The 71,699-nt window shown below is 43.0% G+C and overlaps 2 protein-coding genes across 9 annotated transcripts; both read left to right on the top strand.

The window, feature by feature from the left end:
- Positions 1-5,397: 5,397 nt before the first annotated feature.
- Positions 5,398-14,627, top strand: pank2 (pantothenate kinase 2). Of its 2 annotated transcripts, none has more exons than XM_015969385.3 (7): positions 5,398-5,751; positions 7,735-8,087; positions 8,209-8,462; positions 10,510-10,653; positions 11,014-11,137; positions 13,829-13,954; positions 14,046-14,627. In XM_015969385.3, exons 1-7 carry the CDS (start codon positions 5,538-5,540, stop codon positions 14,094-14,096), a joined length of 1,266 nt encoding a protein of 421 aa, XP_015824871.3. In that variant the 5' UTR covers positions 5,398-5,537; the 3' UTR covers positions 14,097-14,627. The 2 variants fall into 2 exon arrangements, with proteins under 2 accessions (XP_015824871.3, XP_015824870.3); XM_015969384.3 differs by having other exon boundaries at positions 10,510-10,686.
- A 3,836-nt stretch (positions 14,628-18,463) lies between these two features.
- loxl3b (lysyl oxidase-like 3b) lies at positions 18,464-63,552 on the top strand. Of its 7 annotated transcripts, none has more exons than XR_008563481.2 (17): positions 18,464-18,673; positions 20,593-20,931; positions 22,020-22,183; positions 23,585-23,802; positions 24,752-24,802; positions 28,666-28,710; positions 28,917-29,124; positions 29,229-29,409; positions 37,473-37,627; positions 40,585-40,740; positions 40,962-41,121; positions 41,246-41,489; positions 43,384-43,499; positions 43,655-43,791; positions 44,757-44,868; positions 62,663-62,792; positions 62,917-63,552. XR_008563481.2 is itself a non-coding variant. In XM_054741852.2 (16 exons), the coding sequence occupies exons 1-16, from the start codon at positions 18,610-18,612 to the stop codon at positions 62,734-62,736; spliced, it is 2,439 nt and encodes an 812-aa protein (XP_054597827.2). In that variant the 5' UTR covers positions 18,464-18,609; the 3' UTR covers positions 62,737-62,951. The 7 variants fall into 7 exon arrangements, 1 of the variants encoding a protein (XP_054597827.2); XR_008563480.2 differs by lacking the exon at positions 40,585-40,740 and adding an exon at positions 39,690-39,860; XR_011517242.1 differs by lacking the exons at positions 24,752-24,802; positions 40,585-40,740 and adding an exon at positions 39,690-39,860.
- Positions 63,553-71,699: the final 8,147 nt, after the last annotated feature.

The raw sequence follows: 71,699 nt of genomic DNA, 5'->3' as shown, positions 1-71,699 counted from the left end.
TATATGAACAACACAGATGCAGGTAAATGTGATTTCTCATGACTTGTAAAACCCTGGTTATGTTTTTTCTGCACCTTTTCTTTCTTCAGCTATGCACTTCAGTGTTGTGATAAATAAACTTAGTAATCACCATGGATGTTCATGTAGTTAATTTTATTTCAGGTTGGGGAAACGGACCATAGGACAAGTGTAGCAGACTAGTATTGGTCTTGGTACTTAGGGTGTGATGTGTATGAAACTATTTACTGTTACCTGCGCTCAAAAGGAGTCATGGGATAAATCCAAAATCTGGACCGCCCTAAGATTCAGTGTAAATGTTTATTTTCATTTGAAGCTGCCATAGGTTTATACACCTACTTAGTTGCAATGAATAAAATCCGTAATTGTAAGCATAATTTTTATGAGCTGGTCTTTGCTGTTCACTGGAAGATAAATCAAACCATTTCTGACCAGAGTGAACTAATCATATGCATCTGTACATAAATCACCCTATACTCAGGATGTATCACCACCACCACTTCTTAGCTTTCTGAATTACTACAGTTAAAAAAACTCTGAATTTGGCATTTTTTCTCCTTAATCTTAAACCTGTCTTGGAAATGTAATCACTTTTAGAATAAAGTTAAAATTCTGGGGTTCGGGAGAGGAGGGTCAATCGGACAGACGAAGCTTGGATTCAGGAGGAGCAGTTTGGTTTCATCCTGGCTATGGAATGCTGGACCAGCTCTGCACCCTGAAGTCTAATTTATACATGGGACAGAGATGTTAAAACCACACGTTCCAGAGGGCATTAGGAGAGGTGGTGCTGTTAAAAGACCAGCAGCTCCTTTTGTCACAAATCAGAGCTGTACATATCAGATCCGCTCTTGCGCTTCTCAAAAATCAAATTCAAGCACTTTCAAGGTGAGTTTTCAAGATTTTCCAGCATCTATGAATGATGATCATGTTAACTGGGCAAATAGTCCTCGTAAATTTTATTGTGTTGCAACCAATTCTAGTTGAAGTTTCAAGCAGTTATTCAAATTTCAATTGAAGTGGGGCAAGTTTTGAACTTTGGCCTTCCATACTTCCTGCAGAATTTGACATCTCACCGGTGTGAGTTTTAAGGTGGCGATCCATGTCTTTTTGTCCATATTATGTCTTGAAGGTACCTGCAGGTGAGGAGGAGCAGACTGGATCTGATGAAGTAAAGCAGTCAAGAGAAACCGACCTGAAAAACAACAGGAGTGTCCTTCAGAAGTCACAGTTGGGTTTAACTTTTTACAATGTGTTCTCTGAGACTTGGTCAAAGTGTTCTTCACATTTCTCATTTGTGGGAAGTCCGTGCGGAGCTGGCTGGGACAAATCCCTTTTGATCAGAGAAGCCAGGTCCACCGGAGAAACGAGACCCAGATCGTTTCCTCCAGTGTGGACAACCAGAACGTCAGGGGGACCGTGTGTGGAAGAATAAAAGCTGGGTAGGACGCCCCCCCCAGCGCATGCCTCCTTTGCCAAACCACTGGACAGTGGCTTTGAGACTAAAGTTTGCCCCAAACTGCTTCTGAGCCGCCTCTTCACCCCGTCTGATGTAACTGGAACCAATTATCCAGATTACTGGGGTGGGAGGCTGCTCAGCTTTGGTGGTAGGTGTAGTTTTGGGGGGTCTGGAGACATGTGTGGGTGCTGAATCCGTCTCTTTGCGACGACCTTTGAGTCTAATCATAGTGGGACGTTTCTGCTGAGGGGTGTCCTCAGACAGAGCTGGGGAAATCAGCATTTTCATGACCTCCGTCACTCAAATGCTTTCTTTTCCCCAGCAACTGAATGCGAGGAGCATCCTTGAGCTGGAGAGAAGATGGCTGCCTTATCTCAGCTAAGGAAATTCCTCTGTAACGCGCCAGCATTTTATATCTTGTGTCTTCACGATTAGCCCACAGCCTGGGTAGGCCTATCAGGATCTGCTCTGGAGTGGTTTTCCTCTTATCTCTCTGAGCGCTCCTTTTCTGTGGCCGTCTCCAAGTTTAGGTCCTCCACCACCTCTCTTACCCATGGTGTCCCACAAGGTTCTGTGCTGGGGCCTCTGCTCTTCCTCCTCTAACTGCTTCCTCTTCAGCACATCCTGAGCTCCTTCAAAGGAATCTCCTATCATCTTTATGCAGATGACATCCAACTGTACATCTCCTTTAAGCCCCATGAGATGTCTAAGCTGCAGCTGTTACACACCTGCTTAGACTCTATCAAAACCTGGATGGCTGGGAGCTTTCTTCAGCTGAATGAAGATAAGACTGAGATCCTCATCTGTGCCCCAGACAAGGTGGTTCCCAAAGTCAGAGACTCTTGGTCAGCTTGCTTCTCACACCAAACCTTCTGTCAGGAATCTTGGCATGACCTTTGACCCACCTCTCACCCTGGATTCTCATGTCAGTTCTCTTGTTCGCTCTTCCTTCTTCCATCTCAGGAACGTTGCTAAGCTGAGTCCCATTCTGTCCCGTTCTGAACTTGAGACAGTTATCTACACCTTCATCTCCTCATGCTTAGACTACTCTAACTCTCTTTTCACGTGTCTGAGCAGAACCTCCCTGAACCGTCTACAGGTGGTTCAGAATACCTTTGCTCGGCTTCTGACCAAGTCCTCCAAACACACCCACATCACCCCGCTTCTCCTCCAGCTTCACTGGCTGCCAGTCAACTTCAGGGTTCATTTCAAGATCCTGGTTCTGGTCTATAGGGCCTTACATGGACAAGCACCATCTTACATTGGTGATCTTCTTAGTCCCTACACCCCCAGCAGGTCCCTGAGGTCCAGTGATCAAAGCCTACTGGTTGTGCAGCACACCAGGCTAAAGACCAAAGGTGACAGATCATTTGCTGCTGTGGCCCCCAGACTCTGGAACTCTCTCCCCCTGAGCCTGAGATCAGTGGACTCAGTGGTCTCCTTTAAAAAGCAGCTGAAGACTCACTTGTTCAAGCTGGCTTTTGTATGACCTTCTTCACCACTCTCTATTTATTCTCCTCTCCCCACCTATTCAACCTTCCTCAGGATCCACTGATTTCCCTCTTTCCTATTCACTCTCTCTCTCTTTCTTAACATTTTTAATCACAATTGTCTATTTTTGCTCATTTAAAATATATTTTAAACATTTTCTAAATGCTTTTTTATATTTTTACATTTTTTGTTTTTGTGAAGCGCCTCTTGATTTTTATCTTGAGAGGTGCCATAGAAAAGATATTTTCTTCTTCTTCACAGAACGGAGTTTTTTGTGGAGATAGATGTTAAACCTCTGCTGGTGTCCACAGACACTGCTGTCTTGAAAAAGACACTTTTTGTTTCCTCTCTGGACTCAATCTGATGAGAAGACTTGTCAGATTTCAATGCAGACACACTTTGTTCACGTGTTTCTGCAAAGCTAGTTCCTCTGAAGCTAGCCAGGCGCTCATACCTGAGTTGTTTGTAAAACAGCTGTCGCTCAGAGGACCTTTGTTCTGACGGGAAAGCTGGATGGCTTTTTGAGAAGACAAAGAGAACTTTGTACTCCATGATTCCTGAGCAGTGAATAAATATTAAGATAGTTATTCACCAAATGCACCAGATTTCTCCAAAGAGAGCTGCGAACGGATGCTGTTTACACCACACAAAACCAACCAGTTTTCTGCGAGCAACTATCTGTCCAACCCAACCACCTTCCTCAAAGCAAGTCTGATATTGAAGATCCTGTCTAGATTCCACCAACTGATGATGGCAGTGTGAGGTTTCTCCCAGACCTGTCCGGTCCAGTTTGCTGCAGCGGGTTCTAATGAAATACTAAAGACCAGATATATCGGTCCTACCTGAGTTCAGTGAAGCAAATAAAATAAATAAAATACATTAACTTACTTTGTGCATATGCAGCAACGAAACAGTAGAGGGTGAACCCTACTTAAGACCCAGCAGAGCGCATCTTCTAAACTAGCACCCTCTCAGCACCCGTCCCTCACTCTACTGCACACTCCTTGTTCGCTTCCCCCTGTGATCGATTATGCTGCCTCACTGCCACCTAGGACTGCCTGAAGTGTTTGTTGTTAGCCTCAAGGGCAACCTGCTGGCTTGATTATTACCTGTAAGACGCTTTGGACAAAAGCGTCTGCTCAATATATAAACACAAACATACTTACGTAAGTGGCATGCAACAGGTCATCATGGCAACAGGGGGCTTTGAACAGGAGCTCAATCAGGATCTCTGGAGTGACCAAAGTTGATCAGATGAACTTTGACCCAGAAACAGATAATTGTAGATAATATTAATAATGATACATCAAACTTATATAGTGCCTGTTAGGACACTAAAAGACACGTTCATGCACTCTCGCATTCACACACTGCAAGTGATGGTAAGCTACTACGTAGCCACAGTCACTCTGGGGAGGTCTGACAGAGGCGAGGCTGCCATTTGGCGCCGTCGGCCCCTCTGACCACCACCAACACAGGCAAGTTGGGTGAAGTGCCTTGCCCGGGGACACAACAGCAGAATACCCCTGGCAGGAGCTGGAGTCGAACACGTGATCATGACGCAGCCCGCTCTGCCTCCTGAGCTACTGCTGCCCCAAGATGCAACACTCATGTAAGATTTCCAGACCAAGTATTTTTGTCAAGGCAGATAGTGATAAAAACAACCAGTTTCAAGTAAGGACAATTTACAGAGACTTTGAGGTGAACGAACGAGAATGCCTGTGTTTATGCTGGAGTGGTTGTGCTGGTGTGAATAAGCCATGAAAGTGACTGACGTGCTGCTCCATTTTCTGTGGCAGCTTCTTAACTGCCTGATTGCAGCTGTGAAGCTCTGGATTTTCCTTATGCTGACTTTCCAAAGTGACAAGTTGATTATTGCTGTGTTTGAAGAAGATTTTTGGAGAATATTCCACACACTTTAAATCCACACACTAACTGTTTATGTCATGGCATTTTCAATAAGATGACAGAGAAAAGGCACGTGAAGGAGCTGATTAAATAAATAATTTCACCTGTGCTACCATGTTAGTATGCATTTAAATTTGCATTGTATATTTTAAAAATGTGTAAATTAGATTTTCATTACCAGGGATGCTGCCAAGGATGTGGGTCCCCATGAATAAGTATTTTTTATTTAAATGAATTTTCAAGTTGAAATAAAAATGGACCCCTGTCAGTCATGGACCCTTATAATAACTTAATCCCCCCCAGCTTCCCTGTAACCTACCTAAAGCTAATTTTTCTCAATCATAATGAAATATAACTGTGGCCGAGATGTTATGCATGCTTTCGTGCGTTTTTTTTGTAAACTAATGTCTTAAATTTGACTTTATGAAAAGTGGCATCACCTAATTTTGTAAACTCGTTTTCTGATTGGATAAGGTTCCCTTCAATCCCGTCCAAACCCCGCCCACTTCATCTTGACGGCTACCATCGCGGAGCTCAGCCATTTAAAACAGTCTATTTAGCCAGCTAATTACGCCTGCTAACATTTGGTTTGTATTTCCTTCAAAGGGTTAGATGTTTAGCGATTTATTTAAAACGTGCACCATATATGTAGTGAACTAGTTCAATGGCGTTTAACGGCCACCAGCACGATAATGAGATTGTGGACGAAGATGAAACGCCTTCGAAGCTGCCGCGGTGCAACAAGGAGATGCACGGTCACCTCAGAAACGACCCCCAAAACGAGGCAGCCGCGCCCGCAGGACCTTCTACATCCGACCGCTGGGCGTCCAACGCGACACCGAGGCATCGGAAAGACTCGGTTAAAAAGACCAGGCCGCGTAAGTGTTGACAGCGTGGGCTTCGTCTTAACAAGGGAAGGGGTCTTGATTATGAAAATTTAAAGGCGTTTCCTAAAAACAGTCGGAGCTGGAACTAATAACAGCCGGTGAGAAATCCTACACTTTATTATTACCTGCTGTGTAAAGCATAATGCGTGCGGGTTTGATCATAAACGCACAATCAGCGGGTCTTTTGGATGCGTTATTTTATAGATGATGGCTGTAAACAGAATCTATTTAGCAACAAGATGGCGTTCGCGGTACACACTGTACTGCTGCTGGGAATGAAGCTGCTATTGTTAGCACATCCACCCAGGTGGCTCCATCGTTACTAATCTATTACACTGATATGAATTAGATCATTAAAACCCGGAGGGTTGTAATTTAGCAGCGGATAAGGCAGAAGTCCAAAGCTAATGCGCAAAATTTAAATGTATTTTTTTAGGAAATAATTAAAAATATATAAAAACTGCGTGTGACAGAATCAGTAGCAGTAGACCCATCAGTAGTTAAAAACTAAGGATGTGTAGCAGAGGTGGTTCAAAATGGTAGAATATGCATCATTTACATGTTAGGTGTCCAGTCAGTTCAGCCTTCATCTGCTACAGAGCTGGGCTGAGAGGGATGGAGAACATTACCAATGATTTTCATTCTATCTAGGATTGATACGCTACCCACAATGCATCTTCCATGGTACCTATCTGAGGAAAAAGCTAAACACTGGTTATTAAGAGGAATATTTGATAAATCGCCCATTAATTAATATCTATGGTTGTATATTATTGTTTTGACAGTGGTTTATAATATTTTTATGTAAAAAAAAAAGACCTAAACTTACTTCTGGTAAACAGAGTTAGAGATCTAACCTTTTAACATTCAAACACTAAAGTAGTTGTGTCACATTGGTAGGACCCAAAATGCAGAACCCAAGATGACACAAGGCAGGAGGTGAAATAAGAAAATATCCTTTATTTGGATAAGCCGAGATCAAGCAAAAATAAATCCAAAGGCAGGGAGCCAGTAGTCCTAAAATATTCAATTACTGAGCTAGAGACGAAACACTAAGACTAGAAAAGACTGAGATTCAAAGCTAGAGACTAGAGAAGACTTGACAGAAATACCACTATGGACCGACACCAAACTAGAGACAAGACAGGGCTTAAATACACAGGGAGAACAATTAAGGAAACAGGAGGCAGGTGTGTGGAGCGAGGGCTGGAGGGAAGGCAGGTGACACAAATGATCTAAACGGGGGAAACAGAACCAATGGAGGGCAGAAAAACTTAAACCTAAAACTAAACCTAAGACTGAGGGAAGGACTCACAAAAACACATACACATACTGACACACACAAACTCATACACACATACAATGAACTGGGGAATGGACACACACACACACACACACACACACACACACACACACACACACACACACACACACTGAGCAGGGGATGGCACACACACAGAGCTGGGGACAAAGAGGCTGGAGCTACAGAACGTGAAGGAAGACCTGGAGGGCTGGGGATGAATGAATGACACAGGACTTGGGAGGAATAGACTTTAAAGCGCTACAAACATAAGACACATAATTGAGACGCAGACAAAGGACACATGAGGGCGCTATGAGACACAGAAGGGACTCGAGAGAGGATGGAGAAACATCAGGAGACACATGCAGGAAGGGGCAGACACAGACCATGACAAGTTGTTTAACCAATAAGGAAGATGAAGGCAATACAATGCAGATTTTCTTCCTGATTGTTTCCAAGTGTCGGCTGTATGACTAGTTATGTAGTTTGTTTACATTGCTGTGGTTCACATCTGTTCAGTGTGACTGGTGTGTTGGCATCTCCATCAACATGGCATCAAAGTACTAATGGTTATGCAGCACCTCTGCACAAAGCATTTGGATGTGTGCGTTGATCTAATGATGAATGATGTTCCTGAAAGGCTCTTGCATGAATGGTTTCCCATATTGCAGCATTTCCGTGGTTTGGGATGGACATCGGAGGCACCCTGGTGAAGCTTGTTTACTTTGAGCCCAAAGACATCACAGCTGAGGAGGAGCAGGAAGAGGTGGAGAACCTGAAAAGCATCCGGCGCTATCTAACCTCCAACATAGCCTATGGTACAACTGGCATCAGGGATGTACACCTGGAGCTGCAGGACCTGACGTTGTGTGGCAGGAAGGGCAACCTACACTTTATTCGCTTCCCCACGCACGACCTCCCGGTATTCCTACAAATGGGTCGCAACAAGCATTTCTCCAGCCTCCACACCACCCTCTGTGCCACAGGAGGGGGCGCTTACAAGTTTGAAAATGACTTCCGTACGGTGGGTTTGGCCCCCAGCACCTTCTTTCTGCAGTTTCCTCCTGTGTTTTATTAATTTCTCCCCATTGAACAGTCCTGACAATGTCCCTGATGTCTTTTTTTTTAATATATATATATTAAAGATGGCGGACCTGCAGCTCCACAAACTGGATGAGCTGGACTGTTTGGTCCGGGGGGTGCTGTACATTGACTCAGTGATGTCCAGTGGACCTTCTGAGTGCTACTACTTTGAAAACCCCACCGATCCAGACCACTGTGTTCAGAAACCCTATCTGCTAGAGAACCCATATCCTCTGCTGCTGGTGAATATTGGCTCTGGGGTCAGCATCCTGGCCGTCTACTCGGAGAATAACTATAAACGAGTCACTGGGACCAGGTAATGACACAATAACCATATAAATATAAATTCACTTTAGAAAACCATAATTTCTATTAGACGCTGCTGTGATTGGGTGGTTTCTCCACATTTTACTCTATCGAGCACTGTCAGTTAGCAAAGATTCTAACAGCTTAACCTACATTAGCCCAATGCGGACAGTTTGATTGACATTAAATGGTACATGGCGTCCTTTCTCTACATCATTGATTATGTGTCAAATCCTAGAAAGTCGTCTGTCATGAAACCTGAGACTGCAGCACAGTTTTAAAGCTGAAATGGCAAATTTGGAAAGCTAATTAGCTTCAAACATTTTTTTCATGCCACTTAACCAGTGTTGGGCATCTTACATTGAAAAAGCAATTAGTTATAGTTACAAATTACTTTTTCCTAAAAGTAATTAAGTGAGTAACTCAGTTACTTCATTGTAAAAGTAATTAGTTACCTAGCAAAGTAACTAACTTTTACGTTCTATAATACAGTTACGTTCTATAATACAGGCCGATCGATATGGTGTTTTTAAGGCAGATACAGATAAAAAAAAAATTTGTTGCTGATGGCCGACATCTAAAGCCAATTATTAAGGCTGATAATATATATATATATATATATAATATGATTTAGCAGCACATTGATTGTGGAAGACAACTCTCTTAAAGACAAATCTCTTAACATTTATTGAACTTCAAATATAAAACAAACTCAAAACATTAAAAAGAAAACGGTGTGTTGGGGTCCTTCGGGTAATTTCTTCAGTCTAGTAGTGACGGTAGTTGGCCACACACGTGCCTATTTATTATTTTGTTATTGGCTCTTAAAAATATTTTCAGCCAATATAGAAAAAATTGAATATATCAGCCCAATATATCGGCTGGCCGATATATCTATAATATCTATAATGTCAAAGATTTTATTTACCAGAATGACTCTTAATGTCTAGAATGAATATTTGAGATATCTGGAATGTTCATTCGGTAAGAATTTTCTTATGGATATCTGGAATGTTGAAGCCCCAGCGTGTAATATTTTTACCGGTTTCCTACCAAATTCTGTGTATTCAGTGCACAAACTTGCCCTTTTTCATTAATATTTCTCACCAACATCAATTGTAAATACTCTTCTTAGCTTGAAGTTTTACATTTCTAAATACATAAACTGTGGTCGACGCTCCGTGGTCATCCACCATCTTGAAATGAGATGTGAGTTTTGAGAGTTGTGATTTGAAACTTGCACATTGATTGTTTTGTGCAAGTTACAAAATGAAAGTTTCGTGTTACAAAACAAGAATTACAAGTTACAAAATGAAAGTTACAAAATATGTTACAGGTTACAAAGCTTGGTACAAGTTGCATGTAATATTGTCCTAATCCTTGTGCCATAAACCAGAACCACAAGAAGATGTGTGCTAACGCAGTCACAGACAGGAGGCGAGCTGGTGCTAGCATCACCATCACCTAGCTCCTACATGGAAATACATTAGCTAGATGACCAATATAACTAGTAATAATGTGAATAAAAGTTGTTTTCAACTAAACAGCAGAAGAAACTTTAGTGTCCTGGACATGATCAGTGAGTCAAACAAGAAGTTAGATGGTTCAAAACTATTCTTACGTTTATACATAAACAAAGTTGGACATGTTTCACCTTTATTTTTTATAAGGAAGTAGTTTATTTACTCACATGAGACATTAATGTGAAGTACTTTACAGAACATTGGGATATTTTAGATAAGATGGTTTACAGACATATGTTTAACAATCATCTTGAGTTTTCTGTTGGGCTGAAAACTGAATTTGCTGTTGATGTTTCACTAACCCACCGTATAACAAGGACGTTTCAGATGAGGTAAAGTATAAAAATCAGAAAACACAGAAATCAGAAAGATAAAGATGAAATTTGTAAGAGACTTAAAGAGAGGCCCTGGAGGTTTGGCGGTTAGAAAACAAAGAAATAAATTGGAGCAGATTGAATTAAAACAGACACTCTGTAGTAATTCAATTATTTTAAATGTGTGTGTGTGTGTGTGTGTGTGTGTGTGTGTTGCCAGCCTTGGTGGTGGGACCTTCCTCGGCCTGTGTTGCCTGCTGACTGGTTGCTCTACTTTCGAGGAAGCTCTAGAAATGGCTTCTGAAGGGGAGAGCACCCGTGTGGACAAGCTGGTTCGGGACATCTATGGAGGAGACTATGAGAGGTTTGGGCTGCCGGGCTGGGCTGTGGCCTCAAGGTGCGGTTTACAGCTGCTTCTGTTGTTCTTACTGTTGGTTCGAAGCCTTTTTAAAAGGTGGATTCCAACATTAACAGATCTTCAGTGAAGCAGAGCAAATTCAGTTTCCCTAACTCCTCACTGTGGTGTGGTTATCATTTCATTTACTTGAACACAAAGTTTAACATTAATACGAACCAACATATGAATAGATGATTCATAAATGGCCACACCAGTTTGTCTATTTTCCTTAAACCAGTTTTGGTCTTTGAACGTTGGCTACGCAGTCACTTCTACACCTCAGGACTATGCTACCTCCATTATGAATCTTGTTTGATTCTTTTTTAGTTTTGGCAACATGATGTCCAAAGAAAAAAGAGAGTCGGTGTCCAAAGAAGACCTTGCAAGGGCAACCCTGGTCACCATCACCAATAACATCGGCTCCATCACCAGAATGTGTGCTCTCAATGAGGTAAACCATGAAGGGGGCTTGGTTTGTGAGGAGGGAAGACAGGGCAGAAAAAAAAATGAACAAAGCTGTGTTCATTTTGACATTTTCACTTGGTTTTAGTCTTTTGCCTAAAATTCTTTTTCATTTTAGTCACAATTAGTTGTCCAATTTGTTTTAATTGTAGTCTTATTTTAGTCGACTAAATAGAAATTGATAACACAGTAAGTTTAAACTTATGTAAAGGTAATCTCAACTACACCTACTTGAAACCGTAAAAAAATAGGAAAGTGCACATTTCACACTTTGGATCAATAAAATTCTATATTTATTATTGTTTTAATACAAATGAATGAAAAACCAAAATACGCACTTGACAGATTGATTTGATTGTGTCTCTTAAAATAATAAACAAATCTGTATAATGTGCTGTAATATTTGTAAATATGACATGAAAGGACATCATATCATCAAAACATTTAAAGGTGTTACTTTAATAATACGAGGAGGTAAACTAAAGGTAAGAATTGTTTTCTGGTGTATTTCTTAAATAAATATAAGTTTTCCTGCATTATTTTACCAAGGTGGGCTGCCTGAACGTTTTTCTCACAAAAACATCACTAGAACACTGAAAGCTGATATTATTATGGCCATAGCGGCACTGTTGCTAGTTTATAAAAACATTACGGTAAATGCTGTTATCTGTGGAGCAGAAAGTATGCAACCTCGGTGGATGGTCCTTCAGTTAATTCCATCAGGAGAATACAATGCTGATTGTAGTTTTCTGGTGCTGTAGTTTCTGGAAATGCTCTGAGTCCTGTGCCTGCTGATGACATCATCATACATGGGGCAGCAGTAGCTCAGGTGGTAGAGCGGGTTGCCTCATGATCGGAGGGTCATGGGTTCGATTCCAGCTCCCGCCAGGGGTGTCCTGCTGTTGTGTCCTTGGGCAAGACACTTCACCCAACTTGCCTGTGTTAGTGGTGGTCAGAGGGGCCGATGGCGCCAAATGGCAGCCTCGCCTCTGTCAGACCTCCCCAGGGCGGCTGTGGCTACAAGTAGCTTACCATCACTAGCAGTGTGTGAATGTGAGAGTGTGTGAAAGCGTCTTTGGGTGTCTAGAAAAGCGCTATGTAAGTTCAATGCATTATTATACTACAGCAATACTGCTCAGCCATCATTTATCGCATCTCTTTTTCAATTCTGTTCTCTCACATAAGAGTTTAGCAGTTATGTTATTAAATTTGTGTTTCTTACGGCCTAAATGTTTTTGAATGTGGTAACGCAACTTGTCTCATACAGCCAGCCAGTCATCTATTGTGATGTCATCAATAGGAGCAGGACCCCGACCCAGCCAGAAGGAGGTGCTTCTCAATGTCAAGGCGCCTGGCCTCGCAAGGCGAAATCTTGCAAGGCTAGGCACCTTGCTTACGAGGACACTGTCCTTCCTTGATCATAGAAAACAGTTAAATGTAACAGACTTGCATCACATGACCGCGGCGGTCACATGACACGTGAGATAACGTTATATTTTATAAGTATTAGTTTCAATATAAATGTATAATGAGCCCTTTACTTTTTGAATTGTGTTTATATTTGTTAAAACTAAATATGTAAGCGAACTACCACCTGCTAGCCACCGAAGCTGCAACTACTAAGCAACTAACCAACCATATTTGCCCCCGAAGTAGCTGCTGGCTTCTGATCCACCATCCTTTTGAAAATACTGAGATGTATTCTGGGAAATTTTTGACCAAGGCTAGGCTACAAGACACCTCCCATGTACCCTTGCTCAGCTAGCTAAACAGCTAACAAACGGAGAACACACGCCTCGGTAGAACATGAACATTGGAACACGCCTTGGCGGTTCCTGATGACATATCTCCTAGGAAACCGGGGCGGGACCAAGACATCAAGGCGAGGTTGCTTGGCGTTGAGAGACACCCATAGTGTCCCCCAAAGATGCTATGCCCATGTCCTATGTCCTTCAGATTAGATTTTTAAGGTTATATGTTACAAAAACGTCAAATGTTTTTCAACAACTGGATGCCATTTTATTCATTTTAAACAATGTTTCGATGGGTATTTCCAGAGATGAGCGGTAAAAACTATACATTGTCTCTCTAATACTTTTCCTCCCAATAGTATACATTTTCTCCTTTTAGATATAAAATGTTTCAACAATTACCGGCAGCTTGTTCAAACAGCGGCCGGCTCTGCACTGATTGGTTCTCTTCCTGTCTAGTCCCGCCTGTCCCATTTGCTGATTGGTCATTTTGTCAGTTCCTCCCATCTTTCCCATTTTCTGATTTCATTACTGTCAATTTTTGTTTTTGTCTTTCATTGAAAATCTTGCTCAATACTCGTCATAATTTTGTTTAAAGAGAAGGTTCTCTTTTCAGTGTAGTTGTCATCTGCAATAAAATCTTTTGTCACAAAAAACCCAAAAATATTTCATCATGGATATTAACACTGGAACAGATTCAAAAGTAATCTGAGACTTTCCACAGAGCGGCTGTCAGCTGATTCCTGTTTGCCTTCAGCCTCTTTACGGTGCTGCCTTGTTGCATCTTGATCAAGCAGCATTGTACAGGGCTATGAAGGCGTAGAGGAGGTGGTCCACACATCTGCCCAGGCTAAATCAAGTCTTGTTTAATCCACCTGTGATGTTACTGCCTACTAATATTTCTTTGTGTCTGTTTGTTTTCCACTCAGAACATTGAGCGAGTGGTGTTTGTTGGGAACTTCCTGAGAGTGAACACCCTTTCTATGAAGTTGTTGGCGTATGCCATGGACTACTGGTCTAAAGGCCAGCTCAAAGCTCTCTTCCTCCGCCACGAGGCAGGTCACACAGAGCAGCCCGCCACTAATGCAGGTTCTTGTTGATTGGTGGTGATTTCTAACTTGACCTTTATGCCCTGGCTGTTTTTAGGGGTACTTTGGTGCTGTTGGAGCCCTGCTGGAGCTTCTGCATCCGTCCTAATCAGTCTTCGAACAGAATAAACAACTCTTATTTGAGGCAACAGCCGTGAGCACTTTAGACTGTTGGAAGGTTTTCTCTAGTGGCCTGCTCCCCCAGCCACCTAACAGTTACCGGTAATGGGCAGGTTGTGGTTAGCCTGTTTTAAAGTCTTCAGAAGTCTACCTGGATTGAAAGTTTTTTTTCAGTGTTGGATACAGCTAATTGTGACATCGTTGAGATTTAGTATGAAACATCAGGTGTTACACAAAGTATTTTGTGAATTACATTCATCAGACAGTCGTGATCTGAATCCTTACACCTTTTTGGGGTTTGGACCAAAAATGCTTCTGAAGAACTCTGATTTTGTCCTACAGAGGAACACAGACAACACTTGGTGTTTCACAACTTCAAGACTTTATGAAAGTAATTTAAACACTTGGTTAATCACAGGAACTAGTCTTAATATCTAAATTATGGTCCTTTTACTGCAAACTGTGTGACAGTTTAAGCTCTTTGTAGTTCAGATAAAAATAAATGTGAAATGGTTAAAGATCCATTTTTTCTTATTATTTTCAGGAATATTTTTGTACTTTTTTTGTTCTAGTAGAGCTTTTATCCAGACTTGACTCTGAAAAGGGTCAAATACTGTTTCCTCTTCATCCTCTGACTGATTTAATGTGGGTTGTTACTAAATTGTTAGCAGTGATGATATTCAAACACCAGAACTGAAAATTAGACGGAGGCTGAAACAACACCAAATCACAAAATCTACAGTTTTTAGTTTCCTTTCTGAAGGCTGATGCGGTCAAAATGCTTTTAAGGATACTATTGCTTGTAAAATAATCATCCACCTCCTGCACCAGAGCATTTGCACAATCCTCTATACTACTGAAGTGCCTTCAGGCCAGTGCACGCATGTCAGGAGATGCTTGAGCAGATGATTAAAATGATAAACTTCTGTTTAATCACACTCTAGACAGACTTATTTTCTTTTCATTTTTTATGAAATGCTGAGCCTTGTTGCTTCCTTCCAGTGGAGGAGTCAAACCTTTCACTTCTGTCTGTTTAAATTCAGTGTGTACACCAGTATCGAAGGCCTGAGCCAGTGATCAGTCCATTAGGGACCAAAATCAACCAGAAACTGGTTTCATCGTTTCGTCACTTACTGCATCTGGAAACAGTAATTCGACTGAAAGTGCCTGACATGTTAATATGGGATAATGTGAGTTCAGTAATCTTATTTTTGTATGTTTATTTGTTTTTCTACAAGTCAGACTTGTTATGTTTCCCATGCACTTCTTATTGATTTGTCCCAATAAAAAAATGACAGAATTCAATTCTTGGATCCTGATCCTCTTTTTTTTTTTTTTTAAATAGTGAACCTAGTTTATGTTTAATTATGTTACACGGTGTTTCATGAAACCTGAGTATTTGCTGTTAATAAGGGCTGCAGCTACTTTGGCAGCAGGGTTTGCACACATCCATTATTGGTGTAGCGGAGGCAAATGAATTATTTATTTGATATTCTGTATAAATATTAAATATTACCTTGCTTGATCTTTATTGTAAATATCAGAAGATTATCGGGCTTAATCAGAAGATTTTAGGATTTTTGCTTTATTAAGTAATCATACACAAAGAGTCAGGTTTATAAAAGTAAGAAATCATTTTATTACAATTATAACATGATAAGTGAACTAAGCATTTTCTGTGATTGGATGTAGCGAAATGTGATGAAGGCTATGTGTCAATGTGATGTTGGTGAGAACTTCCGAATCTCGGAAAGCGGCGTCTCCGGATGAAAAAGAATTTGGTTTGCTCTAAACAATGAAGTTGTTATCTTTCACAGACACATCAGACACAATCTGTCGTGTCTACTTTACCCCGTTTCAGAGAGACCCTCTCGGTGGATCCGAAAGTCACGGGTCGGCTGACCGCTGGCACCGGAGGGCTGTAGAATACCGTGGTACCGACTCTTCAGTCCAGAGATGTCTCGGGTCACGACAGCTAGATGGAACCGTGCGTCTGGAGGACTCTTAAGGAGTCTAATAATATCAGCTTTGTTCTGCAGGAACTATTTGGCTGTCTCAGCTTTGTAGGTGCAAAAAGGTTTTGACAACGTGCCAAAATCTTTGATGGTTAAAGAGGTTGCGACAGTTGCCGGTCTGTTGCTTTCTCTAGAACTACCAAATCACCCAAAGTGATCTAGTTTTAAGGATTTGATGTTATGATTTGCACAGCCAATCAGAGGCTGACAAGTTTGGAGATGTTTTACCAATGCAACTCAGAAACACACCCTCTTTGATATCAGAAGTCCTGACTGGTAAAGAAAAACAAGTTATGTGTTCTAGTCTTAACCGTACTTGTTATTGTGTGGATGCAGGTGTGAGGACCTTGTCGTCAAAACATGGGGAACACAGGCAGGTTCTAGTAGACACACATAATATAACATCCATTCAGTGTGCACAGATTAATGAAGCATTTCATTATACTATAATTATTATAAGTAGTAATGAACAAATGTTTAATGATTATCTAGATTGTAAGTCATGATAGAAGTTCATATTTATTTAGTAAATCATTCTTGAATTTAGCAATTGATTCGAGCTGGAGGTGTTTCTTCTGGAGGCAGGCAGATGGGACCTTGGGAAAGAAAGTAATTGTTTATCTTTCAGGCTTGCAGAGTCTGTGAATCCCAGCTGGTGTGAAGGCACACTCATTTAAAGGGAACACATGCATTGTTGTGTCTCCTTTCTGACCAGATGTTGAATAGATGGTGAAAGGTCAGACAGTGCCTAAACTGACCATTGCTGGATGCTACATTGGGCAAAGGTAGTTTGCAGAAAATCTGGAGGTCAAACAGGGTAACATACTGATAGTGTACTTGCACAGAAGCCACCACTTTTGTAAGTCCAGGGAATTCTGTCCTTCTCCAGATACCCCAGAGGCTTAAGCTGCTTTTCCAAGGGATGATAATATCAAGTTCTAGATAAATAAGCCCTGCTACTACCCACTGGATGAATAGACATTAAAAACATAAAAAAAAAACTATAAAAAGGTTTATTAAGTGGCATTGGAGTGTGTTTAACTGCAGTACAGTGAGTGTAATTGCTTGCTGTTGCTAAGGCTACAGCGAGGAGGCTGCTGTGTCTGCTGTTGTCCATTATAGCTTTCAGTTAGTCTAGTGTGGCTCTCTCCACAACAGTTTGCATTGACTCCAGCTGCACTGCCACAGTTAGCTGGCATCATTGAGCTGTGGTATACAACATGCAACAGTCCAATACAACGTACAGTACAGGCTAAAAGTCTGGACACACCTTCTCATTCAACATGTTGTCTTTGGGCTTCGCCAGGGGCGACGGTGGCAGTGGAGGAAGGTGCTCGCCCTGTAATCGGGAGGTTGTAGGTTTAAGCCCTGCTCAATTTGTCTCTGTTGTCGTGTCCTTGGGCAAGACACTTAACCCCCCTTGCCTGCTGGTGGTGGTCGGAGGGACTTGTGGCGCCAGTGCCCGACAGCCTCGCCTCTGTCAGTGCGTCCCAGGGCAGCTGTGGCTACATTGTAGCTCATCACCACCAGCGTGTGAATGTGTGTGTGAATGGGTGAATGACTTATTGTGTTGTAAAGCACCTTGGGGGGTTCCAGGACTCTAGAAGGCACTATATCAAATACAGGCCATTTACTTTCATGAACATTTACATTGGGAGATTCCCATTTAAGGCATCAGAACTATGAATGAACACATGTGGAGTTATGTACTTAACCAAAAAAGGTGAAATAATTGAAAACATGTTATATATTCTACTTTCTTCAGAAAAGCCACCCTTTGCTCTGATTACTGCTTTTCACACTCTTAGCGTTCTCTTGATGAGCTTCAAGAGGTAGTCACCTGAAATGGTTTTCCAACAGTCTTGAAGGACTACCTCTTGAAGCTCATCGAGAGAATGCCAAGAGTGTGCAAAGCAGTAATCAGAGCAATGGATGGTCACCTGTGTTTTGGAACCAGCCAGGTTTAGAAAATGTTTCAGTGATCAAATAATTAAGTTTTTCTTTTTCTGAAAGGTTCTGAAACCCAGCAAGTGAACAATGAAAACCCACGATTCCTTCAGTGCACTGGAAAACTTTCCTACATGTGGCAGCTGTCAACATGAAGCTGAGATCTGTTGGTTAGGATGGGAAAGTGTGTGTGTGTGTGTGTGTGTGTGTGTGTGTCACCTCCACAGGCTCATATAGGCAGACTGCCGGCTGCAAAATGAGGGCATTACAGGTTTCCAGTGTTTCATGAGGGAGGAGGAGAGCCCGTTACGGAGCCATATGAAAAGGGTTAGTGTCTTTCCAGGGAATAAATTTGCCCCTCCTAGTTCAGAGTCCTCCTCCTCTGCCTCCTCCTCCTTCTTCTCAATGAAAGCTGCACAGCTGGCAATTTATATACAAGGCTGTTCCTAAGAACTAATTGGGTGTTTGTAGACCATCGCCTCACAAACTGTACCTGCGTCTAATAGAGAGCATGAGTTAAAACTAAAAACTGTGATTTTTATGAGAGGGTTTAGATCTGGATCTTCAGACTCCGCTGGAACCGTTATAACCTCCTCCTCCAAAGGTAAGGGAGACCTTCACTTTCACTGTAAGAAAGGAAAAGTTTCAAAGGGAGTCGTGATGAGCAGAGATTGTAATCTCAGAATAAGAAATAAAGCTTTAATGTTTTCTATGACTTTATAAAGGATTTTACGTAACTACTATTACTATTTTTACTGACCTTCTATTCTCTAGTATCAATATGGTTCACTTTTGAGAAATGTTTTATCTGGAAATGACCTTTTGATAGTTTTAGTTTTAGTCCAGCTGCTCATAGCTGAGCAAATGAAAGAAAATGACTATGCTGAGTACGCTAGAAAGCTCACCAACTTGCTCAATATGTTAGTTTTTACAAAGCGTTGCTGTGATGGTTTCCATCTGGGCTCAATTATTTATGGCTGGTATTTGGATCATTGATTCAGCTCTCTGTGATGTGGCTGTAGAGTCTCCCTGAGGTCAGCGACAAGCTGCAACAAGGGAAGGAAATAAGACCTGAACCCTGGGGTTGTCTTAGCTCACGTACAGATTCGTGTGTTCGTGTGTGTGTGTGTGTGTGTGTGTGTGTGTGTGTGTGTGTGATGAATGGTTTGAGTTATACAATAAAAATTACTGAGATATTAAACTTTTCACGATTCCATCAGTTGCTACTACTCAGACATTAATATTCCTATAATTTTTTCACTCACATAAATGTGTTTTTCTTTTTTCTTCATTTTGCAAACAAACAAACAAACATAAAGAACTGATCACAGCTGATGAAAGTCTACCAACTAAGATAAGTTCACCACAGATGAGTTCAGCAGATGTTAGAATCACCTCTGGCTTCAGTTTGATAAATTTTTGAGTTCTTAGCCAGTTTTATTCTTGAGATTACATAAACATGTATTAAAATATATGATGTAATTATCTGAAAGGTCAATCATAAAATTAAAATTTAATTGGCACTCACCAGCTGTTGTACTTAGAGGCCCCACCAGAGGGCAGAAGACCCATAAAGGATTCAACAGGTTTCTGAGGAAAGTACAAATCCTGTTAAAGAGGTGGAGGTCTCATGATGTCTCATTGTCCTCTACCTGCTACATAACTTGGGGAGACATGTCCCTGTGGATGAATAAGAGTGAAATGTCTGATGTTTTATCATATAAGTGCATCTCATTTTAGCTTACTCATCTAATCAGGTTTTTGCTTCCTGGTGCAGGAAAAACTAAGTTTGTTACTTTGCTCCCCTCAGACCGAATGGCTGAAGGTCAGACTAGCTGGATATCTCCTGGATATCCTCTTCTATGTTTTTAATGTTTTTATTTTTTGAACAATTCTTAAAATAAATAATAAATTAGAAAAATGCAGCTTCAGACACATTAGCTAGTTAGCTGCTCGACCCAAGCTCTGTAAAAGTGTGTGTCCTTCCAGTCTCTGTGACACTGGACTCAGGCTATGTGCTCAATCTCAGTTTTGGAAAGGGAATCTTAAATTTGTGGTTGTTGTACAAACACATCACATCACAGTGTTTCTGTCTCCGAAGAAACAACCTGAGTCTGGTTCTGCACTCATCAACAGCAGGCCTTTGTGGAGTATAGTGACAACAGCAGCTTCAAGAGACAAAACCCAAGAATTTATCAGAAATGTTGCAGTTTAACGAGAAAAATGGCAGTACTGATTTATGATCGACTCATCATGAGTGGACTGAGAGCCTCATTCTTTAGGTGGTTGCTGTAGTCTTGCTCACATTAACACTGACCAGATGGTTCATAAAACGCATAAGTAATGGCACATCATGTGACTTGACTTCTATGCGCTGGTCCCCTGTGTGAGCAACACTAAGTCGGAGCATAACTAAATTCCCTTTGAAGAAAAAAGATATAAATGAAGACGCATTATGTGTGCTCCACCACCCAGGGTCCCTTTTGTCTGCTTTCTGACGTTGACATTTTCTTTCTCTTGCAGCTACAACGATGGGAAAGCCCAGGCACAGACAACAGTTGGTGCTCACCCTACTGTTCGGGCTGTGGTTTCCTTGTTGTTTAACCCAGACCACACCACCAAGCAGGACCAACCTGGGCCCAACCCCATCATCATCCCCTCAGACTGAACGGCTGAAGGTCAGACTAGCTGGATATCCCCGGAAACACAACGAGGGGCGGATAGAGCTGTTTTATAAGGGAGAGTGGGGAACCATCTGTGATGACGACTTCTCTACAGCCAACGCCAACGTTCTCTGTCGTCAGATGGGTTTCGTTTCAGCTACAGGGTGGACCCACAGTGCCAAATATGGAAAAGGTCAAGGTAAGACCAACCCTTTAGGCTGATAATGGCAAACATCCATGATTTCTGTTTTTATGGAAAATGTTTAGGTTGTGTGTCAGCAGAGTTGGAGAGTCAACGATGGATTGTCCCATTTGGTTATCTACGCACACAGATACTTATCTCAGAACTAGTGAATAACTAGATTTAGATTTTTCCAACCCACTTTGTCATTTTAAAGCCCAGAGAGAGAATCTAACCAGCAGTAAATATACGGAATAAATCGAGGCTTCTCTCACCAAATTGTTTGTAAAAATCTGTCTCAAAGGAAGTTTCTAATTAAATCTGTGACACTTTAGGTATTTCTTAAAAGCTGGAATGCATGACAAGAAAATTGAGAAAAAGGGAGTCCCTTTAAATCCTGAATAATAATAATAATAATAATAATTATTATTATTATTATAAATATAGTGATTGTAACTGTAATACTTTTTTACTAAATTCTATAACAGTAAAGAATTGATAAAGTCGACCCTCACCACCTCTATATCCTCCACTAGAGGGCAGTAGACATATATAGGACTTGCTTTGGCAGGTCACCGATGAAGGTACTAATCCTGATACTCACCTTTTGTGCTGCCATTGGTCTCTGCTGCCTCTATAAACACTCCAATTGAGAAAAAAGCCCATCTGTTTTCTGCCAGTGTTTGGTTTTTGGAATTATGTGTCTAAAACAAACTGTTTCAAAAACGTCCCCTACTGTGACATCACAAATGGGTAAAGTAGACCAGAGTCACCGCTAACATGCAAGACTACGAGCACGTCCTGAATATTGAAGCTTCTCAGCTCATAGCAGCCTGAGTGGGGAAGGGGTGGGCGTGGCCAGCTCCAGCATTTTTTTAAAAAGGGACAGCGCCCTAAAACAGCTCATTCTAGAGGGTTCTGAAACCGTCAAGATTAAAAGTGCTGTGATGTGAGATTTAGTTCAAAGAATTGCATGAACTTGTTTTATATCGACCGTAGAGCTGATATATATAGAGCATTTCATAATAAGTCCCCTTTGAGGATGACATATTAGAAGTGGTTTGATGGGAATTTGGTGTGAGTGTAACCGACTGTTTCTGATGCAGGTAAAATCTGGCTGGATAACGTTTTGTGTAACGGAGGTGAGAAAAGCATTGAATTCTGTAAGTCTCGGGGCTGGGGCAACAGCGACTGCACTCACGACGAAGACGCTGGCGTTGTTTGCAAAGATGAGAGGATTCCCGGCTTTGTGGACTCCAATGTGATCGATGTAAGTGACAGAAATGCACTCAGGAGAGACTTTGCGCTGTTCCTGTAAAAGTGATCCCAAATGGATTCATTCAGAAGTTGTTTGGATTGTTTTCATCACTGCAGATTGTGGAGTTCATTAACAACAAACAGCACTATACAACATACAGGCACTTAGATCACATCTGTTGAAGCAGTGGCTTCTTTGGTGTTCTCCTGATTAATCTGTTAATCTGCCAGTGAGATTTTTCTAATCTGGACAGAGAGAAGGGGTGGGGGTCAGAATCAGAGCTTCGATTGGTCCTAAGCTCCCAGAAAAGAGTTAAAGTGTTGTAGATGATCTCATTTTATTGGACACCTTTTTTGTGCTTGCACTTGCAATGCAGATTTTAAACAGGATATCAAGAAATCTGAATTAAAATCTGATGATCTAAACACTTCATTGCAGAGATACGGCTTAATTTAGTCAGAATGACGAGAGCTAGTCTTTGTTTCTTCATCAAAGAGGTCTAAGTTGATAAATACAGGAGGACCCGGTGATTTGTGATATTTGATCCCACAGCTGGGATTTGTGGAGGTGTTGGTGGGAATGCTGGCTGAACGAGTGTTTCTGAGAAGCTCCTCTGTAAATGAAACAAGGTGCAGATATGTGTTTCATATCCACGAGCTGCACAGAACAGTCAGGTGGAGGAGTTTTTAAACTTCTGACTGGATGATTTAAAGATGTGACTTGATGAAAATATTTATGAAAAGAGACTATGTGATGAAGTTTCATTTGCATAACTTCCTCCATTCTTCTGTGAGGCTTAATCAAATTTGGCGACCAGACGTTGATCTGTCTGAAGCCAGGTTCTGCTATTGCTGCAGCGGAAGTGAATCCCTGCAGATCTGGTCCTCACATGGAGAACTCATGAGCAAAAGCAGAGCCTAGCTATGAATCACTCTGTAGCTATTTCACAACATCTATCGTCCTGGTGAAGATAAAAACCTGGTGAAATCTTTTTTGTGTGGAAATATGCTCCTTAATCCCACTGAAAATCAAGTCTCTCCCTTATTTATATGAATGGAAAATCTGACGAGTCACCTTTACGAGGATGTAGAACTAAGGAGAATGAACAAAACAGATGAATGTGTGGATAGCTGCCCTACAAATGTCCCATAATCCCCTGCAACATTCCCAGTGGAACCAAGGACAAAGCAACACATTTTAATTTTCTTAAAGGGCTCTATGGTTCCTCAGTGAAGCACAGCAGAGGAACCCATCTTCTCAGGGTGTTGTTTCCCTTGTGGCTCGTCTTTGTCCTCACCAGCCTTACAGAAATTGAATCTAAGTTTGGAAATGGAACCAGGACCCGTCTGTGCACTAGACTCAGCGTTTCTCGCTGCAGGAACAAAGATAATCCCATCTTTTCTGTTTTACCAGACACAAGTGGATGAGAGCAAGGTGGAGGAGGTGCGACTCCGCCCAGTTGTTGTCACGGCCAAGAAGAAGCTGCCCATTACGGAGGGCGTGGTGGAGGTGAAACACAAAGATGGCTGGGCGCAGATTTGTGACCTGGGATGGACAATCAAAAACACTCGTGTGGTCTGTGGCATGCTGGGATTCCCACATGAAAGGAAGGTCAACAAGAACTTTTACAAGTAAGTGATTTCCTCAGGTCCAAACCGGTGATGGTGAAGTGTACCTAATAAAGTGGACAGTGAGTGTATCAGACTTGGCAGAAGACAAGTAAGGCATCAAAAACCATGTCTTAGTTTTTCTTTGATTTCATTCTTTAAGAACTATCTTAGCAGGAAGAAGTGAAACGACTTACCGGTGAAACAGGAACAGACGTAGATCCTGTAACCTTTAATTGTGTTTGACCACAGAAACAAGCAGCTTGTGTTTCCCAGGACCAACAATAGGTGTTGTGCTGCCGTGGAAAGCTGCTCATTAACACATGACGGGATGTCTGGTGCCGTTTCTGCCATTCCCACAGTTCCTGTGTTTAAAGCAAGCTTTGACCAAACCACAAGATAAAAGTTAGAGATCTAGTGTTTACGTGAGAGGGAATGTGTGCAGAGCTTCTCTACCATCTGCCCAAAAACGTTCGTGTTTGTGGAACGCTTTTCTGAAACTATCAAACATCATGGCTTTCACAGTTTTTTTTTTCAGTATGTTAAAAAAAAAACCTGAATTAGGCAAACACATAAAACCCTACACTTGATGTCCGTGGTCCACAGACTCTACGTTCTTTTTCCGTTCGGTATGAGTGAACACATTCCTGCAGCTCCTCAGGGCATTCCCCTCGCTCCCTTCAGCTGGTTCACAGTAGCACGAAGGGAGACTCTTGTTTTCTCTCAGCCATGTGTGAGTCTCTGGGGAACAATCTGAGGTCGGACATCCAGGCACTAGAAAAGGACGGATCCAGAAACTGAAGGCTCAGGCCTCCTGCTGAAGTTGGTAACGTGAAGTCAGTAAAGTGATATATGGGAGACTTGAGGAATTTCAGCAATGTTCTTCACCACTGACTCTGCGTATGTGTTAAATGTGAGCTGGTATGCAGCTTTTTTCTGTGTGTGATGGAATGTGATGGTTGTACTGTTGCAGACTGAAAAAGCAAGCAGCTGAGAAGGTCTCCAGTCCAAAGGCTGGTGGAAGGTAGACGGCAGCAGGAAAACCCACCGTCTGCTCAGTGTTGATCTGTTCATTGACAGTGGGTTTCCTGTTAGACTAGATAACAACCATTAGCTCCTGCTTCCTGCTAGCTGACCCTGGATTCAGCAGCATGTGGATGGATGAACATCAGTTATCTAGAATGTTCCATATCCATGACTGAACCAGTAAAACTGCCACTGCACAGAAGCTTCAGTCCAAACCAGTTACTAACCCACAGCACAGTGTGCAGATTCACGTTTGGGGTTGATTTTTATATTTTTATTAGATTTTTTTTGGAATATTATTGGATTGTTGTGACTTTACAGATGAGTATGTGCGCTGTGCCAGAACTCAGTCCCTTATGTTTATTAGCAGCTGGAAGTGCTACAGATCATTACAGCCTGCTGTGTGGAGGAGCTGGCCTCGAGCCATGAGCTCCAGAGTCCACATGACAAGAGCTGCATCTGGAAGAATCTGCAGACAATTAGCTGTGTTTGTTTTAACCCACCCAGGTTTCCACTTGGGAGGATTTTGCCACGTTAGACGTTCAGCAAGATTGTCCCTCTCACTTTTTTCTTCCGTTGTTTCTGTGGTGACACCATTTATTATATATTCTGAGGTTGCATGTTTGTGTCAAGTAGTTTCTAAAACAATTACAATGAATAATTAATAATAATGTTGCTGATGAATTACTGATTTAAAGAGGTTTTTCACTCATATTTTTAACACCTTCGTAGTGGTCTTCAGTAGAATGAATGCCTTGTAAGTCATCCTCTGAGGATAAATAGCACCGGTACGTCTCTTTTAGCACAGAGAAGTCAGCCAGAGGAGAAAGTACACTGAACTAAAATATAAACGCAACACTTTTGTTTTTGCACAAATAAAAGGACACCCTAACACGTGCACAGTTTTGCTTTTGGGGGGGGGGGGGGGGGGCATTGCTGCAGTCAGCATGCCAATTGCACGTTCCCTCAAAGGTTGTGTGGCAAGGTGGAGAAGCGAGGACCCAGGCGGAATTTGATCTCAAGGCTCCCGGGTGAGAGTCATGTGCGCTAACCAGTCAGCCAAAGGAAGATCCCTTGGCCAAGTAGCCAGGGCGCATGATCAATCAGGTCACAGTGACAGGACGCTCACACTGTCAATTTGACGTTGTTGGCAGGATCCATGTAGTACTGTCAAGAAGGCCCATGGATTTGAAGTTTGTGGTGGCACCCTGCGCGAGAGCATGGGGACATGCTTGTGGAAAGAGGGGGGAAGATGTGACAGTGTGAGCATCTTGTCACTGTGACCCGATTGATCATGCGCTGTGGCTACTTGGCCAAGGGGATGTCCCTTTGGCTGACTGGTTAGCGTGCATATGACTCACCAGGGAGCCTGGGGATCGAATCTTGCCCGGGCCCTCATTTCTCCACCTTGCCACAGTTGCAACATCTGTGGCATTGTGCTGTTTGATCAAACTGCACATTTCAGGGTGGCCTTTTATTGTGGGCAGTGTAAGGCACACCTGTACATTAGTCATGCTGTGTAATCAGCCCCTTGATATGTCACACCTGTGAGGTGGGATGGATTATCTTGGTAAAGAAAAAGTGCTCACTAACACACATTTAGACAGATTTCAGAACAATATTTGAGAGAAATGGTTGATTTGTGTATGTAGACAAATTTTCAGATGTTTGAGTTCAGCTCTTGAAAAATGGGAGCAAAAACAAAAGTGTTGCATTTATATTTTTGTTCAGTGTAGATTCAGACAACAGGATTTGGCTAACAGTAGCATGACTCTACCATTGACTCTGTTTGCTTTGCAAATGCTTTGCTGATGTTTTATCTCCACAAATAACACAAGCCTGGACCTGAGGTGGAGTTGCTAATGCTAACGGTTAGCTTCAACTAGCCAAGATGTTCTCTGCCGTTTCCTGGACGCTAATACAACAACAGCCTCCCCCATAAGCCAATATGGATGAGTCCATAAATGTTAAGAGACAGTGTGACGTAGATCTGTCAGGCTTTTTAATTTTAGTTTCACAGTCTATTTTCTACCAGAAGCTAATGCAGGATAAAGGTGTAGGAGACTATTTTCATGTTCAGCCTTCATGTTAAACTCAGAGTAACTGATTTCTTTCAAAAACAATACATGAAAAATGGTTTTTCAGTGACAGACCTCTTTAAAGCCTTTCCTGTTTTTAGTGTAAATTAAGAAATGTTTTAGTTAAAAAAGGTTTGATTTAAATATCAGCCATTTAAAAACCCTTTTGATGTAATTTTATGAAAACATTCACGCACACAGACGTTCTACAAATTAACAAAAAAATCAATCGTCTTTACCCATGTTTTGGTGGGATCAAATTTACAATTAAATCTGGATTTATTCTCCCTGATTTCATAGGAGTGCATCGTTATCTCTTGATTTATATTCTGAGGAATTCTGAGAATTCACAGAAAGTATTTTACTGTTTAGACTAATTTTGCATTGATACTCAGCAGATTCTACCCGATTCAGTTCTTGGACAGATTGAAGCATGAAGCTAAATAAAAACTGTTCTCATAAATTTAAATCTGATTTGCACAAATGAAAAGAGCTCAATCGATTATGAATGCTTTGTTTTTATTCCTGAACTGATGGGAATCAAACACATTTGCTCTTTTTACTCCTCAGATACAAACCTGTGACATTTCATGTTGCAGTCAGAGTAAAAACTTGCTGATTACATTATTACAACAACATGATTTCTACCAACCGCCGTGTCAGCCAAACGTTTAGAGAAAGATGCCAAGTTTAATTGTCACAAAGTCTGAGGTTTTGGAGAATGAGCCAATCCGATAAAAAAAAATCGATCTTTGTCATGAAATATTAACTTCATCCATAAAAGAAACAATTTCATGGCATGATTGAAAAAAAGTTCAGAGTGCTAAGGAAGCCTAGCAGAACATCACCAGAACTGTCTCCTGCATTGAATCCAGAAGAACCAGGACCCTCTTCTAAAGCTGATCCAGCTGACGGAGCAGGGCTCCAGTGCACCAATACAGGTGTGAGTCCGTCTGCAGCTAAGTGAGATGATGACTTTTGGAGGATGTTCTGGTGTAAAGAACGGCAGGAAAGAAGCCACTTCTCTCATAGAAACCAATCAGGGACAGACTGGTGCCTGGGGAATGGACTGCTGAGGATTGGTGGAAAGTCGTTCACTCCGATGTTGAAGAATGACCTCCATTACTCACTCTGGACCAAACACTGACTGACAACATGTCAGGGTTAGGGTTAGGGTTAGCCCTAACCCATCTACAGAGATGTAGAAGAAGAGTGGGTGAATTGATGCAAAGAGTTTATATTTGCCATGCAAATATTGATGTTTTGCATCATCTTAATGAAATGGTCACTTAAAGCTCATGAAATTTAAGATAACCTGTAATTCTGCTTCAGTAAGCATAGAAACATCTGACCGAAAGAGTTGTAGGAATCAACACGTGTCACGCTCTGAACGTTTGCCTCCGTCTGTAAATGTTGGTGCGTCTGAGCAAAAGTTATAAGGACTCGCCGACACTCTGACATCAGATCCACTTCAGCGTTGGTGACAACAACCAAAACTCAGCCCAGTATGGGAAAATAAAAGGAGAAGAACATATATTTTTGATCATATTTGTTATTTTTTTCCACTGGTTCAGCTGGTTCCATGGTGAACGTTCTCAGAAGAATTAATGCTGTTGTCTTCTGTTTGTTCTGTTGCTTTATACAGCTGTGCTGAAAGGTCCTGCTGCAACAAACCTTTAACGTGTTTAACATAAAGTGTGTGTTATAGAAGTTTTGTTAGAAGACTCTCTTCTTTATCATTTTCTTCTCCTGACTGTGCAGTCTAACACTTTTTACCTTGCAGGAAGTCATCCATAGCTAAAGATAAACCGAGCAGTCCTGGCAAAAGGTAATCTGAGGATTAAATAGTGTTTGGGTCATTTTGGTGTCTGAAAAGATCTCCAACCACACTTCATCCATAAAACTCACAAATTATTTTAGATAACGCTTATAATGGATCATTTGTTCTGGGCACTGTTCACCTCGTTATGTCCAGAAATGAACAAATTCTTTAATCAAGTTGTTCTTCTGACCCAGTCTGTCTGCCCTCTTCAGGTTGTATTTGGAGCGTCAGAAGAACTTCTTCCTCATTCACTCTGTGGGCTGTACCGGCACCGAGGTCCACCTCGCAGCCTGTCCCATGGAGTTCAGCAAACCCAACGCCACATGGCCCTGTACAGGAGGCATGCCCGCTGTTGTCAACTGCATGCCCGGCCCACTTTTCACGCAAAACAGCAGTTTGAAAAAGAAAATCAAAGTTTCGGTAAAGTGTCTTTCAGAACCATATCCTGGCGAAACAAAAACAAATTTTTATTCCAATAAGTGTTTGAAACAGTAAATTACAGTGATGTTTGGCCCAAAACGTAGAGCAACGTGAGGCTGAAGGGAGGTGCCAGGATGGGAGAAGGCCGGGTGGAGGTTCTGAAGGACAGCGAGTGGGGGACCGTGTGTGACGACCGCTGGAACCTGCAGTCAGCCAGCGTGGTCTGCAGGGAGCTGGGCTTCGGCAGCGCAAAGGAGGCCCTGACTGGAGCACGCATGGGACAAGGTGAGGCTTACACCTTCAAAAGAAATAAAATATACTTTCATGAACTAAAATACAGCTATATGTACACTTGATGAAATCATCAATTACCCACAACATTTTAAAGCAAAGTCCAGTTCCACCAGACACACCCACACCACCTGACCAGAACCAGACCATTAAGAAATAATTTCAGCAAGACCTTATCTGACGACAGGAAGTAAGCTAAAAACCTCAAAAAGCAACAACTCTACACTTCTTGGTAAAAAACCTGCTGTGGACTGATGAGACAAAAGCAGAACTTTCTGTGAGGTGTGTGTTCTGTTCAATCTGTCAGACACGTTAGTGGTAGTGTGATGGTCTGGGGCTGCACTGCTGCTTCAGGACTGGGACTCTTTGCTGTAACTGAAGGACATATGAATTCATTAGACCTTTAACAAAATACCCTCCAATCAGATAAAGCCGGGCGTACACTGTGCGACTTTTTCACTTTTTTGAGCCGATTTTCCAGTCGTGCGAGAAGCCACGACATCGGGGCGAGTTTTGCGCCGAGCGGTCGTGTAGTGTACAGGGGGTTACGAGTATGGCAAGCCAAAACCGTCACAATACGCCACTTTCCCAACCCGTCTAGTTAAGAAATGGCGAAAAAAACGCCGTTTGATGTGCCAAGACGTCGTAAAATACGGCGAAAACTCTGCCAGAACGCCGTAATTTACGCCGTTCTGAACGGTCCCGTAGAACGCCCGTAAAATACGCCGTTTTTTCCGGACATTGAACGCCGTTTTTTACGTCACCCTAATCCCAGACGCGTTCTCTGTGTGGGTGGCGTAAAATACGGCGTTTGGTATGGACATTGAACGCCGCTTTTTTCGCCGTCCTGTGACATAAAACGCCGCTTTTAACGCCACTTTGTGACAGTTTTAACGCGTTTAAAATTCAACTTTACTCTCATTTATGCAGAGCCCTCCCCATGGGTTTCGCATCCACTTAATTTAAACTCCAGTGACCCAATGAAAGACGAGGAGGTTGAGGCAGCACTAATTCATCCCAGATTCGCCGGGCTGTCGGGCTGTGATTGCTGTTTTCTAATACAACTCGGCTCTGTTTCAACTAATTTCACTGTATTGAAAAAGCCTTGAAATGTAGTAATATTATCAACAATGTGTCAACATTATTATTTTTTCTGTCCACCTGTAAAAGGCAGAAACGCTGTTTCAGTCAGACCTGATGATTACTTAAAAGTGTGGCTGCCGTATCAGTCTGTCCTCGTGGCTCGTGAGTCCAGCTGAAACATCAGTGCTCTTTCTGTCCAAAACTCCATTCTTCTTAAGTTCATCCACTTTCAGTATTTACTATTGTGACAGTGTGTGTGTGTGTGTGTGTGTGTGTGTGTGTGTGTGTGTGTGTGTGTGTGTGTGTGTGTGTGTGTGTGTGTGTGTGTGTGTGTGTGTGTGTGTGTGTGTGTGTGTGTGCTGTCGCAACATCCCGATTGATGATGTGTCCTGGCTACTTAGCCAAGGTAGTGTTCCTTTGGCTGACTGGTTAGAGCGTATGACTCTCACCCGGGAGTCTGGGGATCGAATCCCGCCCGAGCCCTCGTTTATCCACCTGGCCACACTATTGTTTTTTTTTTTTTTTTTTTTTTAACGACTGTTATACTTGTCTTACAGGAGCTTCTGAAGATGTTCTGTCTTGCTTCTCCATCATCACTCTCCAGCTCCTCAGACCAGCCACTCCAGAACCTTCCCAGATCCAGGATCAGAGCACTTTAATTAAAGTTTGAAACATGTCTGCTTGTTGTTCTCCTATAGAAGCCTTAAACTAGAATTTGCTAATGAGCTTTCTTGGCTAAAATATGCTCTTAAATGTTTTTATTTACATAATCAAGAAACACGTTTTTCATTGCTGCTTCACCAAGACATGACTGAAAATGTCCTCATGATCCTGAAACGCTGGTTAAAACAAATTACTTTTAACCTCTTATAAAACAAACGTGTCTGTTGATGATTATGCCCACTACAATACTGAAGCACCTGCATACTTGCTACCGATTTGCTAACTTTCTGTAATATTTTGATATTTAAGTTGAAAACATGAACTGCTGTAACACAAATTCCAAATGTTCTAGTTGAGCACTTGTTTCTAATCAACTAATCATTATTTCTGTGATTAGTCAGCTTTTTCCTTTTCAATAAACACATGTAAAAATTACAATTATCTTACTGAAAAATAGTTTAACAGTGTTGCACATGTATAATAATCTGCACTGGTTTTCACAGTTACGGCATTCTTCAAACTATAATAATAAAATAAAGTGAAAAGATATTTACAATTGATTACTTCAAGTTCCTACTATTTACATTTTATGCATCGATACTGTAAATGGCTGTTTACTAAGGCATACAAAGTCAGTGCCTGTACACAGGTAGTTTGCTTGTAAATCTACATATTTCTGTTCTATATGATCCTGTACTCTTCATTAATGCTACTTACAAATCCACGAGTCTGTAGAATTGCCTTGTTTATTTGAGCAGGTATTGAACAATCCTTTTAGTTATTAACAAGTTGAGTGTGTGCTTAAGAGGAGTTTAAAAGTGTTAGCCTTAGAAAGTAGATGAGCCTCTCCCACAAACCACATTTTTTAAATTTAGGACTTTACGGAGTGTGCTGAAAGACAAAATGAGGCTGATCATCTCCATTTTTACAGGAGGCAACCCCCTGCTTACTAGGCAAGAACCCGTATGAGAACATTCCATGTGCAGCTAAAGATCTGTAAACTAAATAATGTCTGGAAACCACCAGGGACCAGGCCCAAAAGCATCACTTCAAAGACCTGACAGTCTGATCTGCTTTGTGTCATAAGGTGCAAACACGAGAAACCTTTTTAACATCCAGAGATTCTTACAGAAGGAACAACTCCAGCTGATATGTTGCATTCATTCGATGTCTTCCTAAATCTATATCTAATTATAAATTTGTAAATATTTTTCATAAATTGTAGTGCTCAAAACCTAAAGAGACAGTTGCTTCAGTCGATCTGTTCTGCTTCTGCAGCCAGACACTAAGCCAATCCAATAAAAGTACAGGCACTGACTTTGTATGCCTTAGTAAACAGCCATTTACAGTATCGATGCATAAAATGTAAATAGTAGGAACTTGAAGTAATCAATTGTAAATATCTTTTCACTTTATTTTATTATTATAGTTTGAAGAATGCCGTAACTGTGAAAACCAGTGCAGATTATTATACATGTGCAACACTGTTAAACCATTTTTCAGTAAGATAATTGTAATTTTTCCATGTGTTTATTGAAAAGGAAAAAGCTGACTAATCACAGAAATAATGATTAGTTGATTAGAAACAAGTGCTCAACTAGAACATTTGGAATTTGTGTTACAGCAGTTCATGTTTTCAACTTAAATATCAAATATTACAGAAAGTTAGCAAATCGGTAGCAAGTATGCAGGTGCTTCAGTATTGTAGTGGGCATAATCATCAACAGACACGTTTGTTTTATAAGAGGTTAAAAGTAATTTGTTTTAACCAGCGTTTCAGGATCATGAGGACATTTTCAGTCATGTCTTGGTGAAGCAGCAATGAAAAACGTGTTTCTTGATTATGTAAATAAAAACATTTAAGAGCATATTTTAGCCAAGAAAGCTCATTAGCAAATTCTAGTTTAAGGCTTCTATAGGAGAACAACAAGCAGACATGTTTCAAACTTTAATTAAAGTGCTCTGATCCTGGATCTGGGAAGGTTCTGGAGTGGCTGGTCTGAGGAGCTGGAGAGTGATGATGGAGAAGCAAGACAGAACATCTTCAGAAGCTCCTGTAAGACAAGTATAACAGTCGTTAAAAAAAAAAAAAAAAAAAAACAATAGTGTGGCCAGGTGGATAAACGAGGGCTCGGGCGGGATTCGATCCCCAGACTCCCGGGTGAGAGTCATACGCTCTAACAGTCAGCCAAAGGAACATTTCCTTGGCCAAATAGCCAGGGCGCATGATCAATCGGGACGTTGCGACAGCACACACACACACACGCACACGCACACACACACACACACACACACACACACACACACACACACACACACACACACACACACACACACACACACAGTCACAATAGTAAATACTGAAAGTGGATGAACTTAAGAAGAATGGAGTTTTGGACAGAAAGAGCACTGATGTTTCAGCTGGACTCACGAGCCACGAGGACAGACTGATACGGCAGCCACACTTTTAAGTAATCATCAGGTCTGACTGAAACAGCGTTTCTGCCTTTTACAGGTGGACAGAAAAAATAATAATGTTGACACATTGTTGATAATATTACTACATTTCAAGGCTTTTTCAATACAGTGAAATTAGTTGAAACAGAGCCGAGTTGTATTAGAAAACAGCAATCCGCACAGCCCGACAGCCCGGCGAATCTGGGATGAATTAGTGCTGCCTCAACCTCCTCGTCTTTCATTGGGTCACTGGAGTTTAAATTAAGAGGATGAGAAACCCATGGGGAGGGCTCTGCATAAATGAGAGTAAAGTTGAATTTTAAACGCGTTAAAACTGTCACAAAGTGGCGTTAAAAGCGGCGTTTTATGTCACAGGACGGCGAAAAAAGCGGCGTTCAATGTCCGTACCAAACGCCGTATTTTACGCCACCCACACAGAGAACGCGTCTGGGATTAGGGTGACGTAAAAAACGGCGTTCAATGTCCGGAAAAAACGGCGTATTTTACGGGCGTTCTACGGGACCGTTCAGAACGGCGTAAATTACGGCGTTCTGGCAGAGTTTTCGCCGTATTTTACGACGTCTTGGCACATCAAACGGCGTTTTTTTCGCCATTTCTTAACTAGACGGGTTGGGAAAGTGGCGTATTGTGACGGTTTTGGCTTGCCATATACGAGAGGCGATTAACACCACGTGACCAGCCGCCGATCAGCAGTCGTGAGGTCGCAGGGACTTCTGGTGTGTTTAATATTTCGCTCGTCCCTCGTGAGGGTATCGCACTGTTGAAGCGGCGCTGCGAGCAGCTACGATCCAAAAAGTATCAGAACCGCTCACGGCGCATGCGCGCGCAATCCTGCATCAACGCCGGCCGGTCGCTCGCTATTTCCCTAATAACACACGCTGTTCGTTTTTGTTTCTACACGTTTTTTTACTCACAAAGATTGTCAAGAAAGCGTGTTTGTCGTGTTCATGTCAAATTAAACTGATCACAAAACACAGATTCACTTTCTTTATTTCGTTTTCCTCATCCAACCCCCATAAATCCCTGTGTGTCCTCCTGCAGCACTCCCGAAGAACAACAGGCAAGACAAAAAAGTCTGACGTGTTGAGTAAAAACTGCTATTTTTAGCACATTTTTAGGGCCGACGTGTTGCTACCAGACGTACAGTGTGAGCAGTCAGGTCGCATGCGAGAACTGGGTCGTGCAGTGTGAGCACATGACTCGTGAGATCTGCTCTGCGAGGAAGTCGTACAGTTTGAGCTGAAGCTGAGTGCTACGAGTGAAAAAGTCGCACAGTGTACGCCCGGCTTTAGAGGCAACAACTGGATCCAGCTTTGTGGTAACTGGTAACGAGTCTCCCCCAGGACTTTTTAGGGTGATACAGCTAGTTAGGTTTCATATAAAATCATAATTTGAAATCAATACTTTTATTTATTCTGTTTATCCTTTAAATCAAATCTGTTTGCTGATCTGAAAATGTAAATAAACACCACACCAAGCTACATAGGGTCTGTTCTAATTAGAAAACCAGGGTAAACTTTTTATTTCCAAGAAGTTTAAAGATGTTTGATTTCAAAAGTTTGAGTTTAAAAATAATTAACTAACAAAAAAAAAGTTCTGTCACGTAACTTCACAGTGGGCTATGCCACACACATACTGTGTGTGTGTGTGTGTGTGTGTGTGTGTGTGTGTGTGTGTGTCTAATTAGTAATTTTCCTTAACCTGGTGGAAGTGTGTTTACTTGAATAAGAATCCCAGAAGTTTCCCTGAAGTAGAAACAAGTCGTCTTTTGAGGTCCGGTTCTGGGAAACGCTGGGAGGGAACGTCTTCTCTGGTTCTGTGTGCTATGATTCCTACCTCAGACAAAGCTGGCTGAGGAGACTTGACTCGGCAGAGGAAGCTGCATTCCTGTGGGAGGCTAAGATTAATATCTGACCACCAGCTGGTACACTGCTCCAATGAACTTCCATGAAATTTGGAATGAGAGCTGAAGGACAGCCATTCACAGAAATTACATAATGTACTAAATGATGGGATGGTAGCATGAAGTGATGTTTTCAAGGGGACATTTACATTGGGGCACTGACTGCAAGTTCTCTCACATAAAAAGTCTAATTTTCAGCTACGAGAGACAGAATGTAAAAAAATCCAGGAAATCACACTGTATGATTTAGTTTTTTATAATGGTGCAGAAAATAAGTATTTGGTCATTAACAAAGTTCACCTCAATACTTTGTGACGTAACATTGGTTGGGTTAGAGTTTCAGATGGGGTTGACAAAGGTCAAACATTTCCTGTAGGTCTTCACCAGGTTTGCACACATTGTTGCTGGTATTTTGGCCCATTTTTCCATGCAGATCTTCTCTAAGGCTGTGATGTTTTGGGGCTGTTGCTGGACAACAAGGACTTTCAACCCCCTTTACAGATTCTATATTGGATTGAGGTTTGGAGACTGGCTAGGCCCCTCCAGAACCTTGAAATGCGTTTTATGTAGCCACTCCTGTGTTGCCTAGGCAGTGTGCTTGGGATCATTGTCATGCTTGAAGATCCAGGTACATTTCATCTTCAGTGCTCTCACTGATGGAAGTTTTTTGCCCCAAACCTCACGTTACATGGCCCTTAATATGAATCAGTCAACCTGTCCCCTTTCCAGAAACGTACTCCCAAAACATAATGTTTCCACTCTCATGCTCGACAGTGGGTATGGTGTTCTTAGGATGCAACTCAGCATCCCCCCCTCTCTCTAAACAAGGCAAATGGCATTCGTACCACTTGGTATCATCTACCCACAAAGTACTCCCAAACCTCCTCTGGATCATCCAGATGGTCTCTGGCAAACTTAATACGGGTCTTGACATGTGCTGGCTTAAACATCTATGGAGTGCTGCAAGATTTAAATCAATGATGACGTAGTGTTACTATTAGTAATCTTTGTTGGTCTCAATTCTCTTCAAGTCATTGACCAGTTCCTCCAGTGAAGTTCTGGGTTGTTTTCTTGCCATTTTTCAAGATCATTTGTTCCCTATGAGGAGAGATCTTGCATGAAACCAAAGGTCTAGGGAGATTATCCTTAATTGGCTAATCCCACTTCTGAGCAAGTGTACAATCTTGTCCCTAATGTCCTTAGCTCTCTGGTCTTATCCATGGTGGAAGTTGGAGACTCACTGTTTGAAGGTGTGGACAGGTGTCTTTTACACAGATGACAGGTGCGAACAGGTGTCATTAATACGGATAACAGTTGAAGGATGGAATAGCTTCTTACAAAAGAAGAATCGGAATCAAAATCAGAAGGTTTTGTTGCCATATATGCGAGAAATCACAACTTTAGGAAACTGCTGCGGTACTTGGTGCAAAAGAAGATAAAAATAAGAGATAAGCAAATATAGGAAGTAATAATATACTCATGATAAAACAATTCATATAAAGGGGCAATAATTAGAGAAGCGGCTAAAATAAACAGTGTAGGTACAAGTCAGAGCGGATCAGTTCAGGTACAAACACAACACCGGGTCATGTAACTGGAACCAAGCGACTGGAGTGGGAAGCCCTAGGATTGTCGTTCAAGAAGCATGTCTGTAAGGACCAGAATTCCTGCTTGTTTGTAGGTGCTAAATGTTTCTTTTCTGCACAGCTATACAAATAAATAATTTAAAAATCAGCTAATGGGATTTCCTGGATTTTTTTACATTCTGTTTCTCACAGTTGAAGTGTACCTAAAGAGAATTACAGACCTTTTATCAAGTGGGACAGCTTGGACAATCGTGGCTGCTAAATCCTTTCTCATCCCACTCTACACCCTCAAACAACTTACTGTATTTGCATTCTGAAAGGACGTGTTCCATCTGTTCTAACAGGGATGGGTCCGATCCACATGAACGAGGTGAAGTGTCTTGGAAACGAGAAGTCGGTCTGGAGCTGCCCATTTAAAAACATCACCGCTGAAGACTGCAAACACGTGGAGGATGCTGCGGTCCGCTGCAACACGCCTTACATGGGCCTCGAGAACTCGGTCAGACCAAACCTTTTTACCACAATGCCTCATTTCAATCCTGCTGAGAGTTTTAACTGCTAGACTCGTTCTGTATGAAGGTTATGGCTTGGTTGGATCTTTAGATTGCTCTTTTAATAGCCTGTTTTGACAAGACTGGTTTTATTTCTTAGTGGATTGACAAGCTAAAGGCTAGTGTAAGTACCCAAAGTCAAAAATTGAGATTTTAAAACAAATCTGATCTTAAAGATTTCCTAGTGGATCACGAGAATACGTTTTTAAACCGTATTATTCTCCCGTGAGGCAACGGTTGTAGTGGGGTAACTGAAGGGTTGCTGGTTCAAGCCCCGCTCAGTCTGCCACAGTCATTGTGTCCTTGTTAGAAGAAACACCATGCCGGCAAATCAGTGTAATCCTGCCGTCGCAGTGTGCCTTATGAAAGCGCCATTGCAGCGTGGCGTTGCAGGAATTTTGTGGCATTTATGCTGCCACGCCTGGTGGTAACATTGCTGCAATGCCAGACTTGTGAAAGCATATTACACCTTGATGCAACAGAGGGAGGTGTCATAATCATGTGGGGAGTTACTGCCGAGCTTCGGGCAGGAACTAAATAGAAAATGAAAGTAAAATCAGTCAGTAAGTTCCGCTTTTGTAGTCAGAATCAGCTGAAATGATAAACTGGAGCGATGCAGAGCTCCTTGACCTTCTCTCTGTTAGAGCTGGAGCTCAGATCACCCGAGACTGCACGGGAACTGTGGGGGATAGACAGACACCTTTAGGAGCAGCTTGTTAAAAAACCTGGTGGGTGCGGCTTTGATCGCAATAAAAAACTAGTTACACCCAAGTTACACTGAAGTCCACGGCAGCACAGGGACCGCCCCCGTATCCCCTTTATATCGCCATCACATAATCTTTTATAAAAGGACATGATTGCATCACATTACCGTCGCGGTCTGACCACAAATAAATGACCTATAGACTCCTGGATGCCGCTACAGCGTTGTGGCAAATTGGCGACATGGTTTACTGAAGAGTCTATTATGTCCTTGTGCGAGACACTTCATCCTCCTTATCTTCTGGTGGTTGTTCAGGGGACTGGTGGTGTCTGTGTACGATAGCCTCACTTCTATCAGTGTGCTCCAGCAGCTGTGGCTATCACCATTAGCGTGTGAATGACTGTTGTGTTGTAAAGCACCTTGGGGGTTCATAGGACTCTAGAAAGCCATTTACTATTTATTCCTGTGAATTTACCATGACATGGTAATTTATTAAGAAATCTGTGTTTTTTTAAGCACATTTAGCAGCACTAGCAGCTAACTGTGGCATTTTTAGTGCAGTCCGAGGTACGTCCAAGAGGAATGTCTTAGTATTCCTACTGGATTTATTGTTTGGGGAAGGTTTATAAAACTCTATTTGCATGAATATTTAAGATCGGAGTTGTTTTTTAAGATGACAGTAATCGACTTTGACCTTGGTCCGACTCAGCCTATCCCTTAGCATATCAATCATTCAAAGAGCTGTTAACAACAGATCCATAACCTGGTAAAACGCCACTTGAAAACAACCGAGTTATCACTGTAACCTGTGAGATTTGTTTTTACATCACACTTGTGTAGAAAGGCTGAATGAATGCAACACATCAGCTCATGTTAGTACTGAAATATTTTTGTGCTTTTTCTGTCAGTGAGGTGCTCATTTAACTGATTTAACTTCTTTGTTATTCTCGTCTGTAAAAAGATGTGAAATTTAAAACAACAGAAGCAATGTTGGACCAAAATCTCACATCTTAAGTTAATCTTTCAGTCCTGTCAGAAAAAAGTTCTCTGTTGTGTCGTTTAAAGTTGTTAAGATTCCCAAAAATAGTTTTTACTTTTTCTGACACCGCTTTTCTCTCACCGTGAAGGATTTGTGGCTCTTCTTAACCAGCCCTCGTGTAGATACACATGCCAGAACAAAAACTCCATGGAATCTAAATAATCACTGAAATAATCCAAACATTACATTTCAGACAGCAGAACCTCAGATCTGAATTCTGTGTATCTACACCCTGCTTCACGGTGCTTAACCCCTCATTCTCACTTAGATCCGAATTACAGGAGGACGAACACGCCACGAGGGCCGTGTTGAGGTCCTGAGCTCGGACTCTAATGGGACAGAGACATGGGGTCTGATCTGTGGTGAGAACTGGACCACCAAAGAAGCCATGGTGGCCTGCAGGCAGCTGGGTCTAGGCTACGCTAACCAGGGCCTGCAAGTAGGTCACTAACACCACCAACAGCTTTTCCCCTCTGATATTAAAACATATGCGAATATAATGTACTGCCAGACCCACCAAGTGACCTTTCACCCTCGCTTTATTTTGAGTTTCTAATTGTTATTTTAGCTCAAACGAATTAAAGGAGCTTCAGCTATTTCTACTGATTCTTTTAACTCTCTGGGTTAGGGTTTCTACTCGATAGACTCCAGAGAGGAACTTCTGGACACAGTAGCTTGCTGTCTATGTGAGATGATGGATCCGGTCCCGTTGGCAGTGGTGAAGGGAACGTGTTCACGATCACGTGATCCAGTTCTTTTGATCAGCCTGCTTCTGCTGTAGAAGTAGAGGGCTAACCAATCATTTTATTCAATTGTTCAAATGTAGCATTTTTGAACGTAGACCCCTGAGTGAGTGGCAGTATATTATAACCACCATATGGAATCAAATCTCTTTGCTGCTCACTTTCATAGACCTGTTCCCTGTGAACAGATCAGAGCACAAATCTCCTGATCCCACTCACTAACACGGCCACGTGGTGACCTCATCCGGAAACCACGCCGGCCTCCTCGCCTAGACGAGACTAACCAATCTGCTCTTTAAACAACACACTTTCCACTGCCTGAGGCCGGCATGTAAACACGGGTACGTCTCGGTTTAGACAGTTCAGAGACAGGACAGGATGCATGTCCCCAGACTGACTCCCTGCAGGACGTTTCTGCAGATCCGAATTGTGGGCGGCCGAAGCAGTTATGAGGGCCGAGTCGAGGTTCAGGTTGGGTCCAAGTGGGGCACAGTGTGCAGCACAGGCTGGACCACAAAGGAGGCCATGGTGGTTTGCAGGCAGCTAGGGCTCGGCTACTCCATGCATGCTATCACTGTAAGTTGGACAAAAAAAGGCACGATTAAGTACTTTTGCTCATAGAATAGATGATTAAATCTGTTTCTGTTTGAAGTTTTCCTTGAGATCTCAGTATTACTCTGTGTCCCCAGTCTACTGCCAAGTCGTCCACATCTGTTTTCCTTTGGCGCTCCACATGTGGATGATTAAGGCCTGATCCACGTGTTTGTTTATCTGTTTGCTGTCTAAACCCTTCTAAGGAAACCTGGTACTGGGACAGCAGCAATGTGACGGAGATGGTGATGAGCGGTGTGAAGTGCACAGGAAACGAGATGGCTCTGAGCCAATGCCAACATCACAAAACCGTCAACTGCCAAAGAGCTGCAGCAAAGTTTGCAGCTGGAGTCATCTGCTCAGAGAGTGAGTCACGGCAGATTGAAGTATACCCGTGGTTTTCTGCTCCGTCTCATCAGTGCATGATTAAGACAGAACTAAAGCCCATTAGAGTAAAACATCACATTTACACCTTGTCTCCTGTGTCCAGCGGCCTCTGATCTGGTCCTGAATGCATCTCTTGTCCAGCAGACGGTTTATATTGAGGATCGTCCTCTGCATATGCTTTACTGTGCTGCTGAGGAGAACTGCCTGTCCAAATCTGCTGCTAAAGCCAACTGGCCATACGGACACAGACGACTGCTTCGATTCTCATCTGAGATCCACAACATTGGGCGAGCTGACTTTAAGCCGAAAGCAGGACGCCACTCGTGGGTCTGGCACGCCTGTCATGGGTAAGTATGAAGAAGGCACGAGTCCTTCAACAAACTCAACAGGAATTCAAGGATCTACACTCACTGGCCACTTGCTACACACCTGTTCAATTGCTCATTAACACGAATTACTATCAGCCAATCGCATAGTGGCAACTCAATGCATTTAGGCATGTGGTCAAGACGGTCTGCTGCAGTTCAAACCGAGCTTCAGAATGGGGAAGAAAGGTGATTTAAGTGACTCTGACCGTGACATGGTTGTTGGTGCCAGACAGGCTGGTCTGAGGATTTCAGAAACTGCTGATCTTCTGGGATTGCCACACACAACCATCTCTAGGGTTTACAGGAAATGGTCTGAAAAAGGGAAACATCCGGTTCTCTGGGCAAAAATGCCTTGTTGATGCCAGAAGTCAGAGGAGAATGGCCAGACCGGTTCAAGCTGATAGAAAGGCAACAGTAACTAAAATAACCACTCGTTACAACCAAAATATGCAGAAGAGCAACTCTGAATGCACAACACGTAAAACCTTGAGGCAGATGGGCTGCAGCAGCAGAAGACCACACCGGGTGCCACTCCTGTCAGCTATGAACAAGAAGTGAGGCTACAATTCACACAGGCTCACCAAAATTGGACAACCGAAGATTGGAAAAATGTTTCTTGATGAGTCTTGATCTCTTCTGCAACATTCGGATGGTAGGGTCAGAATTTGGAGTCAACAACATGAAAGCATGGGTCCATCCTGCCTTGTATCAACGGTTCAGGCTGGTGGTGGTGGTGTAATGGTATGGGGGATATTTTCTTGACACACTTTGGGACCCTTAGTACTAATTGATAATCGTTGCAACACCACAGCCTACCTAAGTATCGTTGCTGACCATGTCCATCCCTTTATGACCACAGTGTACCCATCTTCTGATACTTCCAGCAGGATAATGTACCATGTCATAAAGCTAGAATCATCTCAGATTGGTTTCTTGAATATAACAATGAGTTCACTTCAATGGCCTCCACAGTCACCAGATGCTATCATGTCAATATGGACCAAAATCTCTGAGGAACGTTTCCAGTACCTTGTTGAATCTATGCCAAGAAGGATTAAGGCAGTTCTGAAGGCAAAATGGGGTCCAACCCAGTACTAGCAAGGTGTACCCAGTAAAGTGGCAGATGAGCTAAATCCCCACATCAGGAACAACTGTGCCGTAAAAGAAGCGTTACCGTTTCATTGAGCGCCGTTATGGCTGCTCTCGTGGTCTGCCTGTATCTGTCCTGTCTATATGTGTGTGTGTAATCTTGGTCAGGCTTTTCTGTGGAGTCAAGTTCCTATGCTCTGGTTCGCTGGAGCGCTGGCAATAAAATTCTCTCTGATTCTCAGATTCTCTGATGAAGTTTAAACTGATAATACACATGACATAATAGTAATGATGTATATCATCTAAAGCTCTGACCAGGTTTGTGCTCACTAATTCTTACAAAACCTGCAAAACATTTAGGAGACCAGTGGTGAATTTCAGGGCCTTTGAGCTCTTTAGCTCCTCAGAAACGAGATTTTTTTTAACTATTTCTTATATTATAAAATTATCCTAATTGTGTAGAAAATGTTAGTAGCAAAATAAGCTGCTCTGTTTTTATTCCTAGTGTCAGGTTGTCATCTACAGCAGCTCAATTTTTCATCCAATCAAAAGTCTTCCAACTATGTTTCTAGGTAGATAACAGTGTCAGCTCTCCAATTGGTTGGCCCTTCGTGTAAAATTCCCGATGGGAAGTGCTGTGAATGTGAGTTTTGTCTGGAAAGCCATTAGGAGGTCAGGCTGGAGTGTTGTGAGGCAGAACGTCAGATCTGACTGAAGAATGCAGGTTTACATGAAAGAGAGTAAAATCAAGTTTTTCACATCATTCCTGTTCTTTCTACTGCAGTCATTATCACAGCATGGATATCTTCACCCACTACGACCTGCTGAATGCAAACGGTACCAAGGTGGCAGAGGGTCACAAAGCCAGCTTCTGCCTGGAAGACACCGACTGTCAGGAGGGTGAGTGATGCTCAGATTAGAATAAACTCTTTACCGCAACACAATAATAATTAATTATTCAAAACCTTTCAGACATATTTTCCATGAATGTAGGTGCAAACTGTAGGAATTAACCAGTGAATAACCTTTTTTAAAGTAAAAACTTTTTCACTCAGGTGTATCTAAGAGGTACGAGTGTGCCAACTTTGGTGATCAGGGCATCACGGTCGGTTGCTGGGATTTGTACCGCCATGACATCGACTGCCAGTGGATCGACATCACAGATGTCAAACCTGGAAACTACATTTTACAGGTGAACATGTATGGCATGCAGAAAATGCTGCTAATCAGAGCGATGAAAAGGATTTTCCAGGCGCAAAATTAGAGTCTTCAATCCAAGCAGCATGTGTCCATGTCTGTATTCGTCAGGAAAGGCTGCCATCGTTAATCTGAGGGAAAAGAGGCAAAGAAAGGGACAGAAAACATAGAGAAATTGATGTTTTTATGACAAAAAAGGCACAAATTCACCAAAGAACTATTTTGCACCTCTGTCTAATTCACAAAGCTTCCAGAACAACAGTGTCCATCTGCAACTATGTAGTTGTGCCAAAGTTCAGTGAGCTAATAAAGGAAAACCCACCACCACCACTCTGATCCTCAGAGACCTGCGCTGTTTGTGAGAGTCAGTTACTGCGATTTCTTTTTATCTTTGGTTTCTGTGAGCTGGTGGATTTTTTCATCTCAGGGTGAAAATTTTCTGGACAGGTGTGTCAGAAAAAAGTAGTCATTTATCATCTCTTCCAGTGATGAGGGTCATTGTTGCATCTATATAAAAACTAAAATATTACAGCCAATTTTGCTTCTCATCCAGAGAAAAACAACCAGATTCTGTACTAATTGATTTAGAAATGAAACCCTGAATGAGTCTCCCATGATGAAGAGCATGCCCGTTCTTCATCCATCCAGGCCTGGGGCTCACTGTGAGAACACAGTTTCTCTTTCTCTCTCACTTGTGTTCTTGGTGTGTTTTGTGACAGAAGGTCATCAATCATTAAAACTGTGACCTGACACTACAACAGAGGAAAAGCCAATAAACCTCTTTGCTTTTATCTTTTTAACGTTGTCCTCTCGGAAAACCGTCTTCCTTGGTTCAGTTTTTACTTCCTATTGCAGAACGGTCTCAGTAGAATCTGAATTAACTGCATCGTGTAAGAGCTCATCCTGATTGTAGGTTTGTCCTCTCCTCGGTAGGTTACCTCACTGTCCTTGCCTCCTCAGGTTGTCATCAATCCAAATAATGAAGTGGCAGAAAGCGACTTTACCAACAACGCCATGAAATGCAACTGCAAATATGACGGACATCGGATCTGGCTGCATAACTGCCACATTGGTAAGAAACACAAAACACAAAACTATCAATTGAGCAAGTTCACCGAGAAGCCATTGCTGGGGGGGGGGGGGGGGGGGGGGGCTAGCTGTTGTTTTCAGATACCATCTTACATGCAGCTCTACAACCTCTGGTCACTTTGCTTCCTTTGAACTTCAGCTGATTAAAGTCGGGCGTAAAGACCAGTTCTACTGTGCTGTGGTCTGTCGTCCACCTGGTCCAAACAGTTCTTTCCTTCAGGAGTTTAGTGACTTTCTATCCTCCACTGTGAAGCTGTCCAGACTGGTGATTGTTGGTGACTTTAACATCCACGTTGATGATCCCTCTGATCACTTTGCCATGAATTTCTCCAGCCTCATGGACTCCTTCAGCTTTACCCAGCATGTTTCTGGCCCCACACACACCAGGGGGCACACTCTAGACCTTGTTTTTACCCTGAGTCTAAATGCTGACAGTGTTTGTCCTGAGGACGTCTATATTTCAGATCACCATTGCATTTTCTTTAACTTGTCAGTTTCTGCGTCCCCACCTCCTGCTCGCTGTATGGTTAGTTCTCCTTTTCTTAATGAGAGCACAGCTAGCAATTTTTCTGCTGCTTTTTATCCACTCTGTTCTACTGATAACGACCCAGATTCCTTAACTTCTCAGTTTAACGAACGCTGCCTCTCCATTCTGGACAACATCTGTCCTGTCAGAACCAGATCAGTTCCTGCAGTGAACCCTACTCCCTGGTTTAATGACAGCCTTCGCGGCCTGAAGCGCCAATGCAGAAAAATTGAGCGTTTGTGGAAGAAAACCCATCTCCACGTCCATCTGCTGCACCTAAAGGATCTTCTGACATCCTTTAACTCTGCAGTCAGAGACGCTAGGGTTTCCTATTTTTCCAACCTGGTGTCCCAGAGCAAAGGGAACCCCAAGGTGCTGTTTAACACCATCAGCAGCATCGTCTCTCCTGCCTCTCGTACAGCCTCCATCCACTCTGTTGCAGACTGTGAGAACTTTCTGTCTTTCTTTGTGGGCAAAGTCAATAAGGTTAGATCTAGCATCTCTCCTTCAGCCTTATCGCTGCCTCTCCCAACTCCAACAAGGCCCATCATCCTAGATAGCTTTGCTCCGGTTTCTTTGCCTGAGTTGACTAAACTAGTTAACTCTATGAAGACCTCTGCATGCCCCCTCGACATCTTACCCTCATCTTTGTTTAAAATTGCTTTTCAGTCCATCGGTCCCAGCGTGCTCTCTATAATTAATGCTTCTCTGGTTTCTGGTCAGGTCCCTGCTTACTTTAAGAATGCTGTAATCCACCCGCTTCTTAAAAAACCGAGTCTCGACCCCTCTCTCCACAGCAGCTTCAGACCCATCTCTAAACATCCGTATCTCCAAGATCTTGGAAAAGGTTGTGGCTAAACAACTCACAGCTGCTCTTGATGAACATAACATCTATGATAGCTTCCAGTCAGGTTTTCGTAGAGCTCATTCTACTGAAACAGCTCTTCTTAGGGTCTCTAATGACCTTCTGACTCACAGTGATGCAGGGGACTGTTCTGTTCTGGTCCTGCTGGACCTGACTGCAGCCTTTGACACTGTTGACCATCACCTGCTACTGGAGAGGCTGAGAGACTGGGTAGGCCTATCAGGATCTGCTCTGGAGTGGTTCTCCTCTTATCTCTCTGAGCGCTCCTTTTCTGTGGCCGTCTCCAAGTTTAGGTCCTCCACCACCTCCCTTACCCATGGTGTCCCACAAGGTTCTGTGCTGGGGCCTCTGCTCTTCCTTCTCTATCTGCTTCCTCTTCAGCACATCCTGAGCTCCTTCAAAGGAATCTCCTATCATCTTTATGCAGATGACATCCAACTGTACATCTCCTTTAAGCCCCATGAGATGTCTAAGCTGCAGCTGTTACACACCTGCTTAGACTCTATCAAAACCTGGATGGCTGGGAGCTTTCTTCAGCTGAATGAAGACAAGACTGAGATCCTCATCTGTGCCCCAGACAAGCTGGTTCCCAAAGTCAGAGACTCTCGGTCAGCTTGCTTCCCACACCAAACCTTCCGTCAGGAATCTTGGCGTGACCTTTGACCCAGCTCTCACCCTGGATTCTCATGTCAGTTCTCTTGTGGCTCTTCCTTCTTCCATCTCAGGAACATTGCTAAGCTGAGTCCCATTCTGTCCCGCTCTAAACTTGAGACAGTTCTCCACACCCTCATCTCCTCACGCTTAGACTACTGTAACTCTCTTTTCACGTGTCTGAGCAGAACCTCCCTGAACCGTCTACAGGTGGTTCAGAATGCCTGTGCTTGGCTTCTGACCAAGTCCTCCAAATACACCCACATCACCCCGCTTCTCCTCCAGCTTCACTGGCTGCCTGTCAACTTCAGGGTTCATTTCAAGATCCTGGTTCTGGTCTATAGGGCCTTACATGGACAAGCACCATCTTACATTGATCTTCTTAGTCCCTACACCCCCAGCAGGTCCCTGAGGTCCAGTGATCAAAGCCTACTGGTTGTGTAGCACCAGGCTAAAGACCAAAGGTGACAGATCATCTGCTGCTGTGGCCCCCAGACTCTGGAACTCTCTCCCCCTGAGCCTGAGATCAGTGGACTCAGTGGTCTCCTTTAAAAAGCAGCTGAAGACTCACTTGTTCAGGCTGGCTTTTGTATGACCTTCTTCACCACTCTCTCTTTATTCTGCTCTCCCCACCTATTCCACCTTCCTCAGGATCCACTGATTTCCCTCATTCCTTTTCACTCTCTCTTTCTTAACAATTTTTCTTTTAAATCACAATTGCTTATTCTTGCTCATTTTAAATATATTTTTAAACATTTTCAAAATGCTTTTTTTCTATTTTTACAATTTTTATATTTTTTGTTTTTGTGAAGCGCCTCGTGATTTTTATCTTGAGAGGCGTTATAGAAATGCTATTTTCTTCTTCTTCTTCTTCTTCTTAAAGCCACAGTGTCTAATATTTTTACTTGTTTACTATCAAATTCTGTGTATTACATATTTTTTTCAAGGAGTCATCACCTGAAATTTTCACTCTTCCGCTTGAAAAAATTTATATAAAATGGCTTCCTAATGATTTTTCACTGGCCAGGAAGCTGATATTTAACATTGGATAATTTGTTTTACTCTTAGCTTCTTTATATTTTATTTTATTAATTGTATTATTTTTTAAGATTATTTTCATTAATTCACAAATAAAAACAAAACACAAAACAGGTTTGCAAAAATAAAATATGAAAAAGGAACAGAAAGAAGCAAAACTTATGTTATCTGTGTAGGGTTTGAGAAATTGAGTGCTTTAAGAGCTCAATATATATTACCTCTACTTATGACCAATAAGCAGTGATACTCTATCTAAATATAGAATATCAACCTGCTTGGTCTTTATTGTGTTTTAATCAGAAGATTCTAAGATTCTTGCTTTATCAAGGGATTGTATACATGTCGTTTTGATTCAGGAAAGAGTCAGGTTTACAAAGGTAAGAATTTATTTTACAAACAATTAAAACATGACAGGTTAACTAACATTTACTGTGAGTGGATGGAACTAGATGTGATGTATGAAACCTATGTGTGAATGTGATGTTATCAGAACTTCCGTATCTAGGAGAGCTGAGTTCTGGATGTAAAAGAATTTGGTTTGCATTAAGCTATGGAGTTGGTTATTATCAAAACACATCAGACACATCAGAACGTGATCTTCAGCTTTCGCTGGAGCGGTTCGCAGCCGAGTGTGAAGCAGCTGGGATGAGAATCAGCTCCTCTAAATCTGAGACCATGGTCTTGATTCGGAAATGGGTAGAATGCCTTCTCCGGGTCAGGGATGAGGTCCTGCCCCAAGTGGAGGAGTTTAAGTATCTCGGGGTCTTGTTCCCAAGTGAGGGAAAACTGGAGCGTGAGATCGATAGGCAGATTGGTGCTGCATCTGCAGTGATGCGGGCGTTGTACTGGTCTGTCGTGGTGAAGAGAGAGCTGAGTCAGAAGGCGAAGTCAGTTGAGGTGGCTCGGGCATCTGGTCAGGATGCCTCCTGGACGCCTCCCTGTTGAGGTTTTCCAGGCACGTCCAACCGAGTGGAGACCAAAAGGTAGGCCCAGGACACGGTGGAGGTACTATGTCTCTCACCTGGCCAGGGAATGCCTTGGGATTCCCCTGGAGGAGCTGGCCCAAGTGGCTGGGGAGAGGGAAGTCTGGGCCTCTCGCCTTGAGCTACTGCCCCCGCGACCCGACTCCAGATAAGCGGATGGAAATGGATGGATGGATGGTGACTGAAGGGATATAGGTCGGTAGTTGAAGAAGATATGTTTATCTCCACTTTTGTGAAGTGGAATGACTTTAGCTAATTTCATTTTGGTAAGAAATATGCCAGTTGTAAATGATAAGTTGCATATATAAGTAAAGACCTTGTGGGCCCCACGAACACACGCACTCAAAACGAGATCTTGAGTTCTGGCATTGATGTCGTCACACAGGCAGGATGTACAGTACCATTCATGGACAGCGCAGAGCTACGCCGCTATAACTCGCACTGCTCTGCTTCCCCTCAAATTCATTCAAACGCCACCATTACTGAAATCGGTAGAACGGAAAATGTCTAAGCGAGTTTCAGATGTGAGCTGCTCAGCCGTTGACTCCCACACATAAATATGTTTGTTTTAACAAAATCAGACCAAGCTACCCAGTGGATTCATTTTTGTTTTAACAGCGCTGTTCCCTAAACTCTCCCCACTTGTCTCGGAGTCTGTGCTAACTGTTTTAAGCCAGAATGCTTTATAAATTTCGGGCAGCATCAGACAAAGATGGCATCGAGGATTCATCTAGAAAGAGGGGCCATTCCAACACTGAGAAATGGGAAGGCAGAAGACTGAATACTCTACTGTGTATGAATGCCGGGACGTTATTTTGGAGAGATACTGAAACAAAACCTACAGCGTCAACACCCCTGCTTCCTTCCACCAATCAACATGCTCCTCATTTTTGTTATTATAATGTTCATCCGGCACAGCCGAAATATCGCGTGTTCTCGTGAGAAAACGTGTCCTTTACAAAAAAGGGTCAGAAAAGCACTTTTTTAAAATTTATTTTTCCAATACAAATTATTTTTATGGCCTAAAAGATTATAATATGATGTAGACATCCACAGTAGAAACAGGTCATGACTCCTTTAAGATGTTTCACCAATATATATTATAAATATTACTATTAGCCTGAAATTTTACATTTCTAGATGTGGCAGTGTGAGCGTCCTGTCACAGTGCCCCGATTGATCATGCGCCCTGGCTACTTGGCCAAGGGGATGTCCCTTTGGCTGACTGGTTAGCGAGCGTGACTCTCACCCAGGAGTCTGGGGATCAAATCCCGCCCGGGCCCTCGTTTCTCCACCTTGCCACATATATATGTAAGCCGTGGTCGATGCTCTATAGTAATGAATATTTTTAGCTGTTTAGAGGCATACAAGATGTAATGCTCGGCGTTTCACGTTTGCGCTTTGAATTGAAAGTTCTTCTCCTTCTAAACGTTGTGCAGGGCTGGCACTGGTTCGACAGTCTTGCTGGTTTGGGGAAATTCTGCTGGGAATGATGATCAGTTGTTTATTTGTGTTCCGATTGCTGGCACAGAACTGGGCAAAGGGCTTTTGTTCATTCAGCTCCTTCTTCGTGGAACAGGTTGCAGGATAACTGGAAATCAGCTGAGCTTATCTTTTTTATATTTGATTTTTTTTTCAAATTTTATTTTTATTTATTCACATGAAAAGAAAAATAAACATTATGCAAAAGTAAATTACTAAAACCAAAACTCTAATAATAATACAATTGAAATAAAAGTATAATTGGGAATGAATGTTAAACGTTGTGATTGCTGGACTGATTGGTTAACAAAATTTCAATTTATAAAGTAAAGCAAGAAAAGAGGAGAAAATAAAACAAATTAACACAAAAGGAGAAGAATATTTACATACCTACATATACATACATACAAACTTATATATTTAGACATATGCATACATACACCCCCCCCCCCCCCACACACACACACACACACACACACTTGTTTATATAACAGATATATATGAGTTCAGCATTTCATTTGAAGTCAGTTTTTTAAAAAGTAAATGTTGTTTTTGCATCTTTGGTTTCTGTACTCAATTTATTCCATATTTTTACTCCATATATTGAGATACAGTGCTTCTTTACAATTAACCCATGCCTAGGTATTATAACTCATTCATGTCCTTTTAATTCATTTTACTTTGTCTTTTTATAAATCTTTAATTTAAACTTGCAGGAAGGTATTTTTGTTTGCATTGTAGATAAATTTTGAGATATTATAGTCCACCAGGTCATACATTTTTAATATTTTTAATTTTATAAATAATGGGTTGGATGGATCTCTGTAGCCACTTCTTGAAATGATTCTTATTGCTTTTTTTTTTGCAGGATGTAAATTGAATTTGTGTAAGTTTTATATGTTGTCCCCCAAATTTCAGTGCAGTAGTTTAAATGTGGTATAATCAGTGAATTCTATAATAAATATAGGGAGTTATTATACAGTGACCATTTAAATTTATGTAACATTGCGATTGTTTTAGTTATTTTAGCTTTGATACTGTTTATATGTGGTTTCCAGGATATTTTTTCATCGATGACACCCAAAAATTAAACTTCCTTTACTCTTTTTATTCTGATATCATCTATAATTAGTAAAGTTTTTTCATTTTAATTTGTATTACCAAATATCATAAAACATGATTTATCACTATTCAATGAAAGTTTATTTCCATCAAACCACAATTAAATTTCTTGCAACTCTGTTTGTACTACTTCTATCATTTGTTCAAAATTATCTCCAGAATAATAAAAAGTTGTGTCATCTGCAAATAAAATGCATTTTCATTTAATAGATTTATAAACAATATCATCTATATAAATGATAGTTTATATAATGAATAGTTAAGGGCCTAATACCGACCCTTGTGGTACACCACAAGTAATACTACATAAATTTGATTTATTGTTGTTTATTTGCACAAATTGTTGTATATCATTTAAATAACTAGTTATCCATTTTAGGGCCATTCCTTTGATGCCATATTTACTCAGTTGTTTAAGAAAAATTTCATGATCCACTGTATCGAATGCTTTTTTTAGGTCAATAAAATAACATATGAAATGGTTCTTTTTATCAATGGCTTCTGATATTTCTTTCGTTAATTCCATTAGTGCCATGGAAGTCAAAGATTAGTTCTAAATCCATATTGACTGTCATTTAATACATCTAAAACCAAACTGCGAAAACTTGAGATCAATTCCCTGTGTAATTCTATAATTTTGTACATAACTAATTGTGTTACTAAGAAATTTTGTGACTTTATCTTTTGCTGCCTCTTGGCCAGGACTTCCTTGGAATTAGGTTTTTAATCTTGACGGGACCTTCCTGGTTAAATAAAGAATAAACAAATACATTGGGTTGCTTTTCCTGCTCTAACTTCATGTGGTCACTGGATTGAAAGCTGGAAGCCATCTATAACTGGCGGTGCATGCACGGCCGCGGGGGAGGGGAAGACGAGTGAAGCGCCAGAATCTACAGATGAGGTAGACGTGTTAGGAGCGGCAGAACCCGTTCTTCATATATTCACAGGACACAAACAGAAGGCTCTCCAACCCCAGAGAGAGATGCTGCCTGCAGGAATCAGCAGAAACCGTAAATAAAAAATACAGGCGTTGAAAGCTGCATGTGTTTTTGATGTGTGTGGGCTACTGTAGATACATTACCTACTCTGAACTGTGTGGCACTAAAGAGTGGAATGCGTTTACACACTTTAACCATCTTGGCTCGTGACGGGGAATGCCGATTTCAATTCTCGTGCTGCTCTGGGTGGCTGCATGTTGGAGTAGCTCTGTTAACCACATGTAATTTTAGCCTTTTTTGGACATTTTTTCTTCTAGCATCTTAAGAAAAACTGTATTTTTTGAACATTTTACCTTTCTGTTTCTGGTGCTGTGGAGCTAAGAGGATTTTTACTGCTATTTTATCACTTTTTTCACTTTTTGAGCATTTGTCATGATGTGTAACCATGGCAACAAGCTGGTTTACAATCAGGAGCAGCTGATTAACATTGGAAAGGCTGAAATAATACCTCAACTGAAGCCACAAATCCCAAATGAGCTAAAACGCAAGAAGCATGGATGCAGAGCGGGAGCAAAATGGAGACAGAGAAAGAGGAAGTACAAACCATCTCTTCCATCGATCATAATGGGCAATGTGAGATCACTGGCCAACAAGATGGATGAACTCCAAGCCCTATCAAGGACTCAGCCAGAGTATCGGCAGTGCAGTGTTATGTGTTTTACTGAGACGTGGCTGCAGGACCATATCCCCGATTCCAGCGTCTCTCTGCCCGGATTCCTGACTGTATGAGCAGACAGAGATCTGAAGAGGAGTGGGAAAAGAAAAGGAGGCAGAGTGGCAGTGCTTGTCAAGAACAGATGGTGCCATCCAGGTCATGTTTCAGTGAAATGTCGTCTCTGCAGCCCAGATGTTGAACTCTTGGCAGTAAGTTGTCGCCCATATTATTTGCCAAGAGAGTTAACCAGTGTTGTCTTGGCAACCGTTTATATTCCACCATCAGCCATTGTCATGTTGGGTATATATTTAACCCAGGACATGAAAGAATCACAAGAGGACACGGGGGTGAGTAAATAACAACTAATATTTATTAAGGAACGTGATGAACTAAAAGCGCTGCTCCAAACGAGAACAGGGAAAAGCCGCGATCTAGGATGAGAAAACAAACAGGATTAAACTCACAGTAAACAAAACCCTGGAACCAGAGAATCAAATAGGAATGGCTTTAGGAGATTTTATCTTACTGGGCAGGTTAAAATCCTTAGAGAGACTGGGGCTGGATGGTGAAGTCAATCGGCGACAGAGACAAGGCTGAGGATCCAAACAGAGATACGTAAACGGGCATGTGGCAGACAGGAAGGCAGGTAATGCTGTAGATCCGGAGGGGAAGATTGGTAGGCAGGCAGGAAGGATGACAGGCGAGCGGCAGAGAGCGAGGAGACCAGGGGACGGTGAGCGACGTGTAGTGGAATTAACAACTCCAGACAGCGGTGAGTAATCCTGAGTGGAAGATGAGCAGAAGTTCAAAACACAAGACCAGGGCTGACGGGAACGGACTGACAAAAACACATGCTGCGTATTTGAGGCTTTAAACTCAAGACAGAACTAGTGTTACCCAAAGGCGAGTATCGACCAGCACTGGAGTTGTTTCACACCGCTCCTTAAGTACCCCTGGTCCTCTGATCAGGAGATCAGGAGCAGCTGGCTCTGACACGCCCACCTGAAACACAAACTGGGAACAACTGTTGTGCATTAGCAGAGCAGATTAGTGAGCGGGGCAGATTGTGACAGTACCCCCCCCCCCCCTCAAGGGGCGCCACCTGGCGGCCTAGCAGAGGAGGCGGAGGCGGAGGAGGAGGCAGAACGGGAAAACTCGAAATCCCGGATGAGGGAGATGTCATCAATCCAGGACCCCGGGACCCACTGGCGGTGTTCCGGGCCATAATCCTCCCAGTCCACAAGGAACTGGCGACCACGACCCCGTGGCCGGACATCCAAAATGCGGTGGACCCGGTAGCCAAGGCCACCATCAGCAAGGCGGACAGGCGGAGGTGGGTCGGCAGGAGGACACAGGGGACTGGAGACAACAGGTTTGAGCAATGATACGTCGAACACAGGGTGTACCTTCATAGATGGAGGCAAGGTCAGGCGGACAGAGACAGGACTGAGGACAGCAGCGATGGGGAAAGGACCAAGGAATCGGGGGGGAGAACTTCCTGGAGGAGTCCCGGAGCTTGATATCACGGGATGAGAGCCACACCATATCACCAGGGGGCGTAGACAGGCGCTGGACGCCGATGACGATCTGCCATTCTTCGATTGCGCTCTGCCGTACGCTGAAGAGCCATACGAGTCTGGTTCCAGGTGCGTCTAGCCCTGCGGAGGAACTGCGGCACAGTGATGGGAGAAACAGAGTCAGAGGGAAACAGAGGGGGCTGGTATCCGAGGGAGACCTCAAACGGGGATTGACCAGTGGAGGAGGAAACGTGAGCGTTATGCGCGTACTCCATCCAGGGCAACTGTGAGCTCCAGCTGGAGGGGTTGGAAGAGCAGACGCACCTAAGCATAGCTTCAAGCTCCTGGTTTAGACGTTCGCACTGGCCGTTAGTTTGTGGGTGGAAACCTGACGTGAGCGAGACCCAGGCCCCTAAGTGTGTGGCAAATTCAGTCCAAACCCGGGCCACGAATTGGGGTCCCCTATCCGAGAGGATCTCGGAAGGAATGCCATGCAAACGAAAAACATGCTTGATGAGGAGGTTAGCGGTTTCTGCAGAGGAAGGTAGGGACTTTAACGGGACCAGATGACATGCTTTGGAGAATCTATCCACGACTGTGAGAATGCAGGTGAAACCCTTAGAGGGTGGTAATCCAGTCACGAAATCTAGAGCTATGTGAGACCAGGGGCGCGGAGGCACCGGCAAGGGATGGAGAAGACCCTGGGGGGCTTGGTGGCTACTCTTAGATCTGGCACAGACTTGACAAGCGCTGATGTATTCCTTAACATCCTTATACATAGAAGGCCACCAAAAGGTCCTACGGATGAGCGCTAAAGTTCTGCCAAGGCCGGGGTGAATGGAGAATTTAGCAGTGTGAGCCCAGTGGATCAAGGAGCCGCGAGTACTGGAGGGAACATATGTCTTGTGTGGGGGACCGGTACCTGGGTCTGGTTCCAAGCGTTGTGCTTCCAGTACCTTATTGGTGATGTCCCAAGCTATGGCGCCAACAATGCAGGAGGCTGGCAGGATGGTGGTGGGTTGGGTGTCTTTATCAGAGGCATACTGTCGGGAAAGTGCATCGGGCTTGACGTTCTTGGAACCAGGTCTGAAAGAGATGATAAAGGTGAAACGGGAGAAAAACAATGACCAGCGGGACTGACGAGGATTAAGTCTTTTAGCCTCCTTCAAATATGCCAGATTCTTGTGGTCAGTCCATATTATTATAGGATGTTCAGCACCCTCCAGCCAATGACGCCACTCCTCTAAAGCCAGCTTGATGGCCAGGAGTTCTCTGTCTCCCACATCGTAGTTCTGTTCAGCCGATGAAAGACGACGGGAGAAAAAGGCGCAGGGATGGAGAATCAGAATCAGAATCAGAAAACTTTATTGGTCCCCATCGGGCAATTAATTTGTAGCTTACCACACAGAATAACTCGCTCATAAAAACAACCAAGCAAACAATCCATTTATACAATCACACAATCACACAATGTGTGTCACTACCAACATGCCGAACACATCCTAAATGAAAGGTAGAGGATGAGCAGCAGCCCTCCAAAAATGGCACATGCTTAAAGCCGATGATACTTCGCTGTTATTTCGCCACCCCTCCCGGCTCAGAGTTAAGCAGTTCAATAGCTGATGGAACAAAGGAGTTGGCAAAGCGGTTTGTTTTTCGAGAAGGTACATAATAACGACGTCCTGAGGGCATAAGAGAGAACTCAGAGTGCAGAGAAGGTGGTCTGTGGGAGAGACCTGGGAGAGAACAGCTCCTACTCCAGTATCTGATGCATCGACTTCAAGGGTGAATTGTAGAGAGGTGTCAGGACGTGTAAGAATGGGTGCCTGGGTGAAACTGGTCTTGAGGTTGTTGAAGGCTTGGACGGCCTCCGGGGATCACAAAAACGGAACCTTGACTGAGGTGAGTTGGGTGAGTGGTGAGGCAATCTGACTGTAATTTTTGATGAAACGTCGGTAGAAATTTGCAAAACCCAAAAATCTTTGTAACTGCTTACGTGTCTCTGGGGTAGGCCATGTCCGAACTGCCTCGATCTTATCAGGATCTGTTTTAAGCCGACCACTCTCCAGGACAAAACCCAGGAACTTGACAGACGAGACGTGGAACTCACATTTTTCGGCTTTGACATACAGACGATTCTCAAGAAGGCGTTGGAGCACAGCTCGGACATGCTGGCGGTGTTCTGTGAGGGACCTGGAGAAAATCAGAATGTCATCCAAATAGACAGTGACAAATTTGTTTATGTAATAACCCAAAACTGAATTAACCAAAGACTGGAAGACTGCGGGGGCATTAGTGAGTCCAAACGGCATGACTAGGTACTCAAAGTGTCCAAGAGGGGTCTTGAAGGCTGTCTTCCATTCGTCCCCTTCCCTGATTCGTACAAGGTGGTATGCATTGCGTAGATCCAACTTAGTGAAGACAGAGGCATTATTAACAGGATCGAATGTGGAGGAGAGTAGAGGTAGAGGGTATTTTTTTTTATGGTAATTTGATTCAGTCCTCGATAATCAATGCAGGGACGTAGGGATCCATCCTTCTTAGAAACAAAGAAGAATCCCGCACCCAGGGGGGACGTGGATGGTCTTATGATACCTGCAGACAGGGACTCAGAAATGTAATTAGCCATGGTTTCTTGTTCAGGTTTGGAAAGGTTGTAAAGTCGACTTGAGGGAAACACAGCGTCGGGAACAAGATCGATACAGCATCATAGGGTCTATGGGGAGGCAGTGAGGATGCATGGTCCTTACTAAATACCTGCTGCAGGTCATGATACTCTGGGGGAACCTCCGTCGGATTGGGTGGTTGTTGTGGCGGGCTCCTGGCTTCTCTGACGGGAAAGGGTGCTGAGCGGAGGCAGTGTGATAGACAAAACGGACTCCAGGCAACGATAGATCCTGTCCTCCAATCTAGGTGGGGGTTGTGAGTGATGAGCCATTCGTGACCCAGGACAACAGGAGACTGAGGGGAAGGAAAAACGAAAAAAACTCACAACTTCGTGATGATTACCAGAAACTAATAGATTTACCGGGGCAGTGTGATGGGTTATAGTGGTGAGAGCACTCCCGTCCAGTGAGGAGACCTTTATGGGTGATGGGAGGAGAACAGTGGGGATGTTTAGCTGCTGAATGACTGCCTGGTCCAAAATGTTTCTTTCACAGCCTGAGTCCAACAGAGCTTCTGTAGAAAAAGTCTTGTGGTTAAAAGTGACAGAACAAGGTAGGGAACATCGGGAGTTTGGGTTACTTGTATTACTGCCCACCAGTAACCCCAGTTCTACTGGTGGGCGATGGCTTTTGGCCGAACCGGACAGGTTGAAATAAAGTGGCCTGACTGACCACAATATAGGCATAGACCTAAGGAGGGACGCCTCTGTTTCTCCTCAGGGGACAGTTGAGCGCGTCCGATCTGCATCGGCTCCTCTGATACTGTTGTGTGGGAGGTTTGTTGTGGAGTTTGGTGGACACGTTGGGTGGGAAATGTAACCGGCGGAGGTCGGAATAGACTAGTCCTGTGTCTCTCCTTAAGACGCTTCTCGATGTTTGTAGCCAGGGTGATAAGAGCTTCAAGGTTCTCTGGTTCCAGGCAGAAAGCTAATTGGTCCTTGATACGCTCAGATAGGGCCTGAGAGAAAGCGGCTTTAAGAGACGCCTCGTCTAATGTGGAGACTGAAGCGAGAGTTCGGAATTCAATGGCAAATTCAGACACGGATTTTTTACCCTGTTGTAGGTTCCAAATACGTTTGGCTAATTCTGCTGGGGACTCTGTGGAATCGAATAACTGCTTGAATTCAGTCAGGAAATCTGAAAGGGGACCGTGTAGAAAACCAGGCTGGCGACTCTTGGCTTCAGCCCACTGCAAGGCTTTGCCCCTGAACAAACCAACCATATATGAAATTTTAACTGAATCATTACAAAATGTCTCTGGAGAACGATTAAAAGCTAACTGACATAATAATAAAAAATTGCGGCATGTACCTGGTTCGCCAGAAAAAGTTTCGGGCAGAGGAGACTCGACGACCCGGAAACCGAACCCAGGTGGAGGAACCGGAAGTGATGACTGGGATGGGACTGCGGAAGTGACGGTAGGCGGAGAAGCTGTAGACGGAGGAAAAGTACGAATAGCCTCATTCATCTGGCGTAGCGCGGAGTCTAGCTGGAACAGACGCTGGTTAGTGGCGGATAATTGGCTAAGGACGGTTTCTATGGTTTTTTCATGTTTGGCAAGAGTACTGGCGACGGCTGGCGGAAGTGATTCTTCCATGGGGGTGGATTTATGGCTGGTCGATTCTGTCATGTTGGGTATATATTTAACCCAGGACATGAAAGAATCACAAGAGGACACGGGGGTGAGTAAATAACAACTAATATTTATTAAGGAACGTGATGAACTAAAAGCGCTGCTCCAAACTAGAACAGGGAAAAGCCGCGATCTAGGATGAGAAAACAAACGGGATTAAACTCACAGTAAACAAAACACTGGAACCAGAGAATCAAATAGGAATGGCTTTAGGAGATTTTATCATACTGGGCAGGTTAAAATCCTTAGAGAGACTGGGGCTGGATGGTGAAGTCAATCGGCGACAGAGACAAGGCTGAGGATCCAAACAGAGTTACGTGAACGGGCATGTGGCAGACAGGAAGGCAGGTAATGCTGTAGATCCGGAGGGGAAGATTGGTAGGCAGGCAGGAAGGATGACAGGCGAGCGGCAGAGAGCGAGGAGACCAGGGGACGGTGAGCGACGTGTAGTGGAATTAACAACTCCAGACAGCGGTGAGTAATCCTGAGTGGAAGATGAGCAGAAGTTCAAAACACAAGACCAGGGCTGACGGGAACGGACTGACAAAAACACATGCTGAGTATTTGAGGCTTTAAACTCAAGACAGAACTAGTGTTACCCAAAGGCGAGTATCGACCAGCACTGGAGTTGTTTCACACCGCTCCTTAAGTACCCCTGGTCCTCTGATCAGGAGATCAGGAGCAGCTGGCTCTGACACGCCCACCTGAAACACAAACTGGGAACAACTGTTGTGCATTAGCAGAGCAGATTAGTGAGCGGGGCAGATTGTGACAGCCATTGCTGAAAATGCATGTGATGCCATCAGTTCTGTTGTCGCTAAGCTACAAACCCAGCACCCCAATGCATTTGTGGCTATATCTGGTAATTTTAATCATGCCTCGCTCTCTGCTACACTTCCAACATTTCAACAGTTTGTCAGCTGCTCCACCAGGGAAAACAAGACATTGGGTTTGTGTTATGCAAATGTAAAGAATGCATACATGTCCAAAACAAGACCTCCTCTGGGACAATCAGTTCACAATCTTGTTTTTCTCTGCTCAGAATACAAACCACTTGTTCAGAGGCAACCTGTGACAAGAACAACTGTGAGAAAATGGTCACAGGACACTGGAGAAGTCCTGCAGAGTTGTTTTGAGACCACAGATTGGATGACTCTCTGCCAAGGATATGAAGAGGACATCAATGCCATTACTGGATGTGTCACTGACTAAATAAACTTCTGTGTGGACAATATCATACCCACCAGAACAGTGAGATGCTTCGCTAATAACAAACCCTGGATCACCAGTGAACTGAAGAATCTGCTAAATGTGAAAAAAAAAGAGCCTTCAAGGAGGGAGACAGCAAATTATTGAGGAGTATACAGAAGCAACTGAAGATCAATATCAGAGACAGCAAGGAGGCATACAGGAAGAAGCTGGAGAACAAACTACAGAGGAACAATATCAGAGATGTCTGGTCAGGGATGAGGAAGATCACAGGCTTCAAGCAGAGGAAGGATTGCACAGATGGCAGCCTGGACACAGCCAATGAACTGAACAAGTTCTTCAATAGGTTCAGTTCAGGAACAAACCCTGCATCCTCCTCGCCTGTCCCCAACCAATCAGACAACCCATCCTCCTCTGATCCAACATTTTCCTGTCACACGCCAGCTCTTTTGTCCTCTAACGCAGTCATGGACTCTTCTGGTTCTATAAATCTGTCTTCAACCAAGTCAGGAGATGCTGCTGCCCCATTTACCTCCCCTTCCCACCTATCTGTCTCCAGAAGTCAGGTGAAGAGGTAGCTGGAGAGACTGAACAGGAACAAGGCTGCAGGTCCAGATGGTGTCAGCCCCAGAGTACTGAAGGCCTGTGCAGAGCAGCGCTGTGGGATTCTGCAGCACCTCTTCAACCTCAGCCTGGCCCAGGAGAAGGTTCCAGTCCTGTGGAAGACATCCTGCCTTGTTCCAGTTCTAAATAAATCTCGCCCATCAGTCAATGAGGACTACAGACCGGTTGCCCTGACATCCCACATCATGAAGGTCCTGGAGAGACTCCTGTTGGTCCACCTGAATAAGCAAACTAGAACATATCAGGACCCACTGCAGTTTGCTTATCACCATGGAGTTGGAGTTGAAGATGCCATCATCAGCTGCTTCAACCAATCCACTGTCATCTGGACAAAGCAGGCAGCACTTTGAGGGTCATGTTCTTTGATTTCTCCAGTGCATTTAACACAATCCAGCCTGATTTACTTTGCCAGAAACTCCAGAAGACACAGGTGGGGGCCCCAACTATCGCCTGGATTAAAGACTACCTGACAAAGAGACCACAGTTTGTGAGGCTGAAGAACTGCACATCAAACCAGGCGATCAGTAACATTGGAGCACCACAGGGGACTGTACTCTCACCATTCCTTTTCACCCTCTACACCTCAGACTTCCAGTACAAATCAGAGACCTGTCATCTACAGAAATACTCAGATGACTCTGCAGTTGTCGGGTGTATCAGAGATGGACAGGAAGCTGAGTACAGAGAGCTGGTGGAGCACTTTGTGGCATAGTGTGAAAAATATCATCTGACCTTGAACATGATCAAAACAAAGGAGATGATTTTAGGCTTCAGAAAAAACAGGGTGGAGTCAAACACTGTTTCCATCATGGGAGAAGAAGTGGAGGTGGTTGAGGAATACAAAGACTGGACTGGAGAAAGAACAGCGAAGTCGTTTACAAGAAGGGCCAGAGAAGACTGCACTTCTTGAGGATGCTTAGGTCCTTCACTGTCTGTAACAAGATGCTGCAGATCTTCTACAAGTCTGTTGTTGAGAGTGTAATCTCTTCAGCCATCGTCTGTTGGGGTAGTAGCATCAGAAGCAGGGACTTGAAAAGGCTCAACAGCCTAATAAAAAGGCTGGTTCTGTTCTGGGGACGACTGTGGAACCACTGGAGGAGATCATGCAAAGAAGGATTCTCCAGAGAATTAAGAAAATTATGGACAACCCTGAGCATTCTCTTCACAAGACTGTCCGACAACAGAAGAGTGTCTTCAGTCAGAGGCTTCTTCAGTTTCGCTGCAACACTGACCGCTACTGGAGATCCTTCCTGCCAACAGCCATTGTAATATACAATAACTCTTTGACAACTCATTATTATTATTCTGAGCTACTACAGCAATCAATTTCCCTCTGGGATTAATAAAGTATTTTTGAATTGAATTGAATTGTTGCTGATTTAGCATCCATGAGAGCAGATTGCGTCTCAGCTAGTAGCTACTAGTAGAAGCTAACTGTTAGCATTAGCAACTAAACAACACAGCAGAACTCCTTCAGGCTTGTGTTATTTGTGGAGATAAAACATCAACGTTATAGAGCAAAGTCAGTGGTATTCACGTTGCTGTTAGCTCATCAGAGACTAAATGTCCGAATACCAGGAATTAAGACTCCAAATTCAGTTGTTTTCTGCTCCCTTCTCCAATTACTAAGTTCTAGCTCCTGATACAGGAGCGTGAGAGCTTTTCCCCCACGGAGATTGTCTTACAGGGAATTAATTTATACAAAAGCCCACAGCAAGTGCGTTGAAAAAAAGAGTTAAATTGGTCTTTAAATAAAAGATGTTCCATCTTTTAAAAAATTCACACCACTTTGTTTTGATGTGCTGCAGGTGATGCACTCAGCGAGGAGGCAGAGAGGAGATTTGAGAAATATCCTGGACAGCTGAACAACAAGATCTCCTAAAACATCAACAGAGAGCTAGCTAACTCGGAGAGGAAACCAAAAAACCTTCAGTTCAGGTGCTAACATGGATCTCTGCCATGTAATCTTTGAATAGTATGTCTTGTTTTACACTTGAATAATCAAGTGTAATTCTTTTCTAATCTAAATAAGCTTATGCTTCTTTTTTTCTTTTTTTTGCAGACTTAAAGTTGGTGTATGATAAATGTAAAACCTTCTCTTGATGGTTTTCCTTGTTTTAAAAATCAAAAAAATCATGTATTTTTCTTTTTTGTGTTTTATTTGGTTTTAGTGTGCATATTTTGACCTTGGAACCAGATGAATCTGTGAGCTGGTGTCTTAATTTCTTTGGCCCTGTGTCCTTATCTGGTTGTCAGCAGGTTAAACACTCCTGCCTGCAGGAGAACTAATCTCAGGCATCTCCAGAGAAAGATGCAGCTCCTCCTGAATCAGGCCTGACTTGGTCTCAACTTGATGCTTCACTCCGAATTGCTCAAGCATTTCATGTAAATGAACACGAACACACAACCTCAAGGCTTTCTGTATCTACATTTGAACATGTTTTTTTTAATCACCTAGTCAGTATTTGTGAATATATTTATTGTCACCATCAAGGTGCTCAAAACGTGTTCCCGAGTGATCAAAACTGGTGTGACACTGCTTCAGTCTAGATTCACTTCAGGCTGTAGAGTCAAGGCTGAACTGTAAAAACAACACCCGCCTGTTTATGCTGATGTAACCACACCTTCTACACCAAATAAAGCCAAACGGAAATGATCAACTGTTTCTAAGACATTAAACATCTGCGATCCAAACTCACCTCGGTGACCTGGTGTTGTGTCCACATACTGTTGCATGTGTTCTGTAGATGCATTTACTAGAAGCGCTAGAGGGCGCTAGTAAGTACGTTGTGGTTGTTGTGGTAAAAAAAAGAGAAGTGAAGAAGAGAGAAATAAAGCGGGAGTTATCTCCGGTCCTCTGTTCCTACTTACGTGTGTGTGTAATGCTTGCTGGATTAGAGGCACACAACAAGTGGCGACGAGAATAGTGGTGATTCAGTTATGGCTCTGCTCTCTTTGCAACCCCCGGCTGTGTTCCTGGACTGTCCGGGCGAACCGAAAATTCCATTTGCTGCATGGAAAAGGTTGTTCGACAACTACTTGCTTGCTATCGGGGGTGATGACTTTGCTACGGAGAGGAAAAGGGCCCTGCTCATTCACTGCTTGGGAACGGAGGGACAACGAATCTACAGCGCCTTACCACTCGCTACGGATGATTACGAGGGATCCGTAAAGGCTTTGGAAACATACTTTCATCCTAAAGTCAATGTTGTCGCCGAGAGATACCGTTTCAGGCAACGAGCCCAAGCTGTAGGTGAGTCTACAGATCATTACGTTGCAGCACTGCGTGAGCTCGTGAAACAATGTGCATTCGGGGCTATGGAGAATGAAATGTTGCGGGATCAGCTTGTAGAGAAGACTAATAATGCTCGTATATGTGAAAGACTGCTAATGGAGGAGGATTTGACGCTCGATCGAGCTTTGGAAATTGCTAGGCGCACCGAGGCTGCAATAGCTGATGCAAAGGCCATTGCTGTTGGTGAAACAAAGCCTGTTGCCGCTGTTCAAGTACAAAAGAAGATGCGCAAACCAAAATACAAAGCAGCTAAAAAAACGGATACAGCTCCGACATGCTACCGTTGTGGCTCAGCGGATCACAAAGCCAATGATAAATCTTGCCCCGCAAAAGACTGCAAATGTAATACATGTGGGAAAATCGGACATTTTTCTAGAGTGTGTAAATCTCCTCATAAGCCTGTTAATGAAGTGACTGTGCCTGAAATGTGTGTTCTAACTGTTGACAATTGTGTCAGTAGTGACCCAGCTAAATTGATGTGCACTGTTGTTGTCACAGTACCAAATACTGCACAGGCATGTACTGTTAAGCTACTAGTAGACACGGGTTCTGGTGTTTCCATACTTCCTGAACATGTTTACAGCACCTATTTTGGCTCAGTTAAGTTAAGTAACCCAGCTGTTCAGCTTATTACATATTCAAAGGAGAAACTGGATGTATTAGGGTGTCTTAGAGCTGACATTACCTACAATGGCAAGAGTGCCCCCACAGACCTCTACATTGTGAGAACAGGAACACCCATACTGGGCATGGACTTGGTGACGGCCCTCCAGCTACACATAAAAGGGGGACGATTAGTCCTTGAGAGTTCTGAGGTATGCGCTACACTTCAACAAACCTCTGCTCTGCCCACTCACTGCAAACAGGAGTGTGAGTCTACAGTTGCATTCGGATGTGCAAAGGACTTTGTACATAAAGTGAAGGTGCGACCTGAAGTGAAGCCAATACAGCAGAAACTCCGACGCTTACCCCTGTCAGTCCGGGATGCTGTTTCCGCAGAACTCAAGAATCTGGAGGAACATGGTGTTATAGAGAAAATCGATGCATCTGAATGGGTCTCCCCGATTGTAGTCACTAGAAGGAAAACTGGTGACATACGCATGTGCGTTGATTTGAGAGAACCTAACAAAGCGGTGGTCGTTGACAGCCATCCCTTGCCACTGATAGAGGAAATACTGTCTGAGCTGCGTGGGGCTGTTATGTTCTCTACCCTGGATCTTAAATCCGCCTACCATCAGCTGAAACTACACGAAGACCGTAGAGGGCTCACTGCTTTCATTACACATGAAGGACTGTACCAGTACTGCAGAGTTCCCTACGGGTTGAGTTCAGCACTGGCAGCGTTCCAAAAGATGATGACGCAAATCCTATATGGCCAGAAAGGGGTGCAATGCTATCTTGATGATGTCATCATATACGGAATTTCAGAAGCTGAACATGAAGCCAACCTGCGTGCTGTGTTACACAGAATCAACAAGGCAGGACTGAAACTCAATGTTGACAAATGTCAACTCCGTCAAACTACTCTGAGCTTTCTGGGTCAAAAGATCGGTCCAGAAGGTCTGCTGCCAGATGACTCTCATGTCACTGCTATCCTGCATGCTCCGCCCCCTACTGATCCGGCAACCCTGCGCTCGTTTCTTGGCTTGAGTGCATGGTACAGCAAGTTCGTACCAAATTATGCGACTGTTGTCGAACCTATGAGAGCTCTTCTGCGTAAGGACTGTTCATTCCACTGGAACAAGGCAGCTCAAGCAGCATTTGATCAAGTCAAGCAGTTAATCATGCACAGCCCTGCTCTGGTAATGTTTGATCCCAGTAAGCCAACCATAGTCTCGACAGATGCCTCAGACTACGGTGTAGGTGCTGTTTTGACTCAACTTGACGGTAATGATGCAGAACAAACTGTTGCATTTGCATCTCGCAGCTTGTCTGATGCAGAGAGGAAATACTCAATCGTTGAAAAGGAAGCCCTAGCTTGCGTCTGGGCTGCGGAAAAATGGCGTACATGGCTCTGGGGCAGAAAATTCCTCCTACGAACAGATCACCAAGCACTTACAACACTGCTGACTACAAAGGGCAATAACAGAGCAGGTCTACGCATAGCCAGATGGTCAGCTCGCCTGTTGGAGTTTGACTATGAATTGGAATATAGAACTGGATCATTGAACCATGTTGCTGACTGTCTTTCTAGGCTTCCACTTCCCGAGACGGACATGGCATGTGCAGAGAGTGTGGAGTCAGTTGCAGCCATCCTCACTGATCTGAGCGCTGTGTCTGGGGAAGACTTCCAGTCAGAGTGCAAAACTTGCCCAGTGTTCACAAAGCTCCGGGTGCAGATACAGAAGGGCTGGCCTGCTAGAAAGACATCACTGGAACCTGACTTACAGCCTTACTTCCCAATCCGCCATGAACTCGCGGTCCTTAACGAGTGCATTGTCAGAGGTACACATCGATTGCTAGTGCCTGAGTCGTTGCAGAAAAAACTCACTGACATAGCTCATGAATCTCACCAAGGCATTGTACGTACTAAACAACGCCTGAGGGAATTGTACTGGTGGCCCAAAATGGATTGTCACATAGAGACACTGATAAAGAATTGTGCAACGTGCCGACAGAACGACAAGTCCGCCGTCACCCATGATGCTCCACTTCAACCCATTCCTTTACCGGCTGCTGCTTGGGAAAAGGTGTCTGTGGACATCATAGGCCCTTTTGAAATAGCCCCTTCTGACTGTAGATTTGCCATTACATTGGTAGACTATTTTAGTAAGTGGCCTGAAGTAGCTTTTGCTCCCCGAGCTGATGCAGGTACTGTCATTCAGTTCCTTTCCGTAGTTTTCTCTTGTGAAGGGAATCCAAAGACATTGATAAGTGACAATGGCTCTCAATTAATCTCTGCTGAGTTCGCTGACTTCCTCAAAAGCAGGGGGATCCAACACCTGAGGTCCTCAGTGTATTACCCAAGAGCTAATGGGGAAGTGGAGAGATTCAATAGGTGCGTTAAAGACTGCCTACAGACTGCCTCGATTCAAGGTCAACCCTGGAAATCGTTCCTGAGAACTTACCTGATGGACTACAGAGCAACCCCTCATTCTACAACTGGAGTCTCCCCTTCAGAACTGCTCCATGGACGCCGAATGAGAACAAAGTTACAGGTAATAGATATGCCTGTTCCTCAGACAGAGAGGCAGACCATGTGCGAAAGAGTTAAAGATAAGCAATTGAAAATGAAGGAATACACTGATGCTCGCAGACGCGCAAAATCATCCAACTTTCAGGCTGGTGACAAGGTACGGGTTAGGAAGCCATGGAAGGTAAAGAAAGGAGAGTTAAAGTTTTCTAAACCAAAGACTGTCGTGACCAGGAAAGGACCAAATACTTATCTGCTGGATGATGGACGGACCTGGAACGCCTCACACTTATCGGCTCTGTCAGGGCTGAACACAGGTACTGATGCTGACACAAAAATGGACTGTCATAAACCAGGAACTGATCTGGCATCTAACTCTGAGTCTGATAGTAGGCTTAGGCCCATCAGGATGAGAAAGCCACCTTGCTGGACCCAGGACTTTGTTATGGGGAAGTGAGTGTACTGAGTAATGTGAAATGTTAACGTGTATTAGGTGACCTACATCAGAATGATGAGGCTTAGTTCACATAAGGAATCCTTGTTCAAAAGGGGAAGATGTTGTGTCCACATACTGTTGCATGTGTTCTGTAGATGCATTTACTAGAAGCGCTAGAGGGCGCTAGTAAGTACGTTGTGGTTGTTGTGGTAAAAAAAAGAGAAGTGAAGAAGAGAGAAATAAAGCGGGAGTTATCTCCGGTCCTCTGTTCCTACTTACGTGTGTGTGTAATGCTTGCTGGATTAGAGGCACACAACACCTGGTAATGCAAAAACTAAAGACTAAACTAACACGGGCATCTTTTTTGGAACTCGTCGTTATTAAATTGTTTGTTTATAGTTAAGTAGCCACTACATTGTGAGATTGCAGTGCTGCAGGAGTGACAGAGGAATTAAAAATGGAGGCGGGAGTGCATCAAGGATCGGCTCTTACCTCCTTGTTTGCTTTGGTAAAGGACAGGTTGATAGATGATGTGAAACAGAAGTCTCTATAGACTCTGATGTCAGGGTGCTGGTAGGGTGGTGGCTATAGAGGTGGAGAAGAGAGGAATGATTTGACACAGCCAGACAAAAAACATATACAAATGAGAGGGACACTATTGGAACAGTGATGTTACAGGAAGTGGAAGTAAAGAAGGACTAAGTACTTAAGCCTAGTTTATACATTTCTGTCTGTGGAGGTGCGGAGACACTCAAGCGCCACCATCTGTTGACACCAGGGATCTCGAACAGGCACGCAATGATGGACGGAGTAGAGCCCAATGTTTTAACTACCTGTTAAACGCAAAGGATGAACAAGAGCTCCGTTCGCCCATATCCTGTTCATTGGACGGACATTCCACTGATGCTGCTGTCTCCGTTGCTCCTGTTGAATTCTTTTAATTAGTTTATGTTCCTTGAGACCAAGCAGTTCCAGCTAAATGAAAACTCTCTGTCTGCCATTGCTCTTTGAGAGGATTTGCATTTACAAGGTGACGTAAATAAGCTTGTCGACCAGCGATGTCACTGCAATGGTGGGCCGACCTGTCAGAAAAGGTCTATGCTCCCTGCTGTCCATCCCAGAGAAGAGTAAAAGAAAAACATCTCTGTCTATGTGTGTGTGTGAGTTCAAACATGCTGACAGAGAACTCCAAACTAGGCGTGAAGGTTTACAGTCCAAAGCAACAGAGATGAGGTGTGTGCAAGCATGTTGGAATGGGTGGAGTCAAGTGTCAGGTGTGATTTCTCCCACTTAACTACCACACCAGCTAACCAGTAAAAATCTTAACTAAACTCTACTGCAACATATTTTCTAAAGTTTAAAGTGAGGTGTGTGGATACAGAATATCAGGGTTCATTTAGATGGACAAGACCAATCCTAACGCTTGTGTTTCAAACCCGGGCTGAGAGATGAAACGAGATGGTCCTGATGCTGAAGATGATGTTCTGACTGACTGAGCTGTGTAACAAATACTAATCCAGAGTAGGCCTAATCCTTTTAAACCCTCCTATAATCACATTAACTGTACACACCTTTACACCAGCAGCCCTGTTCAGACAGAATTATGTAGAAGAGATCAGTCACATGAGAGGTGCTGACATGTCTAAAATACCCATTTAAGAAAAATGTGTTTAAATAATTCATAAACAGCTTTAAGAAACATATAAAAAATATAAAATATTCTTGTAAATCCCCCAAGTCCAAGCTCCAAAACAACATATACAGTTCCTTCTATAAGAATTTGCATATTGTGATAAAGTTAATTATTTTCTGTAATGTACTGATAAACATTAGATTCATTACACACAACTGAAGTAGTTCAAGCCTTTTCTTGTTTCTAATATTAATGATTTGGGCATACAGCTCATGAAAACCCAAAATTTCTATCTAAAAAAATTAGCATATCATGAAAAGGTTCTCTAAACAAGCTTTTAACCTAATCATTTGAATCAACTAATGAACTCTAAACACCTGCAAAAGATTCCTGAGGCTTTTAAAAACTCCCAGCCTGGTTCATTACTCAAAACCGCAATCATGGGTAAGACTGCCGACCTGACTGCTGTGCAGAAGGCCATCATTGACACCCTCAAGCAAGAGGGTAAGACACAGAAAGAAATTTCTGAATGGATAGGCTGTTCACAGAGTGCTGTATCAAGGCACCTCAGTGGGAAGTCTGTGGGAAGGAAAAAGTGTGGCAGAAACGCTGCACAACGAGAAGAGGTGACCGGACCCTTAGGAAGATTGTGGAGAAGGACCGATTCCAGACCTTGGGGGACCTGCGGAAGCTGCGGACTGAGTCTGGAGTAGAAACATCCAGAGCCACTGTGTACAGATGTGTGCAGGAAATGGGCTACAGGTGCTGAATTCTCCAGGTCAAGCCACTTTTGAACCAGAAAAAGCGGCAAAAGCGACTGACCTGGGCTACAGAGAAGCAGTACTGGACTGTTGCTCAGTGGTCCAAAGTACTTTTTTCGGATGAAAGCAAATTTTGCATGTCATTCGGAAATCAAGGTGCCAGAGTCTGGAGGAAGACTGGGCACAGGGAAATGCCAAAATGCCCGAAGTCCAGTGTCGAGTACCCACAGTCAGTGATGGTCTGGGGAACCATGTCAGCTGCTGGTGTTGGTCCACTGTGTTTTAATGCAGCTAGCTATCAGGAGATTTTGGAGCACTTCATGCTTCCATCTGCTGAACAGCTTTATGGAGATGAAGATTTCATTTTTCAGCACGACCTGGCACCTGCTCACAGCGCCAAAACCACTGGTAAATGGTGTAATGGGGTAAAAACCTCGCACACACAGCTCTAACACTGTGCTATTCAATGCTAGAACTAGGATGACACAAACTAGTTAATATATGAAGCTTCTATCTTATATCAACATAAAATATTAACACACCATCGAGCTTGGTCTATGATTAATCTACGGATTAATACTTAATTTAAGATACTTAAATTAATAGCAAAAGTTTATTTATTAAACAGAAGATTCAGTAAGATTTTTCATTCGATAAATGGAAATGCAACCCTTTTCTGTGTTTCGTTTCAATAATGAGGCAAGTTTAAAAATGAAGAAATTTTATTACTAACAATTTTAAACTAAGGATTTGAAACGACAATTATAAAATGACAATTCATGGATGGCAATTTTAATGACAATCTTTAACAGTTTTGATATTACTGGTTTAAAAACAAACCTGTGACTGAATGGAGCTAAAATGAGAATGATGAGTTTTGGATGCGTGAATGAAGTTCTCAGGTTTCTTTCAGAGAGAATGAAAGCATTCTGGGTGGAAATGATGTTTTGCACATAACTGAGTTATTTTGAGAGAAACGGCATCAAACGCAGCCTCGTGTTCTACCTCACCCAAACAGCTGACCCTCTTGTGGATCCGGAGATCGGGAGGATGGGTTCATCCAAGATGACACTCGGGGCTGGCAGGGAAGACGCGAGTGTCCGACCGTCTGGTCCAGAGTGGTAGCCGGGTACACGGTGGTCAAGCGTTTGGCAGATGAACGTTCTCGTCTTTAACTTAACTTCAGAAATCAATGACTCTGGTAGAGTCTTTCGTTAGCTGCTTTACCGTTCCGTTTATTCTTTGGCTATTCTTGTCGGCATGACAGAACAGCTTGGCAGAGGGTCCGGGCGGCCGTCCCGTCTCCTCAGGCTGACGTTGGTTTCAGAACTGAACGTGAATCTGTGATGGTTAGTTTCACCAAAGCTCTCAGAACCCCTCCCACTCTCTCCGGAAGAAAGCTTGAACATGCGTCAAAAACATGTGATGCAGTTATTGTTTATCTGAACTCTGCGTTAGCTGAATAAGGTGAAGGTCTTCTTTGCTGAACACATCTTTATAATCATTATAATAATTATTATTATTATACCCAAAGCATAATAATCCATTTCATGTAATTAAAATACCTTTATATTGAATAAAGTGATC

Source organism: Nothobranchius furzeri, chromosome 18 (assembly GCF_043380555.1).
Source record: "Nothobranchius furzeri strain GRZ-AD chromosome 18, NfurGRZ-RIMD1, whole genome shotgun sequence".
NCBI classification, from domain to species: domain Eukaryota; kingdom Metazoa; phylum Chordata; class Actinopteri; order Cyprinodontiformes; family Nothobranchiidae; genus Nothobranchius; species Nothobranchius furzeri.
The sequence above is the reverse complement of the archived record's forward strand: the minus strand, read 5'-3'. Positions and strand labels throughout refer to the sequence as shown.

Excerpts from the sequence above, each read along its gene's own strand:
- loxl3b (XM_054741852.2), top strand. The coding sequence starts at position 18,610 with ATGAGAGGGTTTAGATCTGGATCTTCAGACTCCGCTGGAACCGTTATA. Across the intron at positions 41,490-43,383 it reads GTCTGGCACGCCTGTCATGG|TCATTATCACAGCATGGATA; the intron begins GTAAGTATGAAG and ends TTTCTACTGCAG. Across the intron at positions 43,500-43,654 it reads AGACACCGACTGTCAGGAGG|GTGTATCTAAGAGGTACGAG; the intron begins GTGAGTGATGCT and ends TTTTTCACTCAG.
- pank2 (XM_015969384.3), top strand. The coding sequence starts at position 5,538 with ATGGCGTTTAACGGCCACCAGCACGATAATGAGATTGTGGACGAAGAT. Across the intron at positions 8,463-10,509 it reads AAACGAGTCACTGGGACCAG|CCTTGGTGGTGGGACCTTCC; the intron begins GTAATGACACAA and ends GTGTGTTGCCAG. Across the intron at positions 11,138-13,828 it reads GAATGTGTGCTCTCAATGAG|AACATTGAGCGAGTGGTGTT; the intron begins GTAAACCATGAA and ends TTTTCCACTCAG.